We start from the raw sequence: 72,089 nt of genomic DNA on the forward strand, positions 1-72,089 counted from the left end.
CACTAGATCCTAAATGCATATGCAATGAGTTAGATCATCTAGTGGCACTTTGATAACGGCATTTCGATATGAGTTTCACCCCTCTTAATAGTATGACTATCGATCCTAAATGTGTTCACACTCACTAAATGTCTCGATCACCAAAACAAAATGGCTCCTACCATTTATACCTTTGTCTTGAGCCTTTTGTTTTTCTCTTTCTTCTTTTCAAGTCCAAGCACTTGATCATCACCATGGCATCACCATCATCATGTCATGGTCTTCATTTGCTTCATCACTAGGAATGTGCTACCTATCTTATGATCACTTGATAAACTAGGTTAGCACTTAGGGTTTCATCAATTCACCAAAACCAAACTAGAGCTTTCAACCAGCTTTCACTTGGTTTTCATCTTTGCCAATTAATTCCATTGCCAATTGGGCTAACCTAGAGAAAAAAGTTTCATACATATTTTTACACAAGGATAGGAGAAAAGAAAATTACTGATTTGACGACCATAAGACAGAGAACTAATGAATCAGGCACCGAGTTTCTTCAGAGATTCTGAGAGACCATAAATTTGTGCTTCTCATTGAATCTAACTGATGATTAGCTAGCTGCTTTGGCCGTTCAAGGAATGTTGCCAATGTGGAGAGAGAAGCTGCTGGGGCAAGAGTTTGACAATTTAGGTCAGTTGGCTCAATGAGTGGCAGTACTCAATAGCCAATTCCAGAGTATGCGCAGGGATACCTGATTCTAGAAGAACATCGCGATTGTTGAAGCCTATAACCCATATTCAGGCGATGACAGCGATGAAGAAGAAGAGGTTACTATGGGCGAATGGAATTGGGGTAAGAACACACTAATGGTGCCAAATCCTTGGGGAAAAGAAGTTGAAGAAAGCTATGATTTTGACGTCACAAAATCGGACAAGCTCTTCGATTTCTTGCTTGAGAAGGGACAGATCAAATTGCCTGCCAATCATGTTATGTTACCTCCTGATTAGTTGAAGAATAAGAAGTTTTGCAAGTTTCATAACGCTACTTCTCATTTACTAGCGAGTGCAGAATTTTCCGCCAACATATACAAAGGGTTATTTAGCAAGAAAGGCTCAAATTCGATACACCTCGGAAGATGAAAGTTGATGATAATCTTTTCCCAAGAGATCAGAACATGGTCGATGCTAAGTTACTCAAAGGAAAGACTAAGGTCCTGACATCAACCAGAGCAAGAGCAACTAGAACAGTTGATCCCGAGATGCAAATATCGGCTGATGAATACAGAGAGATTAGAAGGCATCGTGATCAACAGAAGAGCCAATATGAGCAGGGAGCGATGTCAAGAAACAGGGTGATAAGGCCATGTGTCACATCTTGAATTTGTTGAATAAGTGGCAGTGGTAGAAGAAAAGGGATTATCAACATTGGTTAGAAGAGAAAGAATACTAGCATCAGCAGGAGAAACAGAGGTATGAAAGAAAACAAGCTGAATCACATTGGAATTGTCCTTTCTTCAAATATTGCTGGAATGAAGGTTTGAAATTGCCTACCAGAAATAACTACCCGAAGTGCAGTGAGCAATATTGGTAGTTTAGGCAATCTCAAGCCAACCGCTGGTCTATCCATGCTCGAGATGAGTATCATCATAACAATAAGGATCGGCGCTTAAAAAATAGAAGTGTTCATGATCGGCTTGGAAAGCGAGTTGTTGATCAAAACTGGGCTGATTATGAAGAAGAAGATAATGAGGAAGAGTATGTTTGGCAGGAAGGGCAATGGTGTCTAGGAGGTTTGACATGAAGCCAGAAAAGAAGGGTACAATGCCTAAGGAACAGAGAGCTAGAACAGACTCAGGCATCTGGTAGACCTCGGGTGTGGCATGCTAAACAAATAGCCGATAGGGGTCAACCATCGACTAATATTCAAATGGCTTTTCTGTTGCCGTCAGAATTAAGAGCTCCAGTGGACCAAGAATCTATTCAGATTTTGATGAATCGGAGTACGAGGAGATAGTTGCCAAGTTGATAGTTGTGCATCAAGTTATATTCGATAAGCCAGTCAAGCATCGGCACTTAAAAGCTTTATATGTAAAGGGTTTCGTTGATGGGAAGCCGATGAGCAAAATATTGGTGGATAGATGTGCTTCTGTCAATCTTATGCCTTATACTACTTTTCGTAAACTTGGCAAGGGACCAGGAGATTTGATTGAGACCGACATGATGCTTAAGGATTTTTGGGGTAATGCATCCAAGATCAGGGGGGCAATGAACGTCGAATTGACAATCGAAAGTAAAACTTTGCTCACCACATTCTTCGTCATTGATGGAAAAGGGTCATACAGTTTACTCCTTGGTCATGATTGGATTCATGCAAATTGTTGTGTACCATCGACTATGCATCAATGCTTGATTCAGTGGCATGGAGATGATGTTGAGCTGGTTTACGCTGATGATTATGTAAGTATCGCAACAGCCGATCTAGCATATTGGGAACTAGAAGACTTCGAGTGTTTTTCTGGCAAGCTATAGGAAGGAGGCTTCATTAAGATCAATGATGAAAGCCAACAGCCGATCTAAGCAATCGACTCTGAGAGTTTGTTTTAATGGATAATCCAATAGATGTTACAGGTGGTAAGCTAGGGCATGGCTTCACGTCGGCCAGTGAATTAAAGGAGATAGACATTGATCCTAGAGATAGGCCTAGGCCAATGTATGTGAGCGCTAAGTCGAATCCCAAGTATAAGCCAGAGTTGATAGATTTATTAGAGGAAATTTAAAGATTGTTTTGCTTAATGAGATGCCCGGCCTGGATCGGTCAATTGTTTAATCTTTGGTCTGAAGAGTTCTGGTGCAACCTATCAAGAAGTGATCGATGGAAAATGTTTGAAGGAATGTTATCCTAGCGTTTGGATCAATATTTGATAGCCGATTTGTTCAGTCATCGGCTCTAATAGCTGGTACCAGAAGGGTATCGCCTTTAGCTCAAAATTAACCCAAAAAGGGGAAAAGCCGATACGAGATGTATCGCCTATAGAGCAAAAACAAACACAGAAACAATCATGATGTATACAAAGACATTGCAGAAGTACGCTAAGATACGATCATGAAAAATAGAGGATTTTATTCATTGGTTAGTTTGCCCTAAATACAAACTAATCAAAGACATTGTTTATCACATTCTGAGCGGATGTGATGTCCACAATGGCCTCCGCAGCATCGATGAATTCCTCGATCAACTCCTCGTGCTCCTCGGGGCCATCACCCATTGGGAAACCGGTCTCCATGGTATGGAGCTCGTACCCGGTCTAGACCTGCGCCGTGGCTAGTGCCACCGATGCACCACGACGGACACTATGAAGGGTGATCTCCTCGATATGGGCTGGGACGTCGTGGAGGCGGGTGTTGATGAGGGGGCTCCGGGTGTTGACGGCCACCGTACCCACGTTCGCTGCCAGTTGGAGGGACTCTAACTACACCGTCAGGGCTAGCGATCATAGAAACAGCGGAGATATCAAAATAAAGACAGTAGAAATCAAACTAAAATGTTCTTGGAATCCATCTTACCTGCCACCATGGCGTTGGACTCGCCCAGCCATGCCCGAGCAGCCCTGGCCTCTTCCTCGGTGGCGTAAAGGGTTGCTTGAGAGGCCCCGAGGCGTATCTCAAGCTAACCATTTTCCTGATTTGCCTTAGAATAATGGTCCTGGGCTGCCCTCCACTCCCGGAGGAAACACCGGGCGTCGTCGCCGTTGTAGGAATCGGAGGAGTTCGACGACGAGTCCGGCGTGGAGGCAGCATCAGATACAACATTAGAGGGCTCACCGGCCCTAGGGAGAGGACAAAGGCTATCATTCAAGATGAACCTGTAAACAAGTTAAAAAAATTCATTTCCATGAGCAGAAGATATCTCTCTCACCTCATATGATGGAGGCGCTGGCTCATCGGTAGGTTCTCCTCTGAAACCTCCGCCGCGCGCTTGCCCCTGTTGTCCTCGCCAGCCATAAGGTTGATTGGATCTATGAAAAAGGGGAAGAAAACCACTACAGAGTTTGCGAAGGCAGAGAAGTGCAAAGGAACAAGAGCAGTTGTGAGTATAGATGTGTTCGAGGCTAGAGCCCTCGGCTGGTATTTGTAGCCACAAAGTAAGGTGGTAGATACATCGGGATGTGCAAAAGGCAACCATAATTAATAGAAGGTGAAGCGCCACCCCACTAATACCGAAGAGAATGTGGCGTTGATAACTAAGGACAGAAGATTGAGGAGTTTTTCTTAATGAAGGCCATGTTTTTAGACTTAATCGGATTAAGGTCAGAGGTCTAGAATCGGCTATTTTCAAATCTACTCTTTAGCCGAGACAAGAAATATAATAGATCGACAGAAAATATGGTTATCATTGGTTCCACACAAGATACATGTTAGTATGCATATTACAAGTTTAACATCCTGGATTGCTTTCAATGCTTCTAGCTGGATAGCATCGACTTCTGCAATTTATTGCTTGTCTTCTTCGGTTGATCTGAGAATGTTCTCAAGACTGCTGCAGATGGCCTTGCCTTCTCTGACCTTGGTCAGCAGTTCCTATTTCTTCTGCTTAATGGCATTGGTTATTTGGGCTAGATTGGACTTGTGGCGATCAATGACAGCCTTCATGTTCTCCAGCACATTCTCAAGTTCTGTACGCTTGGTTTCTAATTGGTTCAGCTCTGGCTCGATCCTAAGGGGGGAGTTCTTCAAATTATCGATCAGCTGTGCCAGCCCTTTAGCCTCTCATCTGTTGGAATTCTTCTTGGCCAGTAGAGCTTCACGATTAAATAGATTCCGCTGAGCCTTTTTCACCTTTGGGGCTTGATCTTCAATGATGAATAAAGGTGACAAGACTTTGATAAGATCTGGGGATCAATTATCCTTAATGGCTAAGAAGACTCTTTGCAATGAATCTGCATCTTGGACCAAATCGGCTATATTCTTCTCAAGCATTGGCAATATGTCCCTTAGCCAATTTCTAGTCTCTTCTGATAGAGCTTCTTTAGAAAAGGTGGTTGATGAGCTGATTTCATCTTCATCTATATACCCTTCAAGATTAAAAGAGTAGCTCAGAGCTAGAGCATTAAGTATCTAAATACAAAAAATCTTGTTAGGAGGATTGAATTAGTTTATAATAAGATAAACGGTGAAGTAAATACAGTACCTTTTCTGTGGTAGTCTCTATCTGAGGAGAAGGAAAGGCTGATGATACACCAATGGTATCTAGTTGAATCGGATCTGAACTTTCAGCATTGGTATCTGCAAATATCAAGGGAGATTTTTTAATTCATTTTTGTTGCAAGAAGGAAAAATAGATATATGATCTTCCTACCATCAATTGTTTGCTGGACTGGAGATTCGACAGTCTAGATGACAACGCCAATAGGATCATTTTCAATGGGTGGACTGTCAGACTCCTGCTCTTGCATGGGTGTTTCCTCAGGGAGTATCTGGCGTAATAAATAGTCAGATGAAGGGTACAAATTGAATAAGGATTAAGAATTTTGAGGAAATACCTTAGCAACATCAGGGATTGAAGTGGAAGGGTTCTCATCTTCCATAGTCTTAGAAGCATCATTTGGTTCAACCGAAATCAGCTCCTTTTGAAGGTTTAGTTGATGCTGATTTGAACGCCTAGGACAAAAGTTCAGCACCCAGAGTAGGTTAGGATGCAATGGTCGATAACTGCAAGAATCGAACAGGATTAGAAGTTGAATATCATTTTGAGAAGAGGCTGAATTGTTTTACCTGGGCAGTTGATGGTCTCATTCTACGAAGTCTTTTCCCAGTAACGGTTTTCTGGGTTGTCCCTTGGGCTGCCTTGCGTTTTGAAGATTAATACGTTACAATTGTAGAGGTAGCATGAGTTTTCATTAGCTTCTTCAGTGGAGGTGCAGTTGATCTCATTCTTGAGGCTGGACATGATGGATGATAATCTATAGGATGTCCCTTCCTGTCCAAGCTTGGGGGATCGAATTCGGTGTCCTAAAGAGGTCTATTAGAACAATTGGCAGGGGAATTCATCAAATATTTTTTTCTAAAAAAGGAATGATAAGTTACCTCACTGTCGGAAGCAAAATCTCCATCCAGAGCTATGCATCTAGGATGGACTGACCCATAGAAGAGATGGGGGTGTCATTCTTGCCACCAGGAGTCAAAAAGGTTAGAAGAGAAGTTGACTATTGTCCAGTCATGCAAGCAAAAGGAAGAAAGATTTGATCCTAGTTAAAAGACTCTGGAGGCTTTCATTACTTCACTGATACCTTCTCTTGGCTTCAGTGTATTCTTGAAGAACAGTTGAGGAGGCAGTTGACCAAGACCAAACTCATGAGCTACAAGAGAAGGGCTATAAAACTCATAGGTTGGGAGGTTGCCTGGAAGGAAGGAACCTGTAGACATTTTGCCGCGACCATGACAAAATTCGGCTGGGAGGACGCAAGGTTTGATGAAGGGATTGAAGATTGCTGCTGTTGTTTTGTCTGAGTAGCCTGATTCAAATCAGAATTTGAATGGGAAGACCAACTCATTGTTCTCATCTTCATCGTAGGGTAGCCAAGTTAGAATATCTGCATCAAACCCTCTATAAAACTTCTCAAAGAGATGGCCAATATCGACAACAATTGTTATTGCCGATGTAGTTTCACCATAGTTTATGCACTGACGGGTTCTTTCTTCTTCGCCTCTATATCCCTCATCAAAGTTGGAGGACGGAAAGCTCAAATTCTAGAGATTTGGCCTTATAATCTTATGCATATATAAATTTAACCACATTTGTATTAGCCACCAAGGGCCGCTGATGGTGTGCACTGCTTCATTATTCAACAACTGAGCGGTCACCTGATGCATCAAATGGTAAGCCGATCCCAACAGATACTTTCCAAGAGGAATTTCAACGCCTACTACGAGATGCTTTGCCTTGAGTTTATGATTGTAAGTCAGACCACAAAATGACCCACAGAAGATAAATCTTTCTAACCACATGTTTAGGAAAGCCACATATTCTCTTTCGCTAACAGTTGATCTGTCCCCAATATGGTTCAGAATGTAGCTTGTCGATCCTGTGTAGTCTGATATTTTAGCTAATTTTTTGGATCTGGCACTTTAGAAGTCATAAGGTTGCATTGATCCTGTTATTCTAAGGCCGATCAACATATAAACATCGGCCAAAGTGATGGTCATTGGGCCGTGACAAAAAACAAAAGCATTTAGGGTGTTAGACCAGAAATAAGATGCAGAAATTAGGAGTGCATCATTCCTCTCTATTTCAAACAACGAGAGTGTCAAGCATTCATTCAAGTTATAAATCTCTCAATCTCCAGCCTTTTTCCCAATACCCTGTGGAACTAGTCTCTCCATCCTCTAGGTATTTTGGGTCAGTTTCTAAAGGGAGTTTTGGTGTTCTAGGAGGACAAACAGATTGTTTGAAGGGGATTCGGTTGGTTTCTTGACGGATATAGTCAGATGGATCAGGGTCACCCATAGGTCCAAGAAAATAGACATTGGGAGCAACAGTCGATGGACTCAAAATTTCGTTCCTCATTTCCTAGAAACCAGATAAAATAAATTTGATAAGAGAGGAAATGCAGGGTAACGGCTGATACTTGAAAAATAGGAGCTTGAAATCATACCTCAGGGACGTTGTCGCTAGTTGCCATTGCAGCCAAAATAGATCCGAATATGAGGAATGTTGCTTGAATAATAGCTTGATAGAGCAGAGGATTTTCTAGGGTTGAGGCCTTGGCGATGGCGGCGTCGGCTATTAAGATTTGCTTGAGAAAGAAGGGAAAAGCGAATAGACCGAGTGAGTTGGAAATGATACTGTTGGGATATTATATAAAACTCAGACCGAGAAGTCAGGAGTCACGTGTATGTCTCGGAATAAACGGCTGCGACAAGGTGAACAGATAAATAGGAATTTTGGAATAAAATCATTTTTATCCCAAAATTGGGGGGCATGTCTTTACACCAAAATTTGGGAAGAAGAACATGGGAACTCGAAACTTCCAAAAATGAGTCATCAAGGAATCGATTGCATCAAGATCGATATCAGCTGATTCAGATGCGGCACTAGGATCGGCTCGGATAAAGTCAATGAGCTACGGTTGGCGTCGAGAAAAATGTCAAACTCTACAAAAAGAGAAAGATTAGGGTCCAAGTTATCTTAAGTTAGGAATGTTTTCCTTTTATACCAAAGATTGTAATGAGTCGTACTTGAGTAGGATTCATGCTTAGGTTTTGGGTATAAATATTGGACCCCGGCTATTATAAAAACATCCAATCAATCAATACCAATTAATTTTTTTGGCTTCACGCCAACCTTTAGGAGTAGGAGTAGTGTAGATCTCGGCGAGTTCTTCAACAAGCAGGGCTGCATTGGTCCGGCCGACCTCTAGCTTGTCCGTAAGTATCGTCATGGCTTATACTTCTGTTCGTAAGACTGTATCGGTTAAGTTCGACCTCCACTGCGAGCTCTACCATAAGCTAGTTATCGATTCTTATCTAGTTCAAGTTCAAGTACGGCTGCATCGGTTAAGTTCGACCACCACTGCACAAATTAGATTAGGGTCAAGTTATCGGCTCTACCTAAGGGTGACATCCTTCTGGTAGATTCAATAAGTTACCGATCTTACTGGTGATCTTATTTTCATTAGTTTTTAGCAATATCAACCTGCCCGATCGAGATCGATCTAGATCGGCTTCACATCCTTTTAATCCATCGTTTATTTTGTTACATTACGACGGTTCTTACTTTAAACGACGAATTATGTTTCATCGGCCGTTCTGCTTCGATCTTGGTCGTGCATAGTATGCGGTCAAAGCATGTCTGATCTTAAGAATGTTTACTAGCTAGTTGAATCTGGTCCATAGCACGCTATTATGGATGTATCGATCTGGTCGACCCCCACTGTTAGTACTTTAGATCGGAGGATGCTAGCTGGTAGATTTGCTTTCGACCAGGCATGACCCTGGCTGTTCGCTATGCCTGCATCGGCTAAATAGCCGCTCGCCTGTGCTTTAACGCCTACAGTGTGTCTCCATGATTCTGTTAAATGTGAACAGATCTATTTATTTTAAAAGGTTGATTTGTTGTCTTTTCACGACTGTCATCGATCCGGTCGAACCCCACTGTTAAAGATAACAGGTTAGGTCTGATGAGTTCATAGATCCGTCCATATTAAATAGTCGATTGTTCACATGATGTAGTCCATTTTCTACCTGAATCGGCTATTTCAGCTGATTCGCTTGTGCTTTCACACATATAGCATGTCTTTCAGAAAACCTATCAATGTATAGATGGTTTTATGGATTCTTCGGTTTTAGTTTGTTATTATCATCATAGCTGCCATCGATCTGGTCGAACCTCACTGTTGATAGTAAAAATATTAGATTCAGAGCATTTGTAGATCCATTTGTACTAGACAGTCGATTTGTTTGCATGTTATATCTTTTCTCGTTAGATTCATCGGCCCAATGCTTTACACTGGTAATATCCACCTAGCTGATGATTTTACTTACATCTGCGTGCATTGTACTTGTCATCATAAAATCAATCGCAACCCACGAGCTTTACGGTCCTTAATAGTCGATTTCTTCGCGTATCAGCTGTTTAGTTGATTTTTTCGTCTGGTTACTCCCGAAGCGGCACATTTGGAAATGTCTGGGCAATACCGGAATGTTCCACCTTAAATTACTGATAAACTTTCTCTCATTGTTAATTGCAGGTCAAATTGACTGGCACACCTTCGGGAATTCGCAGGGTCGACTGGTCCTGCGTTGAAGCCAATCGGGTCTCTAGCCTTGCTCCATCAAGCAGATCCTTCTGACTCGCTGTGTGCCAGACGCGTTGATACATTTTTGGGCCGACAGTAGCATAGGCCGAAGAGAATTCTTTTTGGTGGTCTTATATGATCTGTGTGCGTATATAGATGTCCATTCCCTCGTTGGGTTAGAATTATAGAGCATGAACTAACTGGTGAGTCAGTCTGAGTTTCAGAACTGGAAAGCAACCTGTGAAGTTATTAAAAAAAGAAAAAGGAAAATCTTCTTGTTTTAGTTGTTGATAACAGTGTCTGTATCTTCTAAAAACACTGTCAGTATCTGTACAGTCTCTTCTCTTTCTTTTTTTGCAGCTTCTGTACATATAAACTGCAGATGCAGTCAGTCAGTCATGCGCAGCTAGCATCGTGGAGGAACTCTACTTGACTAGTACTTCTTGTTCATGCGCAACGAGGCTTAAGAGCGTTCTGAACACGTTGAGTTCTGTAGTGATAGTTCTGTGTACTTGCCCGGAGGTTCTGTGTGTCTTGTGATCAGAGTTTGGCCCTGCTCCCGCACAAAGGCACAAGCATGCAGTGCAGGCCCCGATGGATGATGGAGAGGTGCAGTGAAGTTAGGTCATCGCGCAGAGGCCGGCCGGCCGGCTGCTGGTGTCTCGCCGGCGGCCGACACGCGCGCCAGGCGCAGGCCTTGGATCGGGGCAGGCAGGCAGGGGCGTAGCATCATCATGCAGGGCCGGCGCTGCGAGCTGCGTGGCTGGGCTGGCCACGGCCACAAGGCGCGCGCTGGCGGCAGCCGGCAGCGCAGTGTCCTCACCTGCCTCAGCACTCGCCATCACCGCCACTATGCCCGGCCGGCGCCCGCCCGGGCTGCACGCCGTACGTGGAGCCGGAGATGCCTTCTTCTTGGAAGAGCGATTGGCGTGCCGCCATGATCGGTCCATCTCGCTCACAGGCGCAGGCGCAGGCGCACAGCGCAGGCGGGCGGGGGCCCCATGCGTGCATTGCATGGGCTGGCCCGGCTGGTTGGCGTGCTAGCTGGGCCTGTCTGCCGCATGACAGCATGAGTGAGTGAGTGTGAACTTGCCCTGCCCTGGGACTCAACCGCAGAAAAGTGAGCGCTGGCATAAATACGGAAAGTACTATGCCTCGTGTAACTCTAGGCTAGTTAGGGCTAAGTTTATAAAAAAATATTACTTTTTATAACACCAAATAAATATATATTATATGGAATATATTCCATGTTTAATTTAATGATCATTCTAAATGTATACTACTATCTAATCAAATTTAAAAATGTTTGATTTCTCGACTAGTAAGAATTATATTTTTTTATCAAGAGAGTATATTTACTTCATGTGTTTGTTTTATTTATTATTACTAGTACTACTAATGCGGTACTGCCTTTTTTTTCGTATCAGAGCCGAATAAAGCACCGAGGCATGCAATGATTCTAGTGACTGTCCGGTAGCACCGGGCATACGCTTGTTTCGTATCAGGTCTCACTTTCTCCTTTGCATGAAACAGTACAGTGTACAGTGCCTAGAAAGAAGAATGTATATGCATGCATGCATGCATGATGCGCCGCATTGGTCCAAGCGATGCTCACCTTTTATGTTTGACTAGTTCTTAACGTGTGATTTTGTTATTATATATCTTTATTTATATAAATATATATATAGATCGATAGATAAAGTCCTGTTCTTTGTCCTTGGCGTTGTCCGGAAACGCTAGCTCACAGATTGTTCCCTCAAGTGTTTTTTAATAGTGGCCACCTGCATGCAAGAATGATAGCTGAGATCAGGGTTTGATCTCTTGGGTCGTCTATGAAAGGGGCAGCCATATATATGCATTTCTATAGGAACAAATGGCAGGAATCACGGGTAAGCTGATGATTACACCCATTTGCATTGTTGGTTGGCGATAATGATACCGTGTTGCGTATGTGTAGGTGTTTGGAGATGGCTTTGCCCGCACCATGCTGACGCTGCGCACAAAAGCAAGAATTAATGATCAAGGCCATGTAAGTGGTGTTCATATACTTTGCGCAAAAAAAAGTGGTGTTCATATAGAAATTGACCCAATTTAAAGTGTCATTTCTTATATAACAAAATTAACAGGCGTTTGTCTAGTGTGTCTGTGTTTTGTGTTGCTGTGTGCTCATGTTGCGTGCGATAGGTTGTTGCTGGTAGAGTTGTCATAGTCATTTATAGCTGTTGTCTTTTGTTGTAAAATATTTGTCCCTTTTGAGTTTTCATCTTTATCAGTATGATCAGCAGGTCCGTGCCCATTTCATTTAAAAACAGTTAAGCAGAGCATATAATTTCCAAATATACATGTTTCAAAATATTATATATTCACAATTATTCTAGAGGTGTAATTTGTAGTACATGTATTATGAATGCCAGAACAGTGGTCTCAATCAGTTCATATGTAGGAGCACTTCATTCAGAGCAGACTCTAATTGCAGATTTGTTGTGCATAATGTATTAAGGTTTTAGAGGCCATGAACTTCTGGCTTCACCTACTAGTGCTCGTGGATTGTATTTGTAATAAGGGTACGTACGTGCAGCATCATGGTCATGTATTTGTGTAGTCTAAGTCTAGAGTGATCGATCACTAGAGTCTCCAGCTAGGGTGGTCCGTGGTCCTATATACATCTAGAGGAGTCAGAGGAATGGACCAAGTCACACACACATACTAGCTTAGAGCTAACAAGATATGGTTAATCAGGCCTTTATATATAGGTAGATTATAGGCAAGCTAAATTTTGAATAGAAATGATATTGTAGAGTGCACGACAGAGGTACAAAGTAATAATAGAAGGCCTACATAATTTGTTTGGTCCATATCCTACCTCACTCTTATCTTCTTTAGTCACTCTCGGTCCATTGTTATTTACTACCATTCCTCTTCTTGGTCCGTTGTCTCTCACTCCCACCTTATTCGCTTTCACTGATGGCACGGAGAGACTATATCGAACATGGTATCGGTTACTATATGAAGCTGTAAAATCTTCACTGGTGCCGCACAACTCATATATATCATGGGCTGGCCGACCAAGCCTGAGCCCGTGTCACAACTTGGTATGGTTCGGCACACACCTGAGCGTCTAGCTCGCCTTCCACCTTTTCAACCTCACAACAGGTGGTGTGGATGATAGCCAACCATTTAAGCCGAGTCAATTTCCATACAATTTCCCATCTGGGATGAATCCTTCATTGCACCTAGCATTAAGGTTGGACTAGGCCCAGTTAAAATCCAACATAGACAACTAACTCTAGGAGGCTGCACAACATAGATAGCTGCAACACCACGCCATTGCCTAGTCACCACACAACAGTCACCAAACACCACTGTGCAGGCTTATAGGCCATCTCCAACTTAATTAGATGGTGCCGGAACCCTAGGTCACGATATGTAGGGCAGACGTAGTCCCCACCGTTCATGCCGTCCCATGTTCATGCCATCCATCATTGTTGTCATCAAGCCAACCAATGTGATGTAGCCGTCATGGCACTCCTCGAGCGTTTCTCAGAGGTCGCCATTGCCAACCAAGGCAACAAGCACAAATGTGGAGGAAGAGGGAAATTCTCCACTATGATGCCTCCAATAAGGGCACAACAACCGTAGTCATCATCGTCGCTAGCCAGACCATCGCAACAGGTTTTCAATCAGCCTGTTCGCTGGTTGGTTTCTGGGCTGATAAGCCCGGCTGATGCTGGTTTGTTGTGAGAGGAAAATAATGTGAAACCAACAAGCGAACATGTTGAATGATGTTACCATTGTCGACGTCGATAGAGTTGAGCAAAGCTTCCGTCCAAAACTTTCCCACAACCCAAAGGCAACCCCCACAAACCAAAAGGGTTACCATAGCCACACCATATTGGTCGCCCCCAAGCAGGACCATACACCATGACCACAATCGATAGCGATCCGCCTCCAACAGGACATCGCTACCAAGCCATTTATAGGCAAGACTTGCTGCTGCGCCAACCCTAAAGCCACTTCTATTCTAGTCATCGCTGTCCACCATGAGTCGCCCAAGCATACCTAGAACCTAGCCACCACACCGCTTCCGCCACCACACTGCAAGACGCTACATTGCAACCATATGGACCTCACCACGAAATACACAGCAACTTCCGAACACGACCGCACCTCAGCGACTTACGATTATCCCTGCCATGCCACACAATGGAGCCTACCAACGCCCGAGCTGAGCAATCGAGCCCAACAACTGTGGACTCGTGTCGTCACCCAGTGTCGGACTTGCACTAGGGGCACTAGGGCCATGGCCCTAGCCCTTAATTACAATAGAAAAAATATCATTTTCCTATAGCCAAGCACAATTAGCACTGATGCGTAATGTAATGGTCCTAGTCTTTGATCAATCCCGGGTCCGCCCCTGTCACCACCAGAACCAAATTGGCATACCCACCGTCCCAGCCTCGCATGCCGGTGGCACATCCTCTGCCGCCACGACCAAATCCCCCGAGGGAACTCCCGGAGCTCATGAAACTCCGGTTGTTTGGGTGCCCTTTGATCCGGCACCATCCTACAATGCCCATCACAATGTCATGACCCCATCCGGACTTGGAGGGGAGAGGATTGCGGCTGCACAAGGCTCCGGTAGCCTGCTCCGGCAACGGCAACGGTGAGGGTGTGGGGCTGGGGCCTGGGGAGGAGGGTGCCCGGCGGTGGGCGAGGCGCCCTCCACGAAAGCGACGTGGCGGCAGGGAGAGTCGTAGGCTAAGCTCTATGGAGAACACATGAATGATGATCGGCGGCAGCGATTTTCTAGGGATTATGCTGCCGCGCACCTACCATGCAGCTTTGGAGTCTTGAAGAGAGGTGTAGCAGTGTACCGGTACATGGCGTGCATGAGCAGCAGCAGCAGTGCCTGGATATTGGATGCATGTGTATACCGTACGCCCTGCGGGCTGCTGGTAGGGGCGCAACGGAATAGACATAGAGAACAGTGCGCCGGCGGGGGCGGCTGTTGCTTTGGTGGTCCTCTTGCTTCCTAGCTCCTCCCAATCGTCCGTGGATCCTACGACACCTCGCCCGTCGTCCTCGTCTTCGCCGCCGTCGGCCCGTCGTCCTCGTCGATAACACTGGCGTGTCTATCGGCCTACTACTCCTACTCTAGTACTACTCCACTGCACACACTAACACACAGACACGGACGCATCACGGTATCAGAGACAGAGAGAGAGGCAGAGAGGACGGAGACTTTTTTGGGAGCTGCTGCAGCGAGACACAGCAGCAGATACAGGGATGGGGAGGCACGAGATGATCGAGGGAATTTCCTTTTCGACGGCTTTTGGAGGACATCTCGCAGGCCCTTCTCTTGGAAGGCGAGAAAGCTGCTGCTGCTGGCCATGGCCTGCATGCATCCTCGCCGCTGTCGCTGTGCCTGTCTGCAAGTGCATGCATGGCTGCCCGGCCAGTAGCTGATGGGCGAGAGGACCATGCCACAGCCAAATAGCCAGCCAATGCTTTCTCTCTCTCACACACACACCACATGCACACTCTGAAGTAGTCTCTCGCTCCAAGCGTGAGAACTTGAACTGAGAAAAGAACAAGCACATCTCGACTTGACCTGGGACTGGCCGACTGGGACGGGCACGGCCGCACGGGGACCACCACATGCGTTTTCAGCTCAGGTGGAAGGATAGACGACGACGGGAGAGGGCCAGGGCGGCCAGCTGCCTGCACTGCCACAACCCTGCGAGACAAGAGCCTTCTGTTTGGCTTGGCTCGGCCACCAGCATCGCCGAGACGCCAAAGAGAGAGCATGGAGCTGACTACCGGGCTAGGAGTAGCTGCTAGGGCATGCGCTACCTGCTTCCGGTTCCAGCCTCCTTCGCCTGTGTTGTGTATAAAGGCATAAAAGCATAGGGAGAATACTTGTATATGAATATATGATCGTACTAATTCGCATTATATTTACACAGTCATCATATACTTACTCCGTATATATGAATATATGCATGATCAACAGACGCATGTATATTCGTTCGGAGGATGAAGCCGCCAGTTCCTTGCAGGTCCCAACTTGTAGTACTACTACTCCCTCCACTAGTACAGAACCGAGCTTTACTCCCGGTGGGGAACCCCCTCTAGTCCCGGTTCCCCACCCGGGAGCAAGCATCCGGGACTAAAGGGGGGGTCCTTTAGTCCCGGGTCAGGAACCGGGACTAAAGGAGGACCTTTAGTCCCGGTGGGTAACACCAACCGGGACTAAAGGTGCCTCCTGACATGCCACGATGGCCGGCACCTTTAGTCCCGGTTGGTAATACGAACCGGGACTAAAGGTTTTTTTCTTTTTTCTTTTCTTTTCATTTTTTTGTTTTCTTTTCAAAATAGGTTTTCGAAGTCGTATTGTACGCTGCTAATTATACATTTATACGCGCATATAGTATGTTTCGGTTCAAGCACAATGAACGTATTAAATCACACAATTCAATCATAGAAATATATATATATATATATATATATATATATATATATATATATATATATATGCATGCATGCATCATATATATATTTACATGCATGCATGCATATGTGTATTTTACATTATATTATTTCATGTGCATATATTACAAAAGATTGCATTATAGTTGTTGTGACATAACAAGTTTCTTCTCATCCTCTAGCTTGGCTTCAATGGCAGTGTTGGGTCGAAGTAGAACTCGCCCTTGGAATCGATGACCTGCTCATTAAAAAATCCGGCTATAGACTCTTGAATTGCTTTGATTTGGTCTTGCCGTATGACCTTTTCCTCCAACCATCGAGTCTACAGGTTTGAATTAAAGGAAAATAAATTAATATATGTACATATATATATATAAAGACATAGTAACACAATCAATAATAATAATTAAATGAATATATAGTGTATTTTTAACGTACTTTGAGTCTCTCTGTAGGAGTTCTTTGGGAGACCACCTTGATAAACTTGCAAACATAGTAACCACAGTAGTTGTTCCCCTGTTCCTGCCTCAGACACCACTTTACGAGAAAAAGATTTGTCATCCAATCTGGTGATCCGGTGAAAGCTATATGTTTAATTAATAAAGATGATGCGATTCAGGGGACTTACTTTCAATGGGATTACATTCAGTGGCGCTTTGCATTTTTCCATGTGTTGCTTCTCAATAAAGGTTTTCCAAACACTGCCCAATAAAAAATTTGCCACGTCATCAGATATAGTTAATCATCATGTTTGTGTGTATATATAGTTGCTAGAGATCTCGAAATTACCTCTGGATAATATCTATCATATCTTGGTAGTCTTGTTGTGGTTTTCTCATCGAGTCATAGATTATCAAGTGACTTTTCACCAGATCGATGTCCATCAATATCCAGTGATTGCTGCATGTGTTTATAGGATATAACGCATAACACTCATTAATTAACTAGAATCAACATATGAGCCATTAAGGCTATGATCGACATGATTAACACTCACTTGAAGTTATAGGGAAAGAGTATATCCTTCTTGTGGCGTTGGTTCACTAAGAAGTTCATGAGGTTACTCTCTGACTCAGACTTCCAATTAGTCATTGGAGTAATTGGGTCTTTGAATACTATATGGGGATCAACAAAACCAATTTGATTGCAGCCTTCCTTTCTGAGCTCTGTCATTGTAAATCTGCATATATATAGTACTTGTTAGGATAATTTATATGCATATACACACATATGATGAGTTTAATAATAGATCGAAAGAATTATTACTTACAGGCAATAGCAGCTAATGATAACTTTGTCCAGAGAGGTCAGGTGGCATAGTTGATGAAATTCTGCAAAGTCAACATACATAACATCATCGCCACGGAACCAATGTTCGTCTCTAATTCTGACACCAACGCAGAAGTCTCCACTGGTAGACGCCTGCATGTACCACTTGTTTAGCAGGTACATTTGCGTCCCCAGATCAGATAAGGCTTGAGGGTTGTATAGACTCTGGCCTAGTACAAATTTTTTCTTCCAAATATCAACCTCCGCCGCACTCTCAATGTTTCCATCACCAAACATCTGGTAAAGGTCGAGACCAGTCTCATCAAGAAATTCACCAAGGTGATCCAAATCGACATCCGGAGGTATGTTTGCCTGATGCATTAATCCTAAATTCGAACCATATTCATTACCAACAACTAGCGGGGGGATTGATTGGTGCGCTTGTTGTCCGAGTTGGGCAACTCCTTTCCCTGCCCGCTTCTTTTTCTGTGCCGCCTCAATTGACTTGGTGAGAGTGCGGTCATAGTCTGATAACGTTGATTTGGACGGCTTACGAGATTCCCGCTGTTGATGCTGGTAAGAAATCACCTTTTTTCTTAAAATATCCGGAGCTACGAAGAAGTACGGTTTCTCTAGGTTTCTCCTTGCTTCTTGATTCATTTTAAGTTTGTCATAGAATCTAGACATGTCTTTTTTATATGCATCAGTTCCTTCTTCCTTCTCTTCAGATATTATTTTGGGAATAACCCTTGGTTTCACGGTGGCTTTCTTTGCAGGCGGGGACTGGTTCTTCGTTTGAGGGGCTGGCCTCTTGCTAGGCTTCTTGGTAGGTGGGGGCGGGGGAGGCGTTGGAGACCTCCTTGGAGGTGTTGGCAGCGGCGTTGGAGACCTCCTTGGAGGTGTTGGCAGCGGCGTTGGAGACCTCCTTGGAGGTGGCGGCTGCGGCGTTGGAGACCTCCTTGGAGAGGGTGTGGATGCAGCCTCGTCTTCCAACACAATGTCATCGTACAGAGCACTATGATGATCTGGCGATTGAACAATTGGATTTAGATTGGGGGAGGATCTGCTACAAAAAAAGGAATGACATATTATTATGAGCAGATTGTTAATTATTTAAGCCAATACAAATTAATGATGTAGTGTTTTCATCCGCACATACCTATGGTGAGGTAGTTCAGGAGGAGGTGGAGCCGACATCCCTGGAATGATGATGTAGCGCTTGCGCCATAGAATGAATGTCTTCTCCGCTTCTCCTAGAGTCTTCTCGCCATCACCTCCAGGAATGTCAAGAGGCAAATCACTAAAACCTTTTTCAGCTTTATCTACCGAGATGGTGGCATATCCTTCTTGGATTATATTCCCATGAATCCTTGGTGTCTTGGTTCGGTCGATAGGATTAACAAGACCGATAGCCACCTTGATTGTGGAATTCTCCTTCGGAATGTGTAGCTCACACGTTGTACAAGGTTCAGTGACGTCATCCACAGGGAAGCGCAGTCCTGTGTCCCCTTGATTTGGTATCTCCGTGGAAGCGCAGCTGCTTTTCAACTGAACAGATTGGCTAATGTTGATTCCTGGCTCTGATGCCTGCTTGCTTGCACTCACTGCTATTTGCACTTGCCTTTTGATTTCCTCCTGCATTCTCGCTTCAAGGTTTTTTTCCCGCTCCTGTGCTTCACGCACCGCTTCCTCCAACCTCTGGAGCCGGTGTGCCTCTTCTTCCTTCTTTCTCTGGCGACTTCTGTAGGAAGGTCTGTCCTGAGGGAATCCATGCTCCCACGAGACACTTCCTTTGCCTCTAGTTCGGCCACCATGTTCAATAGTCCCGATGGCGTATGTCAGCTCATCCTTCTCTCTGTTGGGCCTGAACGCACCACTAGCAGTAGCTCTCTGAGCATAAAACAATCTTTCTGCTGCTTCTTGCAGTCTTGCGCCATAAACGCACTTCCCTGTCTCCTGGTCTAGAGCTCTATGCAAAACAAAAATATAAAAATCTCATTTCCCAATAAATCAAACAAAATTTTAAATTTAACTAGCAGCCTGTTCGCTTGCTCGTAAACGATCGTAAATTTCCAGCCAGGAACAGTGTTTTTATCTCACACCAAACCAGCCAGCAGTAAATAATCCACGATCGTTTACGGCCTCCCGAACAGGCCGTAGGTCCATAGAAATTAGGCATAATCAGCTAGTATTTACGGCCACCGCCACTACTTGTAATGTACTGGGAAAGCACATAGCAAGAACATCCACAGGCAGCAGCAGTGGCTATAAATACCAATCGAACTGGCCCAAGAGCATAATATTTCTATCTTTAAATAAGTTTATTATAAAAAATATATTATGTGATTAATTTCATAATAATTATTAACTCTCCGTTCCAAATTGTTAGTTCAGACTTTTTTAGATGCATAGTTTTTTTTTTTTTGCTACGCACCTAGCTATACACTATGTCTACATACATAGTAAAAGCTATGTATATATAGAAAAGCAAAAATGGCTTACAATTTGTAACCGAAAAAGTGTACTTTCCGTATATATTTGATCAAAGGTCAAACTCAAAATTGTTATTTGCCTAGTATACTCCTACATAACTTCGTGCAACACTCGGAGAATCTTGGTTAAGTTCCAAGAACCAGCCAAAAGGAAACGTAAATCGTTAGAGATTCTTGGTTATATTGATGCTTAGCTTGGGAGTGATATCATGGATGCGCACGTACGTACTTTGCCAACCGTGCACAGGTAGTAGAGCTGAGATTTGTTTTTGTCTGAACTTTGGAATAATGATTCCGCCGCATGACGTACTCCGATCCGTGCTTCGCTGCTTTGAACAGCTTGTACCAGAGAGGCACATTATATTTGCACACAACACAAGATGGAGTCAGATTACACACCTTGCACGTATAGTACGTACAGCTACGCACTTTCCAAGTTCCAAGAGCACCCCTCCAGCCTCCAGGAAAGTGCAAATGCTTTTGTTCCATTGGAGATTTAGCACACTTAAGCGCTTGCAACTCATGAATTTCATACGAATCATACATTCATATTTCACAGAAATTTCAGAGGAAAACGTTCAATTTCATTAGAAAACGTAGGATGCAGATCACCTGTGTTCTAAATTAAGGGGGGTTTTTTTTGATAAGTCGACGGGATGGGAGAATTAAGCAGGTCATATTAGTATATATCACAGCACATTAGATGAAAACATGTTTCAGAGACATGAACCGTCTAAGAGAGACAAAACAATTAGGGCTGTGTGCTCACAGCTTCCGCTGTCTTACATACTGGGGAGTACCATTATATTGGACGGATACATATATATGCCAGACAAACTTGCTTCATGTTTGAGAGAGAGAGATTGTCTAGAGCGTACTAGTAGTACATTCAATGCATGTATACAATCTGATGGTACTATACTTCGTACCTATGCATGTATATATGACTCAAAACTTTTCGTGTACAGAGAAATAAGTAATGTTCTAATGGAGGGCAAGACAAAACCCAAAGAATTTAATTTATGGTTTAGTTCGCAAGGACCAGCGGTTTTAGTCGTTGTATGAAAGTATATAATCATGTGTCATCACAGGAGAAACCACATAGCATGCATCATATCTTAGTATCAGTTATAAAATCGAAAATCCTATACATTATTTGTGATATGAATCTTTAGATATATTTGTATGTCTCAACATAACTACTTGCAAAGAGATCGAGCGCCAACTTAGGGCTTATTTGGATGTTCATGTATTCACCTCAATCCATATGTGTTGGGGTGAGTTGATGTGAAATTTTTAAACTTTTCCACACCTACCCAACTCAACAATGGGTTGAGATGGATACATGGACATCCAAACGAGGCCTTACAGGTACGGTCGATTGTCAAATAGATCAGAGTTATATATACCCTAGCTAGCTAGCAGTACATTACAGTTTATATTGTTTGTGTGTTTGTGTTACCATTCAGAAATTGGGAGAGGACACAGTACACATATACATATTCAATCCAAACATGGCCTATACTTTTGTGAAAAAAGAAACTTTCATTTGTAAAGCATATGATAAGAACAAGAAAAATCTTATATGGTTAAGAACAGTGGAAATGCACTCGTTTGAAGACAAAAAAAGAAAAAGGTGAACTGATGAAGGTCTAGCTTAATTACATGTCTTCAAATTTCTCAGTCAAACAGACTACTACCGTCAGGTACTACTAAAGTAGTAACTGAAGCTTGCTGCCATTACACCTGGCCATTTGCAGCCGAAATTTGAAGTACGTGGTGTCAGTTTTGCAAACGAAATACAGCTAAGTCCGTTTCAGATGCACACTAGTCCAGACGAAAACGGACGAACTAAATTACAAAAAGACTTGCACACTACAAATTCCCTTGGTCAGAAAAGGTTGTTGAGACAAAAATCAAAACAAACAAAAGGTGAACTACTCTAGCTAGCTCAGATCGGTGATCAAATGGACTACATCTAGTAGACAACGGGTGGTTTTCTATGAATAACACAGATTCAGCGGCAAGAGGCGGCTAGGCTCCCATGTAAGCAAAACAAAGCAGATGTTTTTAGGATAAAAAAATGGGCGAGCTGTAAACTCTCTCTCTCTCTCTCTCTCTCTCGATCAAGCTTTCAAAGAGGATCGGAACACACCTGTCTTCTCCGAATCCTAAATTCTACCCCTGCAGAAACAATTCTAACGCAAGCAACCACAAGAGAAGCATACAGATGCAACAGTTAGCATGAAATAAGTGCATCGTCATCTCGAAAAAACGACCAGAAAAGAAATCCAACAGATCAGAGGATAGAGAGGAGGGTGATCGTGGCCTGTTATGCATGCTTGGCTCCTTGCACGCCACCCACAGCATCCAATCACACCACGGGTTGGGCTACATGTGTGGCATACAGGGAGCCAGGCACACACGAGCCGATCTACCAAACCTGCTGGCTTATTGCCTCCATGGCGCCCCACGACGATGAACAATCCACAGGAGCAAGCTCGATGATGGAGATCGATCGATCAGCTTCAGCTAGCGTCAGGAAACAGCCGAGCCAGCAGAGACGACGCAGGTGCATGAGGTGGAAAGAGGACTGAGCAAATCTTGGAGATGATATGAGCACGCACCAAGAGAAGGAAGCGGCGCGCGGCCTGGAGAAGCTGCTAAAGGCTTGTGGGCGGCTAAGGTAGGGGAGAACAGTGGAAGAGTGAGGTAGAAGCAAGGGGGGAGAAGCTGGATTTTATAGAGGGGGAAGGGGACGGCGTGCCTGCTCTCTACTTTTGTTGTCACTACCACCTACTCCTACTACCCAACAGTTATCTATGTATTTTTTTTTTACTTATTTATTGTACACCATAAAGGAAGATGTGAGAAATATCTTATGTATATAGTATATGCAAATAAAACATTATTTATGAGTCATTAAGTATTATATTCCTGCTTTTATTTGGAAGTAATCTAGGATCCTGGGGTGGCAAAAAATGCACTTTGCAATAAATTACTATTGCTGTTAGTATAGATATAGAAATGGTTAGTGCAATGCTTGCACCACCCACAACCACCAATGTCAAAAGAAATGAAATGTATGTGTAGTGCTATCATCACTGATATATTCCTCTCTCTTGGCATCCCAAGGTTGTTTGAAGCCATCAGCCATGGTCCATGGACCACTACTGCTCAAGTGCTCAACTGAAGGAGGACTCAGCCTGCAAAGCCTCATGTGTGTAGGCTCTGCCATATTCTTCTTCTAGGTCTCTCATGCACCGCAACTGTGGACTTTGGTCCTGGATAGATGGATGGATGGAGACTAGAGATAGATGGAGAGGGAAATTGGCAGGGAATCACGCCATTTTATTCCCAGTCCCAGGCCTTGTTTAGGCCTCGTTTAGATTGCGAAAAAATTTCAACCCGATGAATAGTATCACTTTCGTCTTATTTGACAAATATTGTCCAATCGTGGACCAACTAGGCTCAAAAGATTCATCTCGTGATTTCCAACTAAACTGTGTAATTAGTTATTTTTTTTACCTACATTTAATACTCCATGCAAGCGGCTAAAAATTGATGTGATGGAGAGAGAGTGAAAAAACTTGGAATTTGGGATGCATCTAAACAAGGCCTTAGTTCCCTTCAAAGTTCCAAGTTTTTTCACTCTCTCTCCATCACATCAATTTTTGGACGCTTGCATGGAGCATTAAATGTAGGTAAAAAAAATAACTAATTGCACAGTTTAGTTGGAAATCACGAGATGAATCTTTTGAACTTAGTTGGTCCACGATTGGACAATATTTACCAAATAAGACGAAAGTGCTACTATTCATCGGGTTGAAATTTTCTTCAATCTAAACAAGGCCCCAGTGTTGCAGCAGCCCATCCATTCCAGTCATCTGTACTACTGTACTTGTATTCAGCAACAAGAACCTATCTACTCCGTAGCTAGTGAGCGAGGGAGACAAAGGTGTAGCTAGGGGGAGAAGATAAATTAAGGCAGCAACCAGCAATGCAAGCACGCCTCTCTGGCTCTCTATTCTATCCCTCTTGATTTTTCTAGGTTTTCACTTGTGAATTGGATTTTGTCTGGAGCAGTTGGATGTGCTCCAGTCTAGCCCAGATTCATTTATTATTGCTAGGGATGAAAACGGATCGGATATGGACGGATATCACTGATATTACATTTGTTTTCATATTTCTGTTCGGATTCGGATCCGAATACGAATAGTGTCAGCCATGCCGGATAGGATACGATTGGGTATCGACATCATAAATATGCGATTTGAGTATTCGGATACAGATACGGTATCGGATATTGAATATCCGGATTCGGATACAGACAGATTTGAACCCCTCTAAACGGATTCGGTCTCGAATACGATCGGAAAATATCCGTACCGTTTTCACCCCTTACTGCCAAACAACCTCTCCATCTCCATGCCAATCAAAGAAAAGAAGATCATATCACGCCGCCACACACTCGCACTCGCACCTAATTAATAATACTATAAGCCAGGCTAGACGCCCCCGGCTCCGCTGTCGCTAGCTGAAAAATGTGGTAGGTCACCTCGGTCCATAAGTTTGGACCATGCTCGCACAAATCACTGTTCTCTGTCGGCCTTTAAGTTTTTACCGAGGTCACACACTCATGCATAAAACTGCATAATTTTTTTTATGAAACAAGACAACAGTCACAGAGACAATGTTGTCTTATTTCAAACTGCATACTCTAACTTTGGTCTGTGTGATTGATTCACTGACATGTGGGCTTGATATCGGGCCTAGCTACCAGTGACTCAAAGTTATAGAGACCAAAGTTAGAGGATCTACTTCCCTTACATAGATACGACAAGCGTAAAATTATTTCATTCACGTCAACGAGTGTTAAGGTGTGACTTAGATATGACAAATATAAAATTACACATGTCCCAGGAAGGATGTGATTGTAGGTTTGGCGTAAGTTAAACTATATTAAATTTAACTATGTTATAGAAAAAATATCAATATTTACAGCTCTAAATAGATACATACTATAAAAATATATTTCATGACAAATCTAATATACCCATTTAGTATGCTAAATATCTGTGTTTTCATATAAATTTGGTCACGGTACAGAATTACATGTGCAGGAGGGAGAAGTACAGATGCAGCACTACTGTTTCAGCACATCTGGTGGGTGCAGCTAGCAGTAGTTAACTGGCAGAGGCGCACATGATCCTGCTTGCAACTACAGTTTTATGCAACTGCATCCAGTCTGCAGGTGGTATGCGTTTGCATTACTGTACCTGGTTAGCTGGAGAAGTTTTGTCATTTCTACCTCATTTCTTATGTAATCTACAGGGAGCACTGACCTGTACCGTTAGGCCCTTTCCTGCACCACCCAACTGTTACATTGGCCATTGCTAATTGTAATCTAGATGATGGTACCTGTAGTCTGTAGTACTAATCTGAACAGTGGTGTCCTCAGTGCAAAAGAAAGAAGGCTCCCGCCTGTCATTATTTTTAATGCAGGTGCTGCTCAGTGCGCGCATCTTTTGACCAGAACCCAAGGCTTGGCATGCAAGTGAAGACTTGTTTGTACACAAGAATGTGGTCATATTCGCTTATTCAGTGACCGAAAGCCAGTTGCAAAGTTGTTACGTCAAGCCATACATATACCTGTACTTAATGGCCTATTAGGTTGGTTTTGGGGTTTGGTTGGAGATGAGGAGATGGACGACGTCGGTGCTGTGCCTGTGCGTGTGCAAAGAGATGGGATGGTTGGCTTGGAGGTAACGCATGGACGCTAGCTCTTGGGAACTTTCACACCAGGGGAGGACAAGAGAATGTTCTCCAAATTAGTAGTTGCGATGGAGATGGTTTCACATGCACGCACACCGCTCGCGTCCATGCAAAGCAAACAAAAAACAATATATCACGTACGTCTGATGCAGTAAAAGCTTGCTTGCATTGAGACTCTGAATCTCTCTGATCCGAAGGCTATCAGCCGCTAATAATCACTTTCATAGGACAAGCTAGCTGAGGTAACTAACTGGGGTAAGTAAAATTTGCATCACAACGACTACTACGACCTATATATTGATGTTGTCAAGGACCTTGGTGTCTAGGGTAGGAGGCCCTCGGCTACGGAGATTGTAGTCGCGGTCCGTCGTCTTCTCCGGTGAGGTTATGCCCCCCTACCGCAGGCTTAGATGAGAGAACGAGAGAGATTATGGATAATAATCTTCCTTCCTTTTGACAGTCCGGTTACAAGACTCATATAGCCCTAAGGCTGAACTAACCATGCCTACAATTAAGGAATAAATAAGGAAACTAATCTCTTCTTTCTAATCTTAGCCACTCACGGTGGCTTCCCCAGCCGCGCGCTGGGCGCGCTTTGTGGCTCGGCGCACGTCACGCGCGCGACGGCGTCTCGCGTACGTGCGTCCCCACATGACATCTCTCCCCTCCTCGGAAGACAGCTCGTCCTCGAGCTGGAAGTCTGGGTACTTGGCGGTGAAGGCGTCGGCGTCTTCCCAGGTTGCCGAAGCCGGGGACTCGCCCTTCCACTGGATCAGCAGCTGGCGCACCCCGCGGGCGAGGCGCATCTTGACCGCGCGTTCGGGCTCAGGAACCACCGCACCATGGTGAACAGCAGGCAGGGCCAGTGGAGCATCCGGCGGTGAACCATGGAACTTCTTGAGGAGGCCGATGTGGAAGACGTCGTGCAGACGAGCTCGGGGTGGCAGGGCGAGGCGAACCGCGACGTCATTGGTGAGCTCGGTGACGCGGTAGGGGCCGTAGAAGCGTGGCCGCAGCTTGCCGGTGACGGTCTGTGGCAGTGAGGACGCCGCGCGCTGCCGGAGGCGTAGAAGTGCCCAGTCCCCCACCTGATACGATACATGGCGATGTGCCTTGTCATAGTGGCGCTTTTGGACCGCCTGTGCTTGCTGAAGTCGGGCGCGGATGTCAGCGAGGAATTCATCCCGCTCTTCCAAGGTCTTGGCGACGGCGGCCACCCTGGTGTCTCCGGGCTCATATGACCGGATGGATGGAGGATCACGGCCATAGACGACGCGGAACGGCGTGTCCTGCAGTGACGTTTGGTAGGCGGTGTTGAAGACGTACTCCGCCCACGGAAGCCACTGGAGCCACTGCCGCGGCCGGTCTCCGGTGAGACATCGCAGGTACATGATGATGACGCGGTTGGCCGACTCGGACTGCCCATCGGACTGGGGGTGAAAGGCCATCGTCATGTGCAACTTGGTGCCAACCAGCCGCATCAGCTCGCGCCAGAAGTTGGAGGTGAAGACCGCGTCCCTGTCCGACACGATGGACTGTGGCACGCCATGGAGGCGGACGATATCGGCGAAGAAAGCCTGGGTGACGGACTCCGCGGAGTACGGGTGGGACAGAGGGATGAAGTGGCAGTACTTGCTGAACCTGTCCACCACCGTCAAGATGACCGACTTGCCCCGGACACGCGGCAACGCCTCAACAAAGTCTAGGGCGATGTCAGTCCAGACTCCGTGCGGCACGGGCAGCGGTAGAAGGAGGCCGGCCGGATGTAGATGCTCTGACTTGTAGCACTGGCACGTAGGGCAAGCCCTCACCCAATCTTGCACGAGCTGTTTCATGTTAGGAAAATGAAAATCCCGCCGCATCCGGTGCAGCGTGTGCTGGACGCCTTCGTGTCCCTCCGCATGGACCGCCGCCAGGAGCTCTGGTAACAAGGGCGAGGCCGGGGGAATGTACAACCGCCCACTGTACTGGATCAGCCCATCCACCACCGCCCACGGCAGAGCTCTGGAGCCCGCAGCGAGCTCTTCATGCATGGCGACGAGGGCCGGGTCAGTAGCTTTTGCTTGGCGGAGCCTATCGACGAAGTCGAAATGTGGGGCCGAGAGCGCCAGGATGGTGCCCTCCGCCGGCGTGTCCCGACGCGACAGCGCGTCCGCCATGGCATTGGCCTGGCCCGGCTTGTACTCGACGGCGAAGTCAAAACCGAGAAGCTTCCCCACCCAGTGATGCTGAGGGATCGTCGCGAGCCTCTGATCGAGCAGGTACTTGAGGCTGTAGTGATCAGTCTTGACGACGAAGCGGCGCCCCCACAGGTACGGTCGCTAGTGCCGTACCACGTGCACAAGGCCGATCAGCTCTCGCTCGTACGCCGCGAGCGCACGATGGCGGGGCACCACCGGCCGACTGAAGAAGGCCACAGGGTGGCTGTCCTGGACCAGCACCGCCCCGAAGCCGTGAGACGACGCGTCGCACTCGACGATGAAGGGCTTGGAGAAATCCGGCATGGCGAGTACCGGGGCGGTGGTGACAGCAGCCTTGAGCACGTCGAATGCCGCCGAGGCCTCCCCTGACCAAGAGAACCCATCTTTCTTGAGGAGGGCAGTGAGGGGTGCTGCGACGGTGCCGTAGTTGTGCACAAACTTGCGGTAGTAGCCCGCTAAGCCGAGGAAACCACGGACCGTGCGGGCCGAGCGCAGCGTCGGCCACTCCCGCACCGCCTGCACCTTGGCCGGGTCCATGGCGACGCCCGCCTCGGAAATGACGTGGCCAAGGTACGCGACGGACGCGCTAGCGAAGGCGCACTTGGCGTGCTTGAGGAAGAGCTGGTGCCGCTGAAGCTCGCTGAGGACGGCGCGGATGTGGCGTAGGTGATCCGCCCAAGTCTTGCTGTAGATTAGTATATCATCAAAAAACACAAGAACGAAACGACGAAGGAACGGTCGGAGTATGTCGTTCACCAGTGCCTGGAACGTTGCGGGGGCGTTGCACAGCCCGAACGGCATGACGAGGAACTCGTAGAGGCCATCGTGGGTTCGGAAAGCGGTCACTAGTAGAGAACAGGCCTTTGATCCAAGGGCCAAATCAGGCTCTAGTCCTGGCATTTTTTGCGCCCGGGACTAGAGAGACCTTTAGTCCCGGTTGGTGGATCCAACCGGGACTAAAGGTCCCTGCCCAACGGCTCCTGCGCCAGGTCGTTGTGGCAGGGGACCTTTAGTCCCGGTTGGATACACCAACCGGGACTAAAGGTCGACCTTTACTCCCGGTTGGTGGATCCAACCGGGAGTAAATCTCTTGTCCCGGCTGGTGGTGTGGCCCGTGGCTGAAAACATACCTTTAGTCCCGGTCGGGTCCACCAACCGGGACTAAAGGTCCACCCTATATATACCGGCCGGCTTCATCCTCCCCGAGCCCACCCGAGAGCTCAGTGTTCTCGCTCTTCCATCCATTCTTCTTCGATTCTTCCATCCATTCTTCTTCGATTCTCCGTCGATTTCTTCGATTCCTCCGTCGATTCTTCGGTTCTAAAGGTTACCAACTTCAAACTCTCATATTTCATCATTGTCTTATCTCATTTTGTTCACTATATATAATTATATATATATGGTTCTTTATTGTGGTTTTTTTCATTTGTAAGCAATTTGAGCTCAAAATCACTTAAAGTTTGCATATTTACATTAAGGAAGGTTAAAGTAGCTATTAAAAACTAGTATTCACCGTTCATTTGTAGCATGCATAGCACACTTCATTGTTTAGAGATATAGAGAATTTTAGAGTTTTTTTTAATTTTATTTGATTATAAAATGAGAAATTTATAGTGTATTAAAAAATGAGTATAGAGAGTAGATGGCAACTGCTTCCGGGTCCTCGGCCTCTCATGGGTTCCCAAAGCGACTTAGGCCGGGCCTCCCACTCATTGCATGCGGCAAGTGTTGTGATGAGACGAAGATTGTGATGGAGTACCGAGTGAAGAAGGAGGGTCCGAACAAGGGTCGCATTTTCTACAAGTGTCCGGATCGCAATGTGAGTTATTTTATCGTATTTAATGACTATGGTTAGTTTATATCTATTTTCATGATGGTTGTGATTAAAGTTCTAGTTTATGTTTTAATTTCAGTGGGATGGCACTAGATGTTCAGGCTTCTACTGGGAGGAAGAATATGTTGAACTCGTGCAAAAATATCTTGCACAACAGGCAGATATGGTGGCTAATGATGCAGTGATCCAGCCAAAGAAGCCCAAAGATGTTGAACAAACAGGAGATCTGTTTGTTTTAGTTGAGATTGGTCGTGAAATCCTTGTTCTGCTGAAGTGCATTTTAGCTTTAGTGTTTATAGTGGTAGTTGGGATTGTCTACATTGTAGCGATGCTTTCTTAAATTTATAGCTTTTGTGGTGGTATGCATGTTGTATAGTTAACTAATTATGTTCTAGGTTTTAATACGGTATTTATGTCATGTAATGCAGATGAGTCAGCATTGGATGTACAATGCTGATCGTCGCTCACAAGAGTTCATGGACGGCGTGCATTCTTTGTTACGTGCGGCCGAGGCAAACAAACGCGATGGTTTCATGTGCTGCCCATGTGCCGTATGTAAGAATACGATGGAATATGCTAACTCAAAGACTCTTCATTCACACTTGTTCAAGTCGGGTTTCATGGCAAACTATATTTGTTGGACGAAGCATGGAGAAACCGGAGTTTTAATGGAAGAAGGTGAAGAAGAACAATGGGGCGATGATGACATTTTTGCTGAATATGGTGCCTTCAATGATACTACAATGGGGGAAGCTGAAGAAGAGGTGGGGGCAAAGGAGAAACCCACTGAAGAAGAGGCGGGGGCAGAGGAGGAGCCCGCTGACGATCTTGGTCAGGCCATTCGTGACGCACAAAGAGAATGCGAAAGTGAAAAGGAGAAGATCAAGTTCGACCGCATACTAGAGGATCACAAGAAATTGCTATACCCAACTTGTGATGCGGGGCAGAAAAAGTTAGGTACCACATTGGAATTGCTGCAATGGAAGGCAAAGAATGGTGTATCTGACAAGGGATTCACGGAGTTGCTAAAAATCCAAAAGAAGATGCTTCCGAAGGATAACGAATTGCCCAGCACTACGTACAAAGCAAAACAGGTAGTCTGCCCTTTAGGATTAGAAATCCAGAAGATACATGCATGCCCTAATGACTGCATCCTCTACCGTGGCACGGAGTACGAGAAGTTGGATGCATGCCCTGTATGTCACGCGTCGCGGTATAAGATCAGGCGAGATGACCCTGGTGATGTTGAGGGCGAACGTCCCAAGAAGAAAATCCCTGCCAAGGTTATGTGGTATGCTCCTATAATACCACGCTTGAAACGGCTTTTTAGAAACAGAGACCATGCAAAGTTGTTGCGATGGCACAAAGAAGACCGTAAGGTAGATAATATGTTGAGACACCCTGCTGATGGGTCCCAGTGGAGAGCAATCGATAGAGAATTCTCCGAGTTTGCAAGTGACGCAAGAAACTTAAGGTTTGCTTTAAGTACGGATGGTATGAATCCTTTCGGGGAGCAGAGCAGTAGTCACAGCACTTGGCCTGTTACTCTATGTATCTACAACCTTCCTCCCTGGTTATGCATGAAGCGTAAGTTTATTATGATGCCGGTGCTCATCCAAGGCCCAAAGCAACCTGGCAACGACATCGATGTGTACCTGAGGCCACTAGTTGAAGAACTTCTACTTTTGTGGAACAAGCCAGGTGTACGCGTGTGGGATGAGCACAAGCAGGAGCACTTTGACCTGCGAGCATTGTTGTTCGTAACAATCAATGATTGGCCAGCTCTAAGTAATCTTTCAGGACAATCAAACAAGGGGTATAATGCATGCACGCACTGTTTCGGTGACATGAAAGGTATATTCTTGAAAAAGTGTCGCAAGGTCGTGTACCTTGGGCATCGACGATTTCTTCCTACAAATCACCCTGTAAGAAAGAAAGGCAAGCATTTTAAAGGTAAGGCAGACCACCAGACCAAGCCTCGCAACCGAACTGGTGAGGACGTCCTCGATATGGTCAATGATGTGAAAGTAATATTTGGAAAGGGACCTGGCAGCCAACCTGTTTCAAAGGACGCCAACGGTCACACACCCATGTGGAAGAAGAAGTCCATATTTTGGGAGCTACCCTATTGGCAAGTCCTAGAGGTCCGCAGCGCGATCGACGTGATGCACCTGACGAAGAATCTTTGTGTGAACCTGCTAGGCTTCATGGGCGTGTATGGGAAGCCTAAGGACACAATTGAAGCACGACAGGACCTGCGGTGTTTGAAAGAACGAGACAACCTGCATCCAGAGAAGACAGATGATGGACGCCAGTACTTAAGTCCTGCCAGCTACACTCTTAGCAAAGAAGAGAAGGACAGCTTGTTTGAATGCCTAGATAGCATTAAGGTACCGTCTGGATTCTCCTCGAATATAAAGGGTATAATAAATGTGCCAGAGAAGAAATTTGGACACTTAAAGTCCCATGACTGCCACGTGCTCATGACTCAATTGCTTTCAGTTGCATTAAGAGGAATTCTACCGCCAAATGTACGTCTAGCCACCGTGAAGCTATGTGCATTCCTCAATGCAATTTCTCAGAAGGCAATCGATCCAACGGATCTAGCGAAACTACAGAATGATGTGGTTCAATATCTTGTCAGCTTTGAGTTGGTGTTCCCTCCTTCCTTCTTTGATATCATGACACACCTCCTAGTTCATCTGGTCAAGGAGATTACTATTCTCGGTCCTGTGTTCCTACACAACATGTTCCCCTTTGAGAGGTTTATGGGAGTCCTGAAAAAATATGTTCATAACCGTGCTCGGCCAGAAGGAAGCATCGTCAAGGGCTATGGAACAGAGGAGGTCATTGAGTTCTGTGTTGACTTCATTCCCGATATTAACCCGATTGGTGTTCCTGAATTGCGACACGAGGGGAGACTAAGTGGAAAGGGGACACTAGGGAAGAAAACATATATTGGTAAGGGTGATGATTATTTTAATAAAGCACACTACACAGTTCTACAGAACTCCGCCTTGGTAGATCCGTATATCGAGACACACAAGAACCTCCTCCGATCTGAGTTCTCAGGGAAGTCTGAAGCATGGATTACGCGTCAGCACATGGAAACTTTCAGCGACTGGTTGCGAAAAGAATGTCAGGGTGATGAGAGTATTGATGAGGAGTTGTATTTGTTGGCTGGACAGCCATCGTGGCATATCCTCACATACAAAGGGTACGAGATAAATGGGAATACATTTTACACAGTAGCACAAGATAAAAGGACCACCAACCAGAACAGTGGTGTCCGCATAGATGCCACCGACCCTAGTGGGAACAAGCAAACATATTATGGCCGCATAGAGGAGATATGGGAACTGGACTATGCATCTCATTTTAAGGTACCTTTGTTCAAGTGCCAGTGGGTAAAGACGACTGGAGGCGGCGTAGTAGTCGACAACCAGTATGGAATGACAACAGTGGACCTCAACAATATTGGGTACAAAGGCGAACCATTTGTCCTTGCGAAGGATGTGACTCAGGTGTTCTATGTCAAGGATATGTCTACAAAACCGAAGAGAGGGAAAAACGACAACCACCCAATCAATGATGAGCCAAAGCGCCACATAGTTCTTTCAGGAAAAAGAAACATCGTCGGAATCGAAGACAAGTCAGAAGATTATGAAAAGGATGACCGAATTTCACCCTTCACAGTGAACAAAGACCCTAGCATCCAGCTAAACGATGAGGACACTCCATGGTTACGGCGCGATCATAACCAAGGGACATACGTCAAGAAGAAGTTCACTACTGTGCCCGCTTGATATATATATATTGATGTTCAATAGTGTGTATTTGAGATATTATGTAATAATTGTGAATTTATGTTTGAATGTGGGGTTATGTCACGTTGAAACGATGTGAAAACAAATTTATGTTTGATGTTGGGATTATGTCGCGTTGAAATGATGTGAAAACAAATTTATGTTTGATGGTGGGATAATGTCACGTTCAAATGATGTGAAAACAAATTTCCAGTCGAAACACAAGAGTTTTTCTGAATTTAATTAAACATTATATTTTTGCATTATCGAAATAGTAATTTAAACACAATATTATGTTTTAAAACTTGTTAAAAAAAATTAAAACTTTAGGTCATAGAATTTTGCTGTGTACAATAAAGCAAAATAGAATCTATATTTTTTAAAACATTTTTATGCCTTGTATTTAATTTTCTGTGCATTTAACAAACATTTTATCAATTGTATTTAATAAAGCAAAATAAAATCCTAATGAATTGGCGGGCAGTGAAACTGCATGTTTGTTGCCCGCCAAAACACCTTTAGTCCCGGGCCCTTTGAACGCCCGGGACTAAAGGACCTTTAGTCCCGGCTGGTGGTTGAGCCCGGGACTAAAGGTTGTCCACCTTTAGTCCCGGTCCCTGTTAACGCCCGGGACTAAAGGACCTTTAGTCCCGGCTGGTGGTTGAGCCCGGGACTAAAGGTTCTCCACCTATATAAGCGCCCTCCCGGCCCCTCTTCTTCCTCCTCCCCACTGCCCTAAGTCTACCGCCGCCGACGCCGCACCTCGCCCGCACGCCACCTCGCCGACGCGGCCCACCTCGACGACACCGGCGCCCCTCCTCGACCTCGCGCCGGCCCCCGACCCCCACCGGCTCGGCCCACCGGCGCCCCGACGCCGGCCCCCGACCCCCACCGCTCGGCCATCGGCGCCCCGGCGCCCCTCCTCGACCTCGCACCCACCGGCGCCCCCCATTCCACCTCGCGCCGGCCCCCGACCCCCACCGGCTCGGCCCACCGGCGCCCCGACGCCGGCCCCCGACCCCCACCGCTCGGCCATCGGCGCCCCTCCTCGACCTCACGCCCACCGGCGCCCCTCCTCCACCTCGCGCCGGCCCCCGACCCCCACCGGTTCGGCCCACCGGCGCCCCGACCCTACGCCACACCGACACGCCGCCCCGGATCGACGGCCGCACGCCACACCGACACGCCGCCCCGGATCGACGGCCCTACGCCGACCCTACGCCGCCGACCCTACACCGCCCCCACTGCCACTACGCCGCCGACCCTACGCCGACCCTCGACGCTGGCCATCACCGCCCCGACGCCCACCGAAGCTCACCGCCGAGCACACGGTATATGACTTGCATTGTGTGTATGGTATATGACTTGTGTGTATGCAGTGTATGTTGTAACTGTGGAGCAACGCCGCCCCGTTGTTGTATATGCGGAGCAACGCCGCCCCGTTGTTGTATATGCGGAGCAACGCCGCCCTTTTGTTGTATATGCGGAGCAACGCCGCCCCATTGTGTTGTATATGCGTAGCAACGTACGCCGCGATTCGTCCTAGCGAGAACGACGATTCGCCCTAGCGAGAAGGGCGAATTCCCCCTAGCGAGAACGACGATTCGCCCTAGCGAGAAGGGCGAATTCGCCCTAGCGAGAACGACGAATTCACCCAGCGAGAACGACGATTCGCCCTTCTCGCTAGGGCGAATCGTCGTTCTCGCTAGGGCGAATTCGTCGTTCTCGTTAGGGCGATTTTCCTTCTCGCTAGGGCGAATTGTCGTTCTAGCTACGACGAATCGTCGTTCTCGCTAGGGCGAATTGTCGTTCTCGTTAGGGCGAATTGTACATATATGACTTGTTTACATATATGACTTGTTTATATATATGACTTGTTTATATATGTGACTTAGATTTTGTTAAATTTGTTAGATATGGCTGCCCCGGGAGACAACATGGATGAAGAAATGATGAATATTATTGCTGGAGGTGATGCACAGGATGTTGATGACGGAAGTCAATATCTAGCTCTTGAAAATGAGCAAGAAAATGTTTTGCAAGAAAATACAGGTGAGGTATATATACTAAATATATATTATATGTGGAATATTGTATATATTTCTGTGTACAAAAGATATTTATTTATTATTTTTTTATATGTAGCCCTCTGGATCGGTGACCACAACGGCGAAGAGCAAAAATGTTCGAGGACCGAAGAAACCACTGGAGGGCCGGTACATAATATCGGAATTCAAGATCGAGACAGGCGAACCACTTGGTCCACATAAAAGGAAATTCGTGGAACACTGTGGGTACCTTGTAAGGGGCAGAATTCCGATCAGTATCCGTGAATGGAAGAAAAAGATCAACGAGCCTGATGTTAGTTTTGTCCCTGATGTTGACAAGAATTTGCTCTGGAATGATATCCTTGCCCATTTCACGTTGCAAGCGGATGATTATGATGATATCAATGATGATGAATTGAAGGAGCTAGTTCGATCGTGGGCTATGAAGAAGATGGCCACACAATTCCAGACTTGGAAGAAATACCTATACAACACATACATCAAGAAGAACGAAACGCCGAATTGGGTTACTGCTAAGGGCCCGATCTCGAAACAGAGGGCCTATTGGAATGCTTTCGTACAGTACAAGACATCAGAAGAGGGTGAGGCACGGGTGAGAAGGAACCAAGAGAATGCCCGAAAAAAGGTATACCACCATGACATGGGATCAGGTGGCTATGATACTGCCATTTCGAAGTGGCAAAAAATGGAAGCGGACATTATTGCCAAGGGGATCGAACCAGAATCAGCCAAGTGGCCCCTACGCTCGAAGAATTGGTTTTTCGGTCATGGGGGAAGACTTGACCCACAGACCGGTCGAGCAGTGTATGGGCCAAAACTCGAAACAGCAGCACGCCGATTGGCTTTTGCTATAGAAGCCAAAGAGATTGGTGCGTTCAAGCCCAATAGAGAGAAGGATGAGCTGACGTATGCCATCGGGACTGCTGAACACACTGGCCGAACCAGAGGCTTAGGACGCAACACTCCATGGGTTCATGGTTTTCCTGATGATAGGGAAACCTACCGAAGCCGCCAGAGAAGCAAGGAGGAGCAAGCAGCACGGGTGGCAATGTTGGAGGAAATGGTGCTTGAAGCAAAGGAGCGAGAAAAAGCAATGGAAGCAAGAATGCAGGAAGAAATCAGAAAGCAAGTGCAGATAGCAATGAGTGCTCAGAGGCAGGCATCAAAGCTAGGAATGAATGTTAATATTAGCCCTCCTGGTCAGTTGAAAAGCAGCTGCGCTTCCACTGAGCTGCCAAAGCAAGATGACGCAGCGCTGCGCTTCCCCGTGGATGATGTCACTATTCCAATGACATCAATTGAGCTACATGTTCCAAGGGGGAATGACACAATCAAGGTCGCTGTCGGTGTTTTTACTCCTCCAGACCCTACCAAGACACCAAGAATCCATGGGGCACCAATACAACCTGGATATGCTAGGGTTGCAGTGGACCAAGTGAGCAAAGGTTATGAGGATCTAGTTCTTGATATTCCTGGAGGTGATGGAGAGAAGACTCTAGGAGAAGTAGAGAAGGCATATATACTATGGCGCAAGCGCTACATCATTATCCCTGGGGCGTCTGCTCCACCGCCAGCAGACATTAGGTGCGGACAAAAGTTAACAAAACATTTTTTTGATAATTTTCTATGGGCATGACTAATAATAACGATTTACTTATATCTCATTATTTTTTGTACTCACAAAGCAGGGCCTCCGCCAACCTAAGTCCAGTTGTTGCTTCTCCCGACCATCATAGTGCTCAGGGCAATGATGACGCCTTCGAAGGCACTGCTGCATCCCCACCATCTCCAACTCCTCCGCCGCCTCCAAGGAAGTCCACAACTCCTCCGCCGAGGTCTCCAACGCCTCCGCCGCCTCCAAAGTCTGCACTGCCTCCAAGGCGGTCTCCAACGCCTCCCCCGCCTCCAAGGAAGCCAGCCTCTAAGAGGTCCGCCCCGCAAACGAAGCCGTTGCCCCGCCCGTCGGCAAAGAAGCAGAAAGCAAGTACTCATCCAGTTCCCCAAAAACTATCTTATGAGAAAAGTGATCAGGAATTAAAGGATGCAGTACAAAAAGATGTGCATGATTTCTTTGAAGGTGTAAAACAGGCACAACGAGCGAGGGACAACCCGGAGAAATCATACTTCTACCTACCTCCGGATCAGCTAAGAAAGAAGGTGGAACAAAAAAAACGGGATTCTCTTAAGAGCGCCGCGAAACAACCGATATCGGACTATGACCGCTCTCTCACCAAGTCATATGAGGCGGCGCAAAAAAAGAAGACAGTAGGGAAAGGTGTTGCACAACTCGGACAACAATCGCAACAATCAATCCCCCCCTTGTTGTTCCTAACGAATATGGTTCAAACTTAAACTTAATGGAGGAGGTAGGCGGCTATGAGTCGTTGCTTCAGTTTTATCACGACACTGGTTTGAACCTTGCCCAATTGCTCGCTGAAGGACCATCTACTCCGGAAGTGGATCCTTACAAGAAGTTTGTAGCAGGCCAGAGTCTATACAACCCAGAGAAATTAGATGAACTGGGTACGCAAATATACCTGCTAAACGAGTGGTACATGTCGGCGTCTGCTGCGGGACAAATCTATATTTCTGTCAGAATTAGAAACCACCATTACTTCCGTGGCAATGATATTATCTATGTCGAGCTTCCAGAATTACACCAACTATGCCACCTGGACTCTCTCGACAAAAGTCTCGTTAGCTGCTATTGTCTGTAAGTGTGATTATTTTCTACTATATTCACAATTTCTTTATTACATATTCACAATATATATTCACTATTTTCATGTATGCAGATATGAGATGACAGAACTTAGAAAGAGAAAGGATAATGATGTTGGGTTCGTTGATCCGTATGTCGTATTCAAACACCCTAACCCCCCGAAGGATTATAAGCCAGAACCTGAGAGAAATCTCATGAATTTCTTAGTGAACCAACGCGACAAGAAGGAGATACTCTTCCCCTACAACTTCAAGTGAGTGTTATTATAAGTAATTAATGTCGATCATATATATGGGACATCAATATTTCCTTACTAGCTAGTTACCTCTCTCACACACACACATATATATATATATATATGTTTATGCAGCAATCACTGGATATTGATGGTCATCGATATGGCCAATAGTAGATTGAAAATCTTAGACTCGTTGAGAAAATCACAAACGGAGTATCAAGACATGATAGATATTATACAAGGGTAATTAATTTAGTTTCTCTATAACAATATATATATATATATATATATATATATATATATATATATATATATATATATATATATATATATATATATATATATATATAATGGCGCCGATCTCTCAACAATTATTAAAGGTTAAATTATTTTTTTATTTTATTGGGAGCAGGGTTTGGATAAGGTTAATTGAGGAACAAAAAATGAAACATTGCAAAGAGCCACTGGATGTAATCGCACACAAAGTAAGTACTATAACTACACATTTATATTCAATTAACACCATATGATGATTTCAATTCACCCTAATTGATTTTTTTTCGTAAAAGTGGGTTCTAAGGCAGGAGCAGGGTAACAACTACTGCAGGCTTCCTCCAATGGACCGGCGCGTGGCAGGAGCGCCTGGAACCGGTTCTGGTACTCCTCCATGGAGCCCGTGCGCCGGCACTCGGCGAGCTCGTAGAGCGGCGCGGAGCGCAGGGGCGGCCCGAAACGCAGGTGGAGGAGATCCTTGAAGCGGCTCCACCGGGGGGTACCCTCATCCTCCTGGAGTTGTATGTACCACAATTGGGCGACGTCCTCCAGATTGTACGAGGCCATCCAAACCTTCTCCTCCTCCATGATGCGCTGCTGATGGAAGTAAGATTCACAGCGGTTGACAAAGATCAGCGGATCGGTCGTGCCATCATAGCAGGGAAAATCCATCTTCTGAAATCTCGGAGGGCAGTCGTTGTGGTGCTGGCCGTCAGCACTACCGCCCGGGCCAGACGATGAAGAGGATTTCTCCTTGTCCTTCTTCAACGTCGCGACGTCGGACTGCAAGGAGGCGATCGTGCCGGTGAGGCTCTCGATCATGTTGGCGATGTCGGCGTTAGAGGGCTCCGCCATGGGTGATGTGACGAAGCTGGCTAATGGTGGATATGGTGGTGGACTGGGTGGTGGCGCGGCGGCTGTGGGGAAGGCGGCGGCGGCAGATGGGTCGGCGGAGCGGGAAGAAGAGGATCGGCGTGACCGTGATACCAGGTTGTCAAGGGCCTTGGTGTCTAGGGTAGGAGGCCCTCGGCTACGGAGATTGTAGCCGCGGTCCGTCGTCTTCTCCGGTGAGGTTATGCCCCCCTACCGCAGGCTTAGATGAGAGAACGAGAGAGATTAGGGGTAATAATCTTCCTTCCTTTTGACAGTCCGGTTACAAGACTCATATAGCCCTAAGGCTGAACTAACCATGCCTACAATTAAGGAATAAATAAGGAAACTAATCTCTTCTTTCTAATCTTAGCCACTCACGGTGGCTTCCCCAGCCGCGCGCTGGGCGCGCTCTGTGGCTCGGCGCACGTCACGCGCGCGACGGCGTCTCGCGTACGTGCGTCCCCACATGACAGATGTGATGAGGTCATTCCAAATTGATATTTTATGTACCGAGTTACATCATCAAGCGCATGCTTCTCTTTGGCAGCTTACATGTAAGTTGCATGTATCAACTAGCTAACCTTACATTGTTAACGACAAGCCTCGAGAAAATCCACAACATACTTTGGCCAATTATTGAACCTTAAAGTACTGAAATGCATGAGAAGCTACACATTTAATCTTTTTTCTCAAAAAGAAAAATTAAAGAGGGGCTGCCAAAAACTAGCACTGCACAGACCTTGAGAAAGAGAGAGACATTTTGATTTCGGTCAACGATGCAGTTAGCGAGGACGTAGAAAGAACATTTGGAGGCATCCCATGGTCGGATTCTGTGGGGCCCATGCATGTCCCCTATGTACGCCAGCGGTGGTACAAGGCATGCATGTACAGAGATCTTTGTTGCTGGACTTGCATACATGTACTGAGGACCTGAGGTACAGGCCCTAGTAGCAGCTTGCGAGAATCAATCATCATCATGGCTTGCTGGCCTCAGAGCTGACTCTGATTGTGAAGCAGCAACATCGCCCTTTTCTATCTAGCTTACCACATGCCTAAGCAAGTACTAAGCATCATAGCTATTTACTGGTCTCCTTGTACGTAGTTGGTGCTGCCCCAGCTGTGAATTTCATATACACGGTTGCTTATAAAACAAAATGGAATTTAGTTGAGCTCAGAGAAGACTGCCTTGGAGCCCGTCATGTGGTTATTGGCGCCGGAGTCCAGGTACCACTGCTGCTCCTGCTCGCCGCCCACACGTCCGAGGTGGACTTGGACGCGCGGTTCGTCGAGGTACTGATCGAGAGCGCGATCCTGAGGATTCGGGATCGGGAGCGGCGCCTTCTCGCGAAGGTAAAATGCTCACGTAATCGATTATACCTGCTCGACTTGAAGGTGGAGCAGCCGGTGTGCCTGGCAGCACGGCACACCGAGGAGCCGTGACTGTGGCATACCCGGTTCAGCCATCTCAGCTTCGACACGCTCGGTCGGCTAGAGAAGATGGTCCGAGGGCTGCCCCACATCAAGCACGGAGGCGAGCTGTGTGACAGCTGCCTGGCCGAGGAAGCAGAGGAGGCTGTCGTTCCCAAAAGCGTCCAAATATCACGCGGTGGACGCTCTCGAGCTCGTCCACGGCGATCTCTATGGGCCAATCACGCCAGCCACAAACGGTGGTCGGCGGTATTTTCTCCTGCTCGTGGATGATTACAATCGCTATATGTGGCTGCAACTCCTGACGAGCAAGGATGAGGCAGCGGATGCGATCAAGAAGTTCAAGGCGCGCGCAGAAGCGGAGAGCGGCAAGAAGCTATGCATGCTGAGGACTAATTGCGGCGGCGAATTCACTTCAGTGGAGTTCGCTGCGTACTGCGCGGATCAGGGTGTGGTGCCACACCACACCGCATCGTACTCGCCACAGCAGAATGGCGTGGTGGAGCGACGGAACCAGACGGTGGTCGGCATGGCTCGATCCATGATGAAGGCCAAGGGCATGCCGACAAGGTTCTGGGGTGAAGCGGTGACCACGGCGGTGTTCATCCTCAACCGCGCGCCCACCAAGGCCCTGAAGGGCAAGACGTCATTTGAGGCTTGGCATGGACGCATGCCGAATGTGTCCTTCCTCAGGACATTTGGCTGCGTCGGCCATGTGCGGAACACCAAGCCTCACATTGGCAAGCTCGAAGACAGGAGCATATCGATGGTGCTCCTAGGCTACGTGGAAGGTACCAAGGCGTACCGGCTCTATGACCCACGCGGAGGCAAGGTGCTTGTCTCGCACGATGTCGTGTTCGATGAGAAGACGACCTGGGATTGGGATAGTCCGGGCACAGGGGAAGCTGGCGGCATCACCAACACCTTTGTCGTCGAGCACTTGGTCATCCACGGTGGTGGAGATGTTGGAGAGGAGGTGCTGACCACTTCAGCAACGGAGCCAAGCACTCCAGGAGGGGTGCCGAGCACTGCAGGAGTGGTGCCAAGCGGTCCTGTAGTGGTGCCGACCACTCCAAGACCGGTGCCGAGCACTCTGGGAGGGTGTCAAGCACTCCAGCAGTGGTGCCAACCACTCCAGGAGTGGTGACGAGCGGTCCAGGAGTAGTGCCGAGCACTGCAGCCGGGGTGCCAAGCACTCCAGGTGTTGTGCCGACCACTCCGGTGGAACAGGGAACTCCATCGACGCCGATCGAGTTCGCCTCACCTCCAAACGATATCACTGAGTTTGTGGATGCCTTCCACGATGGTGAGGAGGTGCGGTTCCGCAGGCTGGACGACATCATCGGTGACATAGGGCCCTCAGGCCTGGTGGGTCGGCTGCTCAATGACCTAGAGCTGCTTCTCGTCAGTGCAGAGGAACCACCCATGTTCGCGATGCAAATTGGTGACGGGTGATGCTGGAGGAGATGAAGGCGATCGAGGAAAACGAGACTTGGGAGCTCGTCGATCCACCCCCAAGATGTCATCCGATCGGCCTGAAGTGGGTGTACAAGGTCAAGCGGGACGAGCGCGGTGCCATTGTCAAGCATAAGGCATGCCTTGTCGCCCGAGGCTTTGTCCAGCGTGAGGGCATCGACTTCAAAGAAGTCTTTGCGCTGGTAGCGCGCATGGAATCTGTCTGACTGCTTCTGACTTTTCTAGCAGCGAAGGACTGGCGCGTCCATCAACTGGACATAAAATTAGCCTTCCTCAATGGCGAGCTGGCGGAGACGGTCTTCGTTAGGCAACCTCCGGGATTCACCGTCAAGGGAGCGGAGCATAGGGTGCTCTGACTGCGCAAGGCGCTCTACAGGCTACGACAGGCCCCGCGAGCGTGGAACGCCAAGCTTGACGCCATGCTGGGCGAGCTTGGGTTCACACGGTGCGTAACCGAGCACGCGCTCTACACGCGGTGATGGGGGAAGGAGGAGCTCATTGTCGGCATATGTGTGGATGATTTGATCATCACCGACGCGCGTGCGGAGGACATCGACAACTTCAAGCGCGAGATGGCGGCTCATTTTCGAATGAGCGATCTTGGCGTGCTCTCCTACTATCTTGGCATCAAGGTGAAACAGGGGAAGGAGGCGCTCACGCTTGGTCAGAGCGCGTATGCCTCGAAGTTGTTGGAGCGGAGTGGCATGGCTGAGTGCAAGCCGTGCGTGACTCCGATGGAGGAGCGGCTGAAGCTGACGAAGGCCAGTACCGTGGCGAAGGTAGATGCAACACTCTACCGGACATTCGGTGGCGGTCTGCGCTACCTAGTCCACACGAGACTGGACATTGCGTTCACCGTGGGCTACGTCGGCCGCTTCATGGAGGATCCCCGAGAGGATCACTGGGCTACAGTGAAGCGACTGTTGCGCTACGTCAAGGGGACGATGGATCATGGGATCGTCTTCCCCAAGATCAACGGAAGTAGGCTGCAGCTCACTATGTTCATCGATGCAGACATGGTGGGGGACATCGACGGATGGCGGAGCACCTTGGGCGTGCTCGTCTTCCTCGGGTCGGCTCCAATCTCATGGTTGTCGTTGAAACAGAAGGTGGTGGCGCTGTCCACGTGCGAGGCAGAGTACGTGGCGACGGCCACAACGACGTGCCAAGCTGTATGGCTGCGCTGGCTGCTGGGCGAGCTGACCGGTGTGAAAGCTCACCCACCAGCACTGATGGTGGACAACCAGCCCGCCATCGCCCTCGCGAAGAATCCGGTTCTCCACGACCGGAGCAAGCACATTAACGTCAAGTTCCATTTCTTCAGGGACTGTGTCGATGGAGGGCAAATCGTCAGCGAGTTCGTCGAAACTGGTCGGTAACTCGCGGACGTCCTCACCAAGCCGCTCGGCCGTCTTCGGTTCACGGAGTTGAAGAAGATGATCAGCATGGTGGAGGTTCTAGGGTTAGCAGCATGATTAGAGGAAGAATTGTTAAATAATCTGTTGCTCCCCTGTATGAACGCACGGCAGGGACAGGCGCCGAAAGGCTCCCTGTTGTTGCACTATAGCTGCTGCAGAGGCAGGCGCCGAAAGGCTCCCCCGCGGCACTGTAGCCACAGCAGGAGCAGGCGCCAAAATCAGACCTGCTATCGCATCTAGTCACTGTAGCAACATGATAGCCTGATATGTCTGTGTACTAGGATTAGATGGATAGAGTTGTATATATAGTTTTCTACTGCAACTCGGTAAAGCGAGCGAGTTCAGTTTTGCCATATCCTCTGCAGAGCTCCGGCCAACGCTGATGCTTATGCTGTATGTGTGCGCTCACCCGTCGGAGAGATACAGGAGCCAACAAGGTTGTCTCCTTCTGTCAGATACTCCGTGAACAAATGTAGTAAGAACTTCTAAGATTTCAATTCAAGATGGACGTGGAAAAATAATGCAGTAAATTAAATCAACCGATGATGACATGAATGAATGACAAGCCACTGGTAAACATTTATTGTTGTAGGCTAGCAAAAATGACCTTACACTAATCAAAGAAAGCAATCCTTCTGTCCAGCCCTGCGAAGACAACTGTTTTTTAGACTAGTAGGGTCCCTCCTCCAATCTGTTTTCTAGCATGCATCTATCCGTCATACGTACGAACATTGAACACCCAAAATTTTCCCACGTGATAGGGGTGAAGGCAGCGGCAGAATCTCAATAGTCCAACAGTTTCCTATTTTTGAACTGTTTCAGCAAGTTCTTGCTGCAAAAAGTTATAAATAAACTTAACAGAAATTTTTACCCGTGTATGACAAACTTCTTAACGTCAAGTGTTTAGTGCGGCTTCGATGATAACGGCGTGTCATGAGAATTTATTTGGAGAAACTTCTTTTTGTTTGCAAACTTTTTGTAACACCTTATACACATAAGTTTTCCGTGGTTCAGTTTATTCACGAACATCTGTTTGGGAAGCTTTCTATTTTTGAAAACTTTTACTAACAACTTATATGCATAAGGTTTTACTGGTTCCACATCTCTAGATAATTTGTTTTAAATAAACTTTTAGTACAACTCTTTCAACTATGTTCTTGTACAAAGCTTTTCCATAGAGTACCAAAAAAGTTTCTAGACGTCCTTCTAAAAAAGATCTGTACTTGACTTGTTCTACAAAATCTAGAAAAAATAGATAGAGATTAAAAGGAAGGAAAAGAAGAAAGCAAAATTTTCTCTCTTGCCAAGACGCCACCCTAGTGAGTGCTAGTTGTCTCTCAGGGCCGTTTGAAAGAGCTCAGTCTGATTCTGGTTTTAACACTGCAGCGGAACTAGAGGAACCTAAAAATATAGCTTCGGTTGTACCTTTCGTTTTTGAGTTCTTATGCTCAACAGTACTGTTTACAATGCTCGTGTGCGTTGAAATGAATCCACATATAGAAGCACCAAACTTGACCCTTGGCTCCTGTCCCCGTTGTCTCCTCTCTCTCTCTCTCTCTCTCTCTCTCTCTCTCTCTCTCTCTCTCTCTATATATATATATATATATATATATATATATATATATATATATATATATATATATATGTGAGCATTAAACTTAGAGAAATAATAACTTTTGTTAAATTAAAATCAACTATAAGGTTTACTTACATGCTTGTGCATGCATGCTGCTGCATTGGAGTTTTTGTGATGAGTGGTTTTGTCCAAAATTCAAAATGATTTCAAATGCTTTTGAAATGATTTGAAAAGGCCTTGAAATAAAAGAAAAAGAAAAAAAACTCTCCTTCCTTGGTATTTGTTTGGCCCGCCGGCCTTTTCTCCTTCTCTAGGCCTGGCAGCCAGCAAGCTTGGCCGCTCCCACCTTCCCCCCCCCCCCCCCCGTAAGTCCGAGGGCCAGCTCCTCCAGCTCCCTCGCCTCTCTCTCCCCAGCGGCCCGCTCCCCTCCTCCCTTTGGGCATGTAGGCCCAACCCACCTTCCGGCCCAGCAGCGCGCGGACGCCGCCCTCTTCTCTCTCTCCTGTCGTTGACGACCCGGGCCCGCCTATTAGCCGTTTCTTACACCTCGCCACCGTCTTCCACCTCACGTACCTGATGCAGACACCGCCGCCAGGAGTTCGTCTCCGCCCTGACTTCTGGATTCTTGGCGTGCGCATCACGTCCCAGCCCCTATAATAGAAAACCCGAGCACCCGCCGCCTTCATCTAGCCTCGTGTGCGGCCGCCCCATGCCCTAGCTATCGAGCCCGAGCTCGAAACCCTAAAGTCATCGCCGCCTCTTTCAATCCGCTTCGCCGCCGCTTCACCCGCGACTAGAGCACCCTCCAAGCTTCGTAAGACGGTAAGTGGTCCGCTAGTACCTTGCTTGCTCTCCCTCTCGCTCTCTGTCTCACGCTTTGCATCGCTAGAGCATCTTCGGCCAACCCGAGCCGCCGGGCCCTTGCGTCTCTTTTCAACCCCACCGCCTAGTTTGTCGTCGCCCACTCTCCCTCCCTATGCTCTTATTTTGTCCAATGATGCCGGTAGCGTCGTATCGACGAACTCCGACAAGGTCTTGAGTTTTTTCCGGCCATGGCGCCGCCGTCCAGTTCGCCGCTAGCAACTTTCTCTCCCTCCCTTCTAATCTAGATCGTCCATGTTTGATCTAACGGCCGAGATCGGCCGATACCGTTTCGACTGGCACTTTTGCGCAAGAGCCCCTCTATTTTTTCAAAATAGAACCCGCGGTCCAAAGCGTATTCCTAGAATATGTTTTCTTCTTTTGAAAGCATAGTTTCCTTTAGTTAGATTCAAAATACGTTTTCATGTTTTAAAAACGTAATATAGTTTGGGTTATTTACAAAACTGCCACCGACACTATTTTCATCATATCTTCTATGTTTTAACTCCGTTTTGATCCGTTCAAGTTGCATTAGATTCGTAATTACATAATCTACATGTTCATCCTATTGTTAAACATGTTTTCAACTTTTGAAATTCGAGGTTAGATTTAATTTATTATTTTATTAAAGGAAATCTTGATTAGTTCATAACTTCTTCGTTATAGCTCCGATTTTCGTGATCTTCGCGTCTGTGTGTTCATCGTGAGACGTAGATTCGTTTTACGAACTTTTCATCTTGATTTTATGTTGTTGGTGTACTGTTCTAATTTAGTTCTATTGTTTGCTTCGTGTATGATTGCATGGATTCTTGTGTGGTGTTCTATGATCATGTCCAGTCGGTAAGCTATATGTGGTGAATCCAGAAGCAATTCATTGAAGGTTTTGACTTGAAGAAGGATATGAGTTTAAGGCAAGTATAGCATGTAATCTTCCTTGTTGTCCTATGCACCTTTAATCATTTAATTCATACTGCATGTGTCTACCTTCATTACCACTAAGGATTTTCTAGCTTTGTGCTTGTACCTTGTCACCTATGGATTTATGCATTGGGTAGCATGATGCTTGCGCTCAAATTAAATAACCATGATCTTGTAACTTGACTAATGGTATATGCAATAAACACTAAAAGATGCTTTTTAGCAACATGGAATAAGGGGGCTAGAGCATTGGGCTGTTATTCTGGTGCTCTAGATTCCTCTCCCTAAGGACTTATCTATAAGTGATCATCCAGGACTTATAGTACAACTGTGAGGGCCACATGGCTCTGGCTTTAGTCAAGTATAAGGACCTTTTCTAGCTTGTTAGTGGTTACCTTTATGGTGCAAGAGGGGCTTGACGAATGTAACACCCTCGGTGTTACATGGTGTGTTTCCTGCTAAGCTTTTCATAAGCATCTGAATTATGTGCATATGTGTATGAAATGAATTATAATTCGATGTGCGACACTTGAAACAATCATACGAAACATGAGTCCATGGTTACGTTTCATATAATACCGTTCTAATCAAATTGTTCTGGAAATGAAAAGGCTAAAGAACGTTTTGTGAATGACGATAATTAGCTAGTCGTGGGCAAGGATAGTTAGATAGTGTGTTCATAGGCCGAAATGGGGATTCGACGTGAAATCGTTCGGAGCGACGTCGTTTCGCGTAGGTTTACAACTGGGTCAACAAAGCCACCTTGGGCGATGGTTGTAGAGCGATCGGCTTGGGATGTGGTACGATATCTGGGCTCCGTTAGATAGCCCAACATACCCTCTTGTGCATCGAATAGTTAGTTCGGCTTTTGGAGCATCGTGTACAAGTTTTCTGCTTGCTTTAAAAAGCGTGCGCGTCACTTGAGTTGGCACTGGGCGCGGTCACCACTGGCCTGGCACGCTGTTGGCTTGCCTGCGCTCTGCCGCGCCGACCGCATTCGTGCGTGCACCACGTTCCACTGTCCCGCCGGGCACGCGCACAGCTCTGACGCTGCGGGCCAAGGTCGCCTGCCACCGCGCTGTCCGCGGCCACTGCCACTGCCCGGTCCACCGTCGCTACTGACCCGCATTACGCGCCGAGGCGTAGTCCTCGTCCTCATGCTGCCGTGACACTGACGCGCGCTGACCCTGCGTCTTTGCCTTGGCCGTTGCTGCCCCACTGGCGTGCGCCACCTCGTCGGCTATTGCGTTGCGACTAGGCCACTGACCAACTCTACCGCGCCATGCCCTACTCTGCACTGCCTTGGCCGGGAGCGCGCCGGGCCCGTGCTACACGCCGCCTGTCGCCCCACCGGTTCTGTGTTCGTTGACATCATGTTGGCTGCTCGTGCGCTGTGCGATAGCCTGCCCCGCCGTCACCTCGGCGTCGCATTCGCGTTGCGACATTTGTCTAGCGCTGCCCGCCGCGATGGCGCCATACCGCGCTCATCGCCTTGTCGCAGTGGCCATGCAGGCGGTCGCCTGGGGCACGTCCCGCTGTCCCCGTAGGAATGTGTTGGCTCGTTGTGTTGACGCCGCAGCTGGGCCGAGCCAGGCTACGCCAGGACCTCCCCTGCCCCGCTGTCTCCATGGCCGCCGAGACGACTCTTCCCAATTCGCCGTGACCATAGCATTAGACTCCAATTCGGCTTACACTCAGCTTCGTTAGGTATTTGGCCGCATCCTGTCCCCACCTTGTTGTGTATGCCATTGCACAGGGCCACAATTTCGTAATACCGCGCCACCGGGTCCATAAGATCGCACGGATGCTCCCTGACGGCAAGCCAGCCACTCCGAGCACCTCGTAGCAATTTAGTGCACCCACAACTTAGTTGTACCCTCCTGAGCACCCCGCGCACCTCAGCCGTAGCTTCACAGCAGGCCAGCCACCACCGCCATAGTCGTGCCATCGCCGGGCACTGTCACCTCGTCGGTGCGCACGCGGCCAGCACTACTTGGGTTTCCTCCGGCCAGACCATCACCGCAAGGGTCTTCGTGGGTGGTTACTCGAGCTCATTAGTTGTTTGGTTTGCTTTGTTCTCGCTATGGCTTACGGGAATGCCTCCGCCATTGCAGGTCTGGGCTCACCGCTTACGGGTGTCGTCGGCGTGGCAGCTCAGTGCCCGCGCCGTCGCGCCGGTGCGCGCACTGGTGCCGAGGGGCACCGTCATGGTAAAGAAGGGGGAAGGGGAGGACGTAACCATAAAATCATAGACTGGGTAAACAGTGTCTTAGCGCTCGCGGTAAATGTCAAGTAGTTCGGGGTGCCCGTGCATAATTGCCGTCGCACGCAGGCCCTCCCCCGTCGTGGGCCGTTGGCCGTCTGGGCCGCGCCTCTGCATGGGCCGCGCGGTGGCCTGCTAACGCGCACGGGCGGGATGGCGCGCTGGGCCAGGCCAGCGCGAGTGGGCTGGAGGAGTGGGAATCGATTTCATCATTTCCAGTAAATAAGAGAAGTTTATTTATTTTAGTTATGAATCTAACTTCGATAAATCGTAGTAAATTGCGTGGTTGTCCAAAAATAGTGAAACTAAGTTTGTTAGGTTCGCAAAAATGCCATCTATCTGCTAGTGTAGTTAGTTCACAGTTAGTTGTTATGATGATAGGCTTATAAGATTTAAGTAGAAAGCTTAGCGTTATATCGATCAATAATTGCAGGAATTATTGTGGCAAACCGGCAATAGCTTTAGCTTTGAAATTGTTAGAGTAGGTTCCTTAGGCCTTTATATATTTGCTGTAAAATTGGTAGCTGTAGAATGAGTTGCTTAATAGCGTAGTTATTATCCTTGCTCTATTGTATGTATCGTAAATCGGCATTAGGAGTAGGAATATCCGTAGTCGCCATAGGAATGTTTGTCACGTTCATACTTGTTAGTGGTGGTGGTACGTAGCTTAGCCTTAGTGGGTAGACCTCACTTAGTAGTTTAATAGATGTACTTTTAGGTTAAGAGTTGTTGTTGCCATCTTATTAAGCAATGCATCATCATTTCATGTAGATCGCGAACAGGTAGACTTCGTACCCGTCGGCGAGCTGGAGTACGATGAGGTGATCGAGGAGTACGAGGAGGAGCTCTTCGCATAGGAGGGAGCCCAGGAGCCCATTGGTACTAACCTTGCTGACCCGGCACCTACCCAAGGCAAGCCTCGGTGCATAACCCCTATTTTTAAAGGATCACTGAATATATTTATATGATATGCATTTACGTTACAGGCATTTTATGGAAACTACATGCATAAGTATATCTACCCAAGAGTCCTACTAGTTCAGATCGAGTAGCTGCTATGCTCTGGATGTCGGTAGCATGAGTAACCTGCCGTTACTCGCAAATAGGTGATTAAACTATGATATCATGATGTAATAATGGAAAGAAAAATGGTGACCGGGCAGGGACGTGAATTTGGTACTGGTGGGTGTGAGGGGTTGTGTCCTACGGCCAACAGGGCATAGCCCGGTTACACTTTTTCCCTGTCTGTGTCGATTAAGGACCGGTCGTTGCATATGACTCTAGGCAAGTTATAGATTGTTGTCCCGAGCACACACTTGGGTATGGGCGCAGGGAAGACTTGCTGCTCTCTTGTCGCTTATCCGGCTCTTTTCGGACCGACTGATGGGAAGAGGAGGTGGTGGAGGTCCTTGCACCGCACTGAGTCCGGGACTCAGGGGCGGGGGCTTGGAGTCCAAGTTTGGACGGGGACCTAGACACCTAGGACAGGAGAGTGGTGGGTTAGTCCTACTTGTGCCTGGGGTACAAGCGGGGCGTGTGTCTTCGGGGCACCCAGCTGGGCACATTGATTTGCGAATCGCCGGGCCATCCGATACGGCTTGTCTGTGGTTTAGCACCATAGTAAGAACTGGAAGTGGAAAGGGAGAAGGAACAGCATCGATTGCTCACCCTTGCTTGAAAGTATAATAGGTGCTTATATAGATTGACTAGATGAAAACTTAATACGGCTGGTAATAATAAAGCATCAATAAGGACTCACTATTAGTATTGCTTTCTGCTAAAGAAAACCAGCAACCATAAAGCCTAGCATATTCCTTGGAGTCAGGAAAGTATTCCCACTAGTCGGATAAGTCTTGTGAGTACATTGTGTACTCAGGGTTTATTTACCCCTGTTGCAGGTGATGCTTGAGGAGTACCTTGTGTGGAGGATCCTTCTGGTGGGCTCAGACGGAATCCTCATTATCTTATCGCTAGATGTTATCTTTTAATATTCCGCTGTTTATCGTTCCACACTCTGTACTTGGTATTGTAATAATGTACTTTTTAAGAAACTCTAATGTATGAAATGGACTTGTGTTGTAACTCATTCTCATTATTGGATCCTTGGGAAAAATGTGGATCTTTTGGGTTCTCCCTCGGGGTGTGCCCGACGGACACCGCTCGCTGTAGTTGCTTTCGGGGTGCTTAGTGTCTGGTGGAAGACGAGCGCCTCCGTAAGTACACTATTTCGGGTGGTTCTGCCACAATGAATCGGGTATAGTGCAGCCTCTGTCCTTATGTGTATAGGCTATGTGTTATTGTGCCATTTTGAAGGGAAGCTCTACATCTGTTTGCCAATTAGAAACCTAGCGGCCCTAACTTGTTAGACGAACCTTTGAAAGGCTTTATAGTGAACCCTGTCGACCTTCCTTGGTAGTGTGGTTAAGAGGCTTGTGACCTCGTGCGAAAGGATAAATCACGACTCATAGTGAAAGTGTACAACCTCTGTAGAGTATAAAATTGGTATATCAGCCGTGCTCACGGTCATGAGCGGCCTTGGAACCCTTATGGAATAGATGATGAACACTGATGATACTGATGATAAAGATGCTCACTAATGATTACTGTTTATGCTATTCATTATTCATATCTACCTGATCGTGTGTTTACATGTGCTTGTGATAAACTTGTTGCTACTCAATTGCTAAAATCATGACTCAATAAAAGATAATCGTAGTTAAACCAGTGTCAGCCTTTTGAGCCTCATGAACCCCATGTTATATTTGTTGAATACGACATGTACTTATGCTTGCTTTACTTTTTCAATACTTTGGAAAAAACCCGGATGGGTACTAGATTGCTAGAGTTTGAAGAAGTTAGGCTTGTGATCAACCAGTCAGTTATCCCTATGGATTGGAGTCTTCACCCGAAGATCGAAGTTGTCTTTCCGCTATTTGCTGTCTAAGGTTATATTCTTTATACTAAGTACGTTATATATTGAGCGTTGTCTTTTGATATTACCCTTATTTGTAGCTATATGTGAGATTTGATTTCCTAGGCTCACATATGGTGTGTATCTGGTTTTGTTCTTAAAACCGGGTGCTATACTCCCTCTCTCTCTCTCGATCGACAAGCATTTATAAATTACTCCCTTAGTTTTAGAAATATGATGATTTAGAATTTAAAAATTATCTCAAAAATATTGGATTTTTTAGATCTTGGAACTAGGTTGGGCCCATATCAGCTTGAGATTATGGTCTATATGCTTCCATGCGTTCTTTTTAATTAACTACTTATTCCTTAATTAGTATGGATCGCCTTTACTAAATGGGACACATGGTAATTTCAATTGGAAACTAATATATGACCTCAAAATCCTAAAGCATCAAGTTTTTCGGGCAGAGGACTACAATGTATCCTAGTCGGTTTGGACCCTACCTAGTGTTCTTCCTCTAGTCTATGTGGCTCCCATTATTGGAACCACCACCGGGTTTGTAGCTCTAGTTCTAATCACTATTAGTCTTCGGGAAACTACATTAGTGTTGTCTCATATATGGTCTCATATAATGCTATGTAATCATGAGACGATTTACCAACTAACTCATAGAATAGGTTGTCTTTAGACTATCTTATAGTACTTCAGTTATCCTGTATTTGTGCAATTAGCAAAGAAAAGTTTGTGAGTAGCATGACAATATATATTAAATCATAGAATGGTGAAATAGTTGTGTCGGGTACCATAAAAAGGGGTCTGTCGGGTACCATAAAAGGGGTCCCCTAAGCAAGAACCAAAAAATTGCTTAGACCTTGTAAATATCGAAGCCAAGAGACAACCACCGGCAAACCCCCACCTTATCCGAGGCCCGGCTGGACCACCCGGACCACCTCGGACAGTATCCCGACTCACCCGAAGCGGGCTCGGCCCAAAATGAAACCACAAGGCCTCGGACGAGGTACCGATTCCCCGCCTCGCCTGAGGCCCCGCCCGTAAGGCCTCGGATGAGGTACCGATTCTCCGCCTCGCCTGAGGCCCCGCCCGTAAGGCCTCGGACGAGGTACCGATTCTCTGCCTCGCCCGAGGCCCCGCCCGTAAGGCCTCGGACGAGGTACCGATTCTCCGACTCGCCCGAGGCCCTGCCCGTAAGGCCTCGGACGAGGTACCAATTCTCCGCCTTGCCCGAGGCCCCGCCCGTAAGGCCTCGGACGAGGTATCGATTCTTCGCCTCGCCTGAGGCCCCGCCCGTAAGACCTCGGACGAGGTACCGATTCTCCGACTCGCTCGAGGCCGGCTCGGCATCAACCCTGTCACCTCTGCCTTGACCGACTTCTCTGACAGGACGTCACATCCAACCAATGCGTCCAACCACTCCCACGACGTCAGCTGAATGACGCCTCGATACAGCGGAGTGGTCGACGAGATGGGAGTCACATCAATGCCATGCCGTTCGAGACAGGACAGGGCAGGGGTTACCAGCCGCTGTACTCGGCACTGTGCCCACGACTGACACCCATGCTGCACTATGCTACCTAACCCCTGCTTCAAGGACAGCGCGGCATGGAGAGTCATGTCCGGGTCCCTGTAGCCTCAGAATCGATGTACAAGACCAACTGCTCCCTCCGAGCCTCGGCTATCCACTTTCGGGCTCCTGTAGCCCCCCACAATGGTTCAGCCTCAGCATCGACTAGGCCTCGGCTCTCTACGTTGTTAGCACTCTAGGACCGGCACATCGTCCGTAGTACACGCCATGCCCTGCGTCAGGCCACAGGAGCTCCCACGTCACGCAGGATCAGGCATGACCGACGCATCGCTCCAGTGCACCGAGGACAAGACCGCTCTACCAACCATGCCGCCACAGTGATGAGCTACAGGGCTTGGACATGTCGCCTCTGCTCACAAAATGCCATGTAGCAAATCCATGTACTGCCCCCGTGCCTCCCTTCGACTATAAAAGGGAGTGACCGGGCCGCTTCTGGGGACACACAGGTGCAAGCAACGCACAACGCTCTATAACACACACGCTCCTTCACTGCAAGAGATCAACATCTCAAGCAACCCACACCACTCTACGTAGAGACCTGGGACTAGCTCCCTCTCTCGCTCAGCTTGTAAGCCCCTACTACAAGCACCTCAGTGCAAGGAATACAAGATCGCTCTCTCAGACTGGATGTAGGGCACCTATTGCCTGAACCAGTATAAACCTTGTGTCTCTTTGCATCACCATCCGGGATTAGGGGCATGCAGTACACTTTCACTAGTCGGTTGAGGATCCGCCAGACCCAAAACACCGACAGTTGGCGCGCTAGGTAGGGGCGCTACTACGTGTCAGCTTAGTCATCCCAACAGGTTCTGGATGGCAGACCCCGTGCGACCACTACGTCACTGCATGGTGATTTGGTTCAGGAGCCTAGAGTTCATGTCTCTAGGATATGAATACAATATGGTACTCCTCCCACCCAGAGCCCCATCGACCAACGACAACATCACGCACCAGCAGCCTAGGCGCAAGCGGCGCCTAGGCCACCGCTCTCGTCATGCTCGCCAGGCACGACGCGGGTGGGACCACCCCGACACCGTGTGAGCTCAGGGCGACGCACCGCGCTCTACCGGTATGCCATACCCGGCTGTTGGTATAGAGTCCCTGGCTAGGGACCTGTCTAGCTTGAGCCTGGGCAAGGGAAAGATGACGGTGGTGCGCAACAATGCCCCGTCATCAAGCTCTGCCCCGCCACCTCCTGAGGAGTCGACTCTGGCGGAGCATAGCCCGGCGACGACATCATCCCCGTACTCTTTCGGGTTGGGCAATGCCACCGGCGCCTACCAACGTTTTGCCCTTGACCTCATCGCCACAACCCCAACCAACACCCATGCTGACTCCTCGGTGGAGGACGAGGCGTAGGCTAGAGCGGACTTCTCCGGGCTTCACGACCATGAAGACATGCGCCACTTCATGGCCGCGAGCGACTACTGCTTTGGCTACTCCGACTCCGATGACGAAGGCACTTACGATCCCACTTGTGACTGCTTCAACATCGAGCTCGGGATGCCGAGTGCGAGCGATGAGGACGAGGGGGTAGGCGACACCATGCCTCCATGCGTCGAGCCCCCGGTAGCGTGAAACGAGAACCCCACCCCTGAGGAACTTCGACGCCTGGACCTAGAGCAATTCCATGAGCTTCAGGCCAAGGTCGAACAAGACTGACTCCTTTTGCAGTAGCTCCGAGACACTCTCGAGCAAGAGCAGCGGGGTCACGGTGATGGTGGAGTAGCCCGACGGAGGGCTCACGACGTCAACCACCAGATCAACAACGATGAAGGGGGCGAGCAACCCCCTATCTTCAATCGCTCTTGCTAGAACATCGTGGCAGCAGCGATGCTACTTCGGACGATGCCCGAGCCCTCTACCTCGGAGGGGCGATGGGTCCACGGCGAGCTCTGAGACCTCCTTGAGACCGCCGTGGTACAGCAGGCCAAAAGTTCTGCCTCTCGACGGCGCAGAGGCGCCTCGAAACTACCCACAGCACCGCCACGGTAGGATAGAGAGGCCTCGGTTCGTCCCGAGCCTGCTCGAGCACCAACAGCCAACAAGGCCCCCTCGGTGCACGACCGCCTCAGTGACTGACGCGTGGCGTGAGGCGACCATGATGTGGTCAGCAAGCGATGGCACCACAACAACGATGGGCCCGCCCGAGGCTACCACCCGCACTGAGGCGGTCGCTACAACAGTGGGGAGGACCGCAGTCCTTCTCCTAGGCCACTTGGCCCTCAAGTCTTCAGCAAGGCCATCCACGGCGCCCACTTTCCGGCCCGGTTTAGGCAACCGGCCAACCTCTTGAAGTACAGCGGCGAGACCAACCCCAAGTTGTGGCTGGCTGATTACCGCCTGGCTTGTCAGCTAGGCGGTGCGGATGATGACCTGCTCATCATCCGCAACCTCCCCTTGTTCCTATCAGACTCGGCGCGAGCCTGGCTCAAACACCTCCCTCCCTTGCAGATCAACAACTGGCGCGACTTGGTAAATGTCTTCTTCAGGAATTTCCAGGGCACATACATGCGCCCTGGGAATTCCTGGGAGCTCAAGAGTTGTCACTAGAGGCCGAACGAGTCTCTTTGAGACTTCATTCGACACTTCTCCAAGCAATGCACCGAGTTGCCCTGCGTCGGCGACTCAGAAATTGTCCAGGCGTTCCTCTCTGGCACCTCCTACCAAGACCTGGTCCAAGAGTTAGGCCAGAACGTACCGACCACGGTGGCCGTGCTCCTCAACATCGCCACCTCCTCGCCAAGGGGAAGCGGAGGGACGAGGCCCCCGGGGCCTCGGCCCCCCACCTCCCCAAGAAAAAGAAAAAGGGTCGCCAAGGGAAGTAGGAGGTCCTTGAGGCCGGTCTAGTCACGGCCATAGATCACAAGAATCCCCGAGGCCCCGCTAGAGGCCCTGGGCTCTTCGACGACATGCTTAAGAGGCCCTGCCCTTACCACCAGGGCCTAGTGAAGCACACCCTCGAAGAGTGCACAATGCTTCGGTGTTACTACGCCAAGCTCGGGCTCCCCAACGATGATGCCAAGAAGAAGGACACCGGCGATAGGGACAACGACAAGGACGACGGGTTCCCCGAGGTGCACAACGCCTTCATGATCTTTGGCAGGCCTTCAACGTGCCTCACGATGTGTCAGCGAAAGAAGGAGCACCGGGAGATCTTCTTGGTTAAGGTGGCCACTCCTCGGTACCTCGACTGGTCTTGGGAGGCGATCACCTTTGATCGGGATGACCACCATGATTATGTCCCAAACCCCAGGCAGTACCCACTCATCGTCGACCCAATCATTGGCAACACCCAGCTCACCAAGGTATTGATGGACGGAGGCAGCGGCCTCAACATCCTCTACGCCAACACCATGGAGCTCCTAGAGCTCGACCAGTCACGGCTCCGAGGTGATGCCGCACCCTTCCACGGCATTGTGCCAGGGAAACGCACGTGACCCCTCGGGCGCATCGACTTGCCTGTCTGCTTCGGCACTCCCTCCAACTACCGCAAGGAGGTCCTCACCTTCGAGGTGGTTGGGTTCAAGGGGACCTATCACGCCATCCTAGGGCGCTCGTTCTATGCCAAGTTCATGGTGATCCCCAACTACACCTACCTCAAGCTCAAGATGTCGGGCCCCAACAGCGTCATCACTATCGAGTCCACGTACGAGCATGCATACGACTGCGACGTCGAATGCATCGAGTACGCCGAGGCTCTCGTGGAGGCTGAGACCCTCATTGTCAACCTCGACCGACTTGGTAGCGAAGCGCCTGACTCCAAGTGTCGTGCTGGGACTTTCAAGACCACAGAGGCCATCAAGCTTGTCTCGGTCGACCCCACCTGCTCCAACAATCGGGCCCTGAGGATCAGCGCCACCCTCGATAGCAAATAGGAAGTCGTGCTCGTCGACTTTCTCTGCACGAATGCCGATGTATTCGCGTGGAGTCCCTCAGACATGCTGGGCATACCGAGGGAGGTCGCCGAGCACGCCTTGGACATCTAGGCCGGCTCCAGACCGGTGAAGCAGCGCCTGCGCCGATTCGACGAGGAAAAGCGCAGGGCCATCGGCGAGGAGGTGCAGAAGCTTTTGGCGGCCAGATTCATTAAGGAAGTGTCCCACCCAGAGTGGTTAGCTAATCCCATGTTAGTTAAGAAGAAAAATGGGAAGTGGAGGATGTGTGTAGTCTACACCGGTTTGAATAAAGCATGTCCAAAAGTTCCATTCCCATTACCTTGAATTGACCAAATCATCGACTTCACTGCGGGATGTGAAACCCTATCTTTCCTTGACGCGTATTCCGGTTACCATCAAATCAAGATGAAAGAATCCGACTAGCTCATGACTTCTTTCATCACCCCATTCGGCATGTACTGCTATGTGACTATGCCGCTCGGCCTCAGAAACGCAGGGGCCACGTACCAGCGGTGCATGACCTAGCTCTTCGATGAGCACATCAGGCGAACCATCGAAGCCTACATGGACAACATCGTGGTCAAGTCTAGGAAGGCCAGTGATCTCATCGATGACTTGGAGGTAGCCTTCAAATGCCTCAGAGAGAAGGGCATCAAGCTCAACCCCGAGAAGTGTGTCTTCGGGGTCCCCCGAGGCATGCTCTTGGGATTCATAGTCTCGGAGCGCGGCATCGAGGCCAACCCAAAGAAGGTCTCGGCCGTGACCAACATGGGACCAATCCGAGACCTCAAGGGAGTGCAGAGGGTTATGGAATGCCTTGCGGCCCTAAGCCATTTCATCTCTTGCCTTGGCAAAAAAGGCTTGCCTCTGTACCACCTCTTGAGAAAATCCAGACGCTTTTCTTGGACCCCCGAGGCCAAAGAAGCCCTCACCAAGCTCAAGGCACCGCTCACCAATCCTCCCGTCCTGGTGCTGCCGAGCAAGGGTGAGGCCCTCTTACTCTACGTCGCTGCAATGACCCAAGTGGTCAGCGCGGCCATAGCGGCCGAGAGGCGGGAAGAGGGGCATGCTCTACCCATCCAATGACCTATTTACTTCATCAGCGAGGTGCTCTCCGAGACCAAGACACGCTACCCCCTAATCTAGAAACTGATCTACGCCGTAGTCTTGGCTCGACGCAAGCTGTGTCACTATTTCAAGTCACACCCGGTGACCGTGGTGTCGTCTTTCCCTCTGGGAGAGATAATCCAAAACCGGGAGGCCTCGGGTAGGATAGCCAAGTGGGCCATCGAACTCATGGGGGAAGCCCGGTCTTTTGCGCCTTGGAAAGCAATTAAATCCCAGGTCTTGGCCAATTTTTGTGGCTGAGTGGACCGACACCCAACTGCCACCTGCTCAAATCCAGGTGGAATGCTGGACCATGTACTTTGATGGGTCCCTGATGAAAACCGGGGCAGGCACGGGTCTGCTCTTCATCGCACCCCTCGGAGTGCACATGTGCTACATGATTTGGCTCCACTTCGCCGCCTCCAACAACGTAGCCGAGTACGAAGCCCTCGTCAATAGCTTGTAGATCGCCATCGAACTTGGAGTACGGCGTCTTGACATATGGGGTGATTCGCAACTCGTCGTCGATCAAGTGATGAAAGAGTCGAACTGCCATGACCCCAAAATGGAGGCGTACTGCAAGTTGGTACGTCGCCTAGAAGGCAAGTTCGACGGTCTCGAACTCAACCACATTGCACAAAAATTCAACGATGCCGCGGACAAACTGGCAAAGATGGTGTCGGCACGGGCCCCGATCCCCCCGAAAATCTTTGCCAGAGACCTCCACAAGCCTTCCATCGACTACGCCTCGGTGGTGAAAGAGGGCCCACCGGTCGAGCCCATCGTAGGGCCCGAGGCCCCCTCTGTCACTGAGGCCCCCATGGCCGAGCTCGAGGCCATGGAAATCAACGCGGAGCCTCCCGAGGCCAACCAGGGCACGGACTGGTGAGTCCCATTCCTTGATTGCCCCGTTCAAGGAGAGCTTCCTGCAGATAGGACCGAAGCTAGATGGCTTGCGCGATGAGCCAAAACTTACATCCTCAGCAATGACGAGTTGTATAGGCGAAGCCCATCTGGCGTCCTCCAACGGTGCATCACCACCAAGGCAGGCCAAGCCCTACTTTGGGACTTGCACGCAGGAGCCTGCGGGCACCATGCAGCGCCTTAGACGCTCATCGGAAATGCCTTCCGCCAAGGGTTCTACTGGCCAACGGCGGTTACTGATGCCACCCAGCTAGTACGCTCCTGCAAGGGATGCTAGTACTATGCACGGCAGACGCACCTCCTAGCCCAAGCCCTCCAAACCATCCCCATTACATGTCCATTCACCGTGTGGGGGCTGGACATGGTTGGGCACCTACAGAAGGCCCCCGGGGGCTATACCCATTTGCTGGTAGCGATCGACAAGTTCTCCAAGTGGATCAAGGCTCGTCCGATCACTCGAATCAAATCCAAGCAAGCGGTGCTGTTCTTCAGTGATATCATCCATAGGTTTGGGGTTCCAAACACCATCATCACTGACAATGGGACACAATTCACCGGCCGCAAGTTCCTGACATTCTATGATGACCACCACATCCATGTGGTCTGGTCGGCCATAGGACACCCTACGACAAACGGCCAAGTAGAACATGCCAACGGCATGATCCTACAGGGCCTCAAGCCAAGAATATACAACCGGTTGAAGAAATTTGGCAAGAAATGGCTTGCCAAACTCCTGTCGGTCATCTGGAGCCTGAGGAACACTCCGAGTTGAGCCACGGGGTTCACACCATTCTTCCTGGTCTATGGAGCCGAGGCCATCCTCCCCACTGACTTGGTGCACGGTTCCCCAAGGCTATAGGACTACAACGAGCAAAGCAACCGCACTGCCCATGAGGACGCCCTCGACCAATTGGAGGAAGCCCAAGATGTTGTGCTGCTACACTCAGCCAAGTACCAGCAGGCCCTACAACGCTATCAAGCCCGGCGCATTCAAAGCCGAGACCTGAAGGTGGGTGACCTGGTGCTGAGACTGAGGCAGAGCAATAAGGGCCGCCACAAGCTGACCCCGCCATGGGAAGGGCCGTACATCGTCGCCCAAGTGCTAAAGCCCGGGACCTACAAGCTAGCCAACGAGAAGGGCGAAATCCTCACCAACGCTTGGAACATAGAACAGCTACGTCGCTTCTACCCTTAAATTTCCAAGCATTGTATACATTGTTTCTCGAAATACAATAAAGAAACGTTCTTTAGTTGTTCTAATTTTTTGAGAAACCCCCCGAGCCCATCGATGGGGGATCGATGTTACGATAACGCTATAAGGGAGACTCGGCTCTGCCTCTGCAGAGGTGCCCACCGTAGGGCTCGAACAAGACTCGGCTCTACCTCTGCAGAACCGAGCCTCCCTCGGGGGCCAGAAGGGGGGACCCCCCCTAAGTCCCAGTCATCGTTTTTAATCATTTTTCAAAAAAAAATTCTACGCCAAACTCTCTCACGTACTCTGGCAAATCGGTTGTAAAAAACCTAAGGACCAAAAGTCTGTCTCAGGGCCAAAAGGCCGGCCGAGCTACGAGACGGCCTACGCCTCTGGGCTATGGCAACTCCCTCACCACCTTTTGCCCGAGGGGCAGCTTAGGCTCCGAGAAAGTTTTTTGCAAGAGATATGTTCAAAGACGAGACAGAGGGCAGAGGCTCGGAAATACAATAAAAAATGATTAAAAAGCGTATACACACAAGTACTTTAAAAGGCCTCGACGGCCACAAGCGTTATGGTACAATAATAAAAGTCCTAATCTATTTACATGGCCCCTTTGGCCCAGGTCAAAACTCAGGGTCGCCAGCGTCGGCGGTCGGCGTAGGAGGAACCACCTCCTCTTCGAACAACCTGGCCAATGTCGTGCCAGGGGCCTCAGCCGCCTCCACCAGCTTCATGACCTCCTCCTCGGCCTTCTCGTTATCCTCAGCCATGACGTAACCGTCGCTGACGGCCTCGAGGTCGATGCCAGCATAGTGCGAGGAGACGATGGCTAGGGCACGCTTGACGCCCGTATGCAGCGTCCCTCGGAGCTGCTCGTGGACTCGGCCGCTCAACGCGACCAAGCGGCTCCCGAGGGAGCTACCCAACTCGACCCCTCCAACCTCTAGGGCCTCGTAGGCGGTACGGGCAGCGCTCTGCAGCGCGTTGTGCTCCTGGATCTCAGCCTCGAGCACCGCCTGCACTGCGACGGAGGCCTCAGCTGCCCGGGTGACCTCCTTCTCCAACCTTGCGCCAAGACAGGCAGGATGGGGTTAAGCACGAAAGCAAAACAAGCCGAACAGGGGCGCAAGCCTATGAGACTCACCCTCAGCTTTCTCCCTCCAGTTTTGGATCTCAACCCAAGAGGCCTCGACCGCCCTAGAAGCCTCCCTCTCCAGCTCTGCGTCGCATCGGGAAGTCAGGGGTCAAACGCAAGAAAAACAAATAAAACAAGGGGCGCGGCTCAATGGGACTCACCCTTGGCCTTTTTCTTCCAGGCTAAGGCCTCGACCTGGGAGGCCTCGACCACCTTGAGAGCCTCTGCCAGGGCACCTTTCGTCAGCAGGTGCGCGCCCTGCTCTGCCCCCAGCTGCCCGGCGACGGCCTTGGCAGAGGCCTCCACTTGTTTGGCCCGGGACCTGAAGGTGTCCCGCTCGCCGGCCACCTGGGTCAACTCCTCCTCTAGCTCCTTGATCCGCGCCGCCAAAAAGGGCGGCCTGCTCCCGAGCCATGACTGCCTCGGCCTTCAAATCAGCACAGCGAAGGCGGAGGACCTCCACCTCCGTGCTCTACGCCAACAGAAGCTCATTAGCATTGGCGAGCAGGTCCTTCTACTGCCAGAGCTGGTCCTAGATGTCCCTCTCCCACCGGAGGAACAACGACTTCCCGAGGGACCGGGCCTCGAGCTCCTGGATAGGCAGAACAGACGTCAAGCACTGCGAGAAAACTCGGGAAAAGACGACACATCACAAGAAAAGAAGGTGTGTACCTAGGCAACACCAGGTAGGTCATCAGCCACGATGGACAGTGCTATCCGTAGCGACCGCTCCGCCAGATAGCGGAATTGCTCAAAAGAGCCCTAGTGCCCCCTCTCGGCCGTGTCCTCGAGGGCGAACAGAGGCTCCCCCTCAGGGTTGTCCTGGCTCCGCCACAAGACATGCAGGCTATCCCACCCGTGGGGCTCGGGTTGTACCCAGACGAGGGCTGAGCTCCCCTCACCAGAGGTCGGAGCTAGCTGCTCCGCGGTGCTGGCCGCCTCAGCGTTCGCCACCTCCTTCCCCCAGGAAGTATCATCGGAGGAGATTGAATGAACCTCCACCTCCTAGGCTCTCTCCTATGACGGCGGCGGGTCTTGGACCGGGGGCGGTACCGAAGCTTGCCCCACCTCCATCTCCGCATCCTGGGCCGCCGGCTTCGCCGCGGCCAAGCCGGCCTCCGCCACCTTGGCCTCGGTGGTCCCGGGAGCTCTAGCCTCTGCTACCTCGGCCTTGGTGGTCCTGGGAGCCTCGGCGTCCGCCACCTTGGCCTCAGAGGTCCTAGGGGCCTCCGCCTCGCCCTCGGTGGCTTCAGCGATTGAAGGCGCCTTGGCTTCACCTAGCTCAAGGGCCCTGGCCTCGCTGCGCGTAGGCACCTCCTCCCCCGCTTGCTTCATGGCTGCCTCGGTAGCCTCTCCTTGGGCGACTGGCTCCTTCGGGTTAGCCCTGGCCGATGCCGCGCCACGCTGTATGGTGGCCTGCGCTAGTGCTCACCTTGAGCGTCTTACGTGGCGCCAGGGTGGGCGCTTCCGCCTGATGCTTCCGGCTGAAGACAAAACACATACTTGGTCAGCATATGACCAAAGAACGAGTGGAAGATGCTGCAAACTTCACTGACAAAACACTTACCTCGAGCGGGGACACAATAGCTTCCACACTACGTCCCTCGTCCTCTGCAATGGCGGTGGCGGCTACGGTGGCATGGCCCCCGTGTCTGCCGGTGCCGGCCGGCCCTCGCCGGACTCCGATGCCCCCTCGACCCTCTACGGAGGCTGTTGAGTCACCCCCATCATCGCTCACTCCACCTCCGCCATCGAGCCCATCGGGCTGACGGCGTGCTTCCCCAACGCCCGTGTCTCGGGCGTGTCGGCCTCGGCCCCGGGGCGAGCGATCGCTAGCCCTGAGGCGCCCTCTCCTCCTCCTCCTAGAGACACCGGGCCGCTCGCCGACGCCCCGGGCACTGTCTCCCTAACGTTAGGGAGATGGTCCAAAGGACCCTACCCCGCCTCGCTCTCGTCGTCATCGCTTGAAGAACCCATCGACGACGATGACGGAGACAGCTCCTCCCGGAGACCGTCGTGCCTCTGTTGCCGGCGACGTTTCTCTAGCTTGTCACGCTCGAGGCTCTTCCTCTTGCGCCTTGCCTCCTCGGCGTCCTTCCGCTCCTTGTACACCTTAGCGTGCGCCCTGTTCTCCGCCCGCCGCTCTGCATACTCGGGAATGGGCGGCGGGGAGGCTCGCACATCCCTCATCCCCTGCAGGAACGCCAAACGCAAATAAGGGAACAGATTGAAAAGGTAAGGAGCAAGGAGGCCTTGGGGGCGCAGTGGCGCGTGACTCACCAGAGAGATGTACCCCCATGATGGGCACATCGGGAATAGGGTCAGGTCACTACTCCTCTGTCGCCCCTCCACTGTCTCTCTCACCCAACGTAGAACCTCCTCGTTGGAAAGGGCGACGGCGGACAACCGGATGCCATCGATCGGCTCACCTGGTGTCATCTTGAACAGGCGTTGCCGCCGAGCCATCAGCGGCAGCACCCTCTGGCGGTGGAAGGCCGCCACAACCACAGCCGCCGTAAGGCCGCGGCTGCGCAGCCTCTCCAGCACCTTCAGGAGCGGTTGCAGCTTGGGCTGATCAACCAACGGGACGCCGTACCTCCACCTCTCCGGCTGGCTCTCCACAACCCGCCTGGTATAGGGGGGAAGCCCGCCGTCCTCATTGCGGAGGTAGAACCAGTTGTTGTACCAGCGGCGGTTGGACAACGCGAGCTAGGCCAAGATGTAGAAAGGCTGCCTATCTTGGCGCACTTGGAGAGTGCAGCCGCCGGCCCTCAACGCCTTCCGTGTGCCCATCATGCCCGCTGGCTTGGTGTTGAGCCCCGCCCGAAAAAAGTGGAGCCACAGCTCCCAGTGGGGGGCGATGCCCAGGTACCCCTCACAGACGGTGACGAAGATGGCCGCCTATGCGATGGAGTTGGGGTTGAAGTTGTGGAGCTCCACGCCATAGTAATGCAGGAGCGCCTGCATGAACCGGTCCGCCGGTAGGCCGAGACCACGCTCGTGGAAGGCCACGAAGCTCACGATGTAGCCATCGCGTGGCCTCGGCTCTGGCTCACCCCCCGGAGCAATCCACTCCGGTCTGTTGGGGTCAGTAACCGGGCGGAGGAGACCATCGTCAACGAGCGACTATAGTGTCGTCGCGGACACGTCGGACGGACCCCAAGGATCTGCCTGGATGACAACAGCGCCGCCGGCCATGGGTGCGGTGGAGAGCGTGGCTACGACGGTAAGGCGTACTCTCGCTATCCCTCTCTCTCTCTCTCCTTTCCTCCCCCTTCTCCCTTCTTCTCCCCGACGCTCTCTTCCTCTGTTCTTAGCAACCGCTCGAGGGCAGAAAGGGCGAATGCAGGCAGGCAAGGTAAGGAGGGGCGGGGCGAGGCTCATCACATATTTATGAGGGTGGAAAGGGGGTGAAACGGATGGGCGACAAAACCAGGGAAGTTTCCCTTAGATCTAGCGCAGTTAATCTGGATCTGACCAAACCGCCCATGCGTCCACCTTTTCCTTATTAATCGCACGCACACAGTAACGTCCCATCCGCAGACATCGCGTCGCATTCAACCACAGCAATGGCAGGCGCCGTTCCGTCTCCCCGAGGAACCACCTCAAAAGGCGCACCCGCCGTTGTCAGCTGATGGGAGGGGAATATCCCCCACCCGATTCCTTTCAGACTAAGGAACTAGGCACCGAGCCCGTTACGGTTCAGGGGTTCGAAGGCTGGGCCCTTGAGGGTCTCGACAGCCGCCCCAGGACAAGCAGAGTCAGGGATGACTATGGGTGAGCCCGTACATGGCCGAGGCCCAAGCAAGCGATTGCTTGGGATGCCCTAAGTCATGTCCGAGACCGGCGGGGAGGTCTCTGAATGGGATCCCACCGTAGGGAGGCACCGAGCCCCTAGAGCCAATCGAACGGCCCTGGGACCCACTAGAGAAGCCCTTTGGTACTTTTGGAGTGTGTCTCTGGACCGCTAGCTGACCCCTATCGAATGGGGCACGGGCCTCCACTCGGACTTACCCGATAACAGCTCACCGGAGGTGTCACTGCTCGCGCCCACCGAGGGTAGCCTGGCACACTCCACCCCTTGTTCCAAATGAAAAGGATGCACGAGGGCCACACAAGAAAGACAGGGAAACTCCTGATCGCCCTCTTGCTCTGAGCAGAGGCTCGGGGGCTCTTCCTGCAACCAAGCTGAGGCCTAGTGACCCGAACTCACACTCAGGGGCTCGGCAAACGCGATAAAAGGCACCGAGCCCATTACGGTCTAGGGGTTCAAACGCTGGGCCCCCAAGGGTCTCGACAACCGCCCCAGGACAAACAGAGTCAGGGATGACTATGGGCGAGCCCGTACATGGCCGAGGCCCAAGCAAGCGATTGCTTAGGATGCCCTAAGTCGTGTCCGAGACCAGCAGGGAGGTCTCTAAATGGGATCCCACCATAGGGAGGCACCGAGCCCTCGGGGCTAATCGAACAGCCCTAGGACCCACTAGAGAAGCCCTCTGGTACTTTTGGAGTGTGTCTCTGGACCGCTAGCCGACCCCTATCGAATGGGGCACGGGCCTCCACTCGGACTTACCCGATAATAGCTCACCAGAGGTGTCACTGCTCGCGCCCACCAAGGGTAGCCTAGCATACTCCACCCCTCCTTCCGAACGAAAAGAATGCGTGAGGGCCGCACAAGAAAGATAGGGAAACTCCTGATCGCCCTCTTGCTCCGAGCAGAGGCTCGGAGGCTCTTCCTGCAACCAAGCCGAGACCTAGCGACCCGAACTCGCACTCATGGGCTCGGTAAAACACGATAAAACCCTCACTCGACATGAGAAAAGCCTTTGGAGGAATAAATCCACTCCTCTAGGGCCTCGTGGGCTACACCCAGCGGGTCCGCTCGTGCGCACCCACCGAAGCCTCGAGTACGAAACACCATCCCGCCAGAAGCTGCCGTGAGCCAAGTCTCATCAAAACCTCAGGGAGAGCGCTCACACTCTCCCCGAGGCTCGGGGGCTACGTCGGGTACCATAAAAAGGGGTCTGTCGGGTACCATAAAAAGGGGTCCCCTAAGCAAGAACCAAAAAATCGCTTAGACCTTGTAAATATCAAAGCCAAGAGACAACCACCGGCAAACCCCCACCTTATCCGAGGCCCGACCACCCGGCCTACCTCGGACAGTATCCCGACTCACCCGAAGCGGGCTCGGCCCAAAATAAAACCACAAGGCCTCGGACGAGGTACCGATTCTCCGCCTCGCCCGAGGCCCCGTCCGTAAGGCCTCGGACGAGGTACCGATTCTCTGCCTCGCCCGAGGCCCCGCCCGTAAGGCCTCGAACGAGGTACCGGTTCTCTGCCTCGCCTGAGGCCCCGCCCGTAAGGCCTCGGACGAGGTACCGATTCTCCGACTCGCCCGAGGCCCCACCCGTAAGGCCTCGGATGAGGTATCGATTCTCCGCCTCGCCCGAGGCCCCGCCCGTAAGGCCTCGGACGAGGTATAGATTCTCTGCCTCGCTCGCGGCCCCGTCCGTAAGGCCTCGGACGAGGTACCGATTCTCTGACTCGCTCGAGGCCGGCTCGGCATCAACCCTGTCACCTCCGCCTTGATCGACTTCTCTGACAGGACGTCACATCCAACCAATGCGTCCAACCACTCCCGCGACATCAGCCGAACAATGGCTCGATACAGCGGAGTGGCCAACGAGATGGGAGTCACATCGACGCCATGCCATCCGGGACAGGACGAGGCAGGGGTTACCGGCCGCTGTGCTCGGCATTATGCCCACGACTGACACACGTGCTGCACTGTGCTGCCTAACCCCTGCTCCAAGGACAGCGCCCGCCGAGCCCCCCACAATGGTTTAGCCTCGGCACCGACTGGGCCTCGGCTCTCTATGTTGTCGGCACTCTGGGACCGGCACGTCGTCCGCAGTACGCGCCATGCCCTGCGTCAGGCCGCAGGAGCTCCCACGTCGCGCAGGATTAGGCGTGATCGGCGCGTCGCTCCAGTGCACCGAGGACAAGGCCGCTCCACCAACCATGCCGCCACAGTGACGAGCTACAGGGCTCGGACATGTCACCTCTGCTCACAAAACACCACGTAGCAAATCCATGTACCGCCCCCGCGCCTCCCTTCGACTATAAAAGGGAGTGACCGGGCCGCTTCTGGGGACACACAGGTGCAAGCAACGCACAACGCTCTATAACACACACGCTCCTTCACTGCAAGAGATCAACATCTCAAGCAACCCACACCACTCTACGTAGAGACCTGGGACTAGCTCCCTCTCTCGCTCAGCTTGTAAGCCCCTACTACAAGCACCTCGGTGCAAGGAATACAAGATCGCTCTCTCAGACTGGACGTAGGGCACCTATTGCCTGAACCAGTATAAACTTTGTGTCTCTTTGCATCATCATCCGGGATTAGGGGCACGCAGTACACTTTCACTAGTCGGTTGAGGATCCGCCAGACCCAAAACACCGACAAGTTGTCTCATAGTCCTTTTTTTGCTTATGAGGCGTGGTTGCTTCACGAAACAACCAACTCTTTGTCTCACCTTCCTCTCTCATCTCCACATCATCAAAGAATCTATGTAGCGTTGCATGAGACATCCTTTGAAACTGCTGACATATAGCAATGTACCTTCCCATATATCATCACCATGGCTCATTGCTTGACGTATTCCAACAAACCCTAATGGTTAGATAAAAATCGTCCTTAAAAATGGGTCCAGAAACAATCTCTTCAAATCAATTTCTATATGCAGTTGGTGTTACTAACAGCATCTAGAAATGTTCTCCATTTCCACGAAAGATTGGTGTTACGTGCCACCTCTGAAAATAGAGGCACTTTTAGAGACAGTTACAAACACCAACCATGACTATAAATTGATTTTCTGCTGCAATTGGTAATTAATGTGATCCGCGTATAAAAATATGGCCCACGGAAAGAAAATCATATCTTTTTCAAAATGAAGTCGGATGAAGACAAATTTTATATTATCACGGTTGTAGAGACTTTATAGTTGAAGAATTTTTATTTGGAATCATTTAGTGGACCAAATATATGTTTAAGTTCTCATTTTTCAAAATTCTCATTTTTTTTTGAATTTTTCAAACGTCTTAGGATGGAGACATACCCTATACCAAACTTGTAGCACTCAATAACTAAAAAAATTTGTGGTTGAAGCTTTTTTTCATTTGAGATCATTTAGTTTAGAGACCAAAATATTCATTATAAGCTTTATAGAAATCAATACAAAAGGATAGAATCCTATATTTTGTTCAAAATTAATTGTGTGGTGAGGAGTAGGGGTGGCTTGCACGAAGCAAGAGATTATTGATTTGAATTCTAGGAAAGCACACAATTTATACTTAAAAATTGCTACTTCCTCTGTTCCAAATTGGGGGTGTTCAGCTTTTTACTTAGATATATAGTTTTTGGCTTTTGCTATGTATATATATACATGTTATGTCTAGATATATACTAACTTATTTTTCTTTGTAATAAAGTTTACCTGTAGGGGCTTCGGCCCCTCCAGTTTCCCAAAAAAAATCTACATATATCTAGATCTTTGAATGGTTTACAATTTAGAACGGCAGAAGTATTTTTTATGGTCAGTTTTCATTTTCTGAAAAATGATTTCGATTAGATACTCGTCCTCGGCCCTCGGATAGAGGAGGTTGCTCTACAAAGCCGATGTGACCTCGCAGCACAATGACCATGGGACGGAGTGGACAAATTGCTCGGGGCAAGACTTAGCATGTCCTTATACTCCTAGATAAAAACTAGCAAACTCATGTGTCATCTCATGGAATAAGAGGATAACAACCACCTAGCTAGCAAACAACACATGCTTGTGCAGAATCATCCTCTGCGAGAAACATTAATAAGCAATGCCGTGCTAGTGAAAGGAGAAAGGGGAAAAAAAGAGTTTTTGTCACACATCAGAAATCCGCGAGATGGATGTAAAGACTAATTAAAGAGAGCACGGTGGATTACAATAAGAAGGAATGGATGACTTAGCTAATCTGGTCCATGTACGCCAGCTTTACAAGTTGACGAGGACAAAATAAACACGGAAACAGACACGTGCGAGCTAACTTTTGCCTTGTCGTTTCGCTCTCACCGTATATTGACCCACCCATCTGCCGCACTACTGCACTAGCTGCTTTTTACATTACAGACAGATATATAGGAATATATAAATATTGAATACAGACCCCGGCCCGCCGCCCGTGATCACAAGAAAAGATAACAGACAGATGTAGCATCAAAAGAAGAGGATTTCGCGCGAGAATATTCCGACCTCTCATGTAGGGCCCCGTTTAGTTGCCGGCCGAATTGGCGCCGCCGGAAACTTGTGGAACTGTAGCGCACTGTAGCATTCATTTGTATTTGATAATAATTGTCCAATCGTTGACTAATTAGACTCAAAATGTTCGTCTCGCAAAGTACAACTAAACTGTGCAATTAGTTTTTGATTTCGTCAACATTTAGTACTCCGTGCATGTACCGCAAGTTTAATATGACGGGAAATCTTCTTTTTACATAGTGCCAAAGTTTGGATTTTGGGGTAACTAAACAAGGGCCAGGTTACCCTACATGCTTTACTTATCTCCCGAGAAATCAAATCGTTTTAACTTTGGTCAATTATTATATAAAAATATTAATATTTATAATGCATAATTGATATCATTAGATGAATCGCTGAGTATATTTCCTCAATAAATTTATTTTGTGATATAAATATTGTCAAAAAATTTTATCAAGCTGATAAAACTTGAGAAATTTTATCAGCGCATATCCTGTGACATTATTTTTTTTGGGACGGAAGGCGGACATCGAAAAAGTTTGCACTGGAGAGAGCCCGCTGGGAGGCAAAACCTTTTGCCATGCAAGCCATGAGGGAGGAAAATGCACTTTCGGGCCTTAGATTTGGCCGAGAGTGATATCAACTCCCTCCGTCTCAAAATATATGTTGCTTTCGCTTCCCGAGAAACAACTTTAATAAAATATATATTACAAAAATATTAATATTTATGGTACATAATTAGTATCATTGGAAAGATCTTTTAATCTAGTTTTTTAATAAATTTATTTGGAGATACAAATATTGTACGCATTTTCTATAAATCAAGTCAAACTTATGGCACAGAAATCGGAAACCGGAAACGACAGATAATATGGGACAGAGGGTTGTATTTAAACTCCTAAAATACACATCGTGACATATGTGGAGGTGCGAGCCGACGTGGAGGCGTTGACCGATGAAGAGCCTGCGCACGAATCTGCACGAACCGATAGAAACCTTGCCTCTTGTCCTCTACGCAGGACCAAGCAGTTTCTTCAGCATTGATACACTTGAAGACATCCGGCCTGTTCGCTGGTTGGTTTCAGCCAGCCCAAACCAGCCAGCCAACAGTGTTTTTCTCTCACAATAAACCAGCACCAGCCAGCCCAAACCAGCCCAGAAACCGACCAGTGAACAGGCCGATCGTTTCTTCTTTAGAAACGGTTTCTCTAGTTCTTCATTTCTTTCTTTCTCTCTCTTCAATAATTATCTTGCCACATCAG

Source organism: Miscanthus floridulus, chromosome 18 (genome assembly GCF_019320115.1).
Source record: "Miscanthus floridulus cultivar M001 chromosome 18, ASM1932011v1, whole genome shotgun sequence".
NCBI lineage: Eukaryota > Viridiplantae > Streptophyta > Magnoliopsida > Poales > Poaceae > Miscanthus > Miscanthus floridulus.